Genomic DNA, 61,818 nt, shown 5'->3' on the forward strand with positions numbered 1-61,818 from the left:
AGTTCGGGGAAGCAATCTCTCTAACCCAGCTCCTCATGTAACCCTTTTTCTATATTTTTTTCCTATTTTTCCAGTTTTTCTTATGTTTTCTTAGGCAACGGTCGGGCCAGCCCTGGCCCTAGTTCCCAAAGGGCCGGCCCAACCCTGACTAGGCCAAAGAGACCCTAGCCCAATAAGGAAAAAGCTGGGCTAGACAAAACAAAATCAGAAAAATAAAAAAATATAAAGAAAAAGAGGGCTGGGCCAGGCCATGCCCTTGCTCGGCGGCCCTACCTTCGGGACATAGTTGCCCGGCTTTCATGCCACATTTCGTAGCTGAAACCCTTTAGGGCCAGGCTGACCATGCTGAGCCGGGCCATCAGCCCATTATCACCGCATGTTTTCTTATTGTCCTGTTCTTTAAATTTCTTAATGCTTTCAAAGTTGTCTTAGTAAATCACAACTCTTAAATCTTTTTTTCAATTTTTAAGTTTTTAGATAAAAAATCTGACATACGATTAGTGGGTGAATGATTCACTCCACCAATTTGTTTTCTCATATTGGATTCAATATTTTGATTCAATGTCTTAAAAACCTGATATGTGAGTTGAATCTGATATAGATCAGGTCGAGATCTTTCCAAAAAATTGGATACAATAATAAATAAATTATAAAAAACTAAAAAAATAAAAAGTTTATAGAGAGCCGAGGCTCTAAACAATCAAATATGAGCCTATCTCAAAAATTTCATTAGAATAGGTTGTTTTGATTTTCAAATATCCTTAAATTGATCATCTGGACATCAAGATGTATAGACATGAGGAAAAAATGGATTTCAAATTTTGGCAATAGTACATTTTGTAACGCATTTTTGGACCGTAAATTTTCAAGATTTTCATAGATATGTTCGATTTACACTATTTTTTAAGATGAAAATATATTTTAAAGCTATCACAAAGATTACCACTATTGAAACCACATTTCTCGATACTATTTGAAGGTGGGTTCTACTTTTATTGTTTAGAGCCTCGGCTCCGAACAAATTACACCCAAATAAAAATTAGAGCTTCGGCTCTAATTTGTGGTTATAAAAATTATGCTATTTACATAGAGATGGAGATGCCCCCTCTAAAAAATCTCATTATTTGATTGTCGTTTAGCTTTATTTCTCTCTCTTCGCTCTATTTTAGTAGGAGAGAAAAAGTGCTGTATGCTTTTTTTTTAAAATAAAAATAAAAACAAAAAAATGAAAAAGCACCAGACCTCTCCAATTATTACCTCCAATGATGCCGGCCAATCTTGTCGGAGATGGGCCCACACCATCCCTAACGTCATCAGCATGTGGGCCCATCGCTGACGTGTACTATTCCCTCCTCCCCTTAACCGCCACGTCACTAAATCGGCGATTTGTCCCCCATTATGGAAACCAAAGCGTGAAGAGCCACGTGGCAACCGCCAATCCCGTCCCTTCTCACGTGTAAGTCATGTGGGTCTGTCGGCCCTTAGCCTGCTCTCAATCATCACTTTTCCGTACGATCCCTCTCTTTCTCTCTCTCTCTAATCTAGGTTCTAGAGAGAGAAAGAACCAATCACCCCCAATAACCGTTCTTTATTTTTAACCAACGTTTAGAGAGTGATGGAGAATCATTCCGAAACGTTTCTCCATAACCAAGCTTTAGAGAGAAAAAAATCATTTCCAAACGTTTTTTTAATCAATCATTAGTGACGTTTTCTCTCTCTAAACAAGTTTTAAAGAGAGGAGTAATCATTCGAGGAACCCCTTTTTCATGTCTTATTCTAACCGAGGTGAGAGAGGACTGAATTGTAGAGTTAACCATTGGGTGCAGGGATCAAAAAATCGGCCATTGGATTCGGAATAATGCGATTCGGATCGAGAATCACTAAAGATACTTTAGGTTTTATAAAAAAAAAAAGGATTCGTTCAAATTAGACGAAAAAATTGCCAGAGTCTTCAATTTTTTGGGCGAATCTCACTGATTCCTTGCATGAACATATAAAAAATCACATGATTTTCACTTTTTATTGTAATTTTCAATTGTGGAATGCGTCAAAATATTACAAAATAGTGGATTCGAATCACGATTTTCAAAGAAAGTTCGAGTTCTAAAAATTTATGCCTTTTGATGATTTACAGACGAATTAGAGAGTTTTTTTATCAAAATCGTAGGGTTTTTAAAGTTCAAAGTGTTATTGAGAGGATTATAGTCGTATTTTTGCTGATTTAACAATTATTTTGCTCGATATTTGAAGAAATCAAGCTCCGGCAACATTTCTGAGTTCGATCCGCCAAAGTGATAATTTCTGTTGAAATTGGGCACCATATTGCATGATATCTGAGGGTTTTTTAAGCTCTTGATGTTCTTCAAGTCATTGTGTAATTTATTTTTGTTATTAACAAAAAAAATTTCATCAATTTATGAAGAAATCGTGTCTGATTCATGAAGAACCCTAATTTTCATATGAAGCCTCCATTTGATTAATTTTAGGAAAAATAAGTAGTTTTTATGATCAAAATCAGAGAGGCTTTGAAGTTTAAAGTGTTATTGAGATAATTATAGTCATATTTTTCCTGATTCAACATTTATTTTTGTTTGATTTTTGAAAAAATGAGCTCCGGTAATGTTTTTGAGTTCAATCTGCCAAAGTAATGATTTCTACTGAAATTGGGCACCATATTGCGTGATCTCTAAGGGTTTTTGAAGCTCTTGATGTTCTTCAGGTCATTGTGTAGGTTATTTTTTCTATTAGCAAATTTTTGTTCATCAATTTATGAACAAATCGTGACTGATCATAGAGAACCCTAATTTTCATATAAAATCCGCCATTTGATTAATTTAGGCGAAATAAGTAGTTTTTGTTATCAAAATCATATGGGTTTTGAAGTTTAAAGTGTTATTAAGAGGATTGTAGTTGTATTTTTTGTGATTAAGCACATATTTTGCTCGATTTTGGATGAAATCGAGCTTCAGCGACATTTTTTGAAATTTTTGATCCGCCGAAATGTTGATTTCAACACAAATTGGGCACCATTTTAGATGATATTGGAGGGTTTTTAACGCTCATAATGTTCTTCAATATATTGTGTGAATTATTTACTTCATTAACAAAGTTTTGTATTTGAAGAAATCTTAACTGATTCAGCGTACCCGAAGAAGCCTAAATTTCTAATCGAAAATTTCAATCAATATAATTCGATTCAAATCGAATTGAGGTATTTATTATGATCCTCATTATTTCAATACGTATATTTATTAGCTTCACGATTTATCGTTTGGTAATTTTTTATATGAATTTCCTTGTTGAAAATGCTCTATGTAAAAATAGATTTCCTTGTTGAAAATGCTTTGTGTATGAATTTTCTTGAATATAGGTACATAATTAAATTCCCTTGATACGTCAAATTCATGTATGTTCTTATTTCTATTAGTATAAGAATAAGATTTTTTCTATTTTATTGTAATTATAATCATAATTAAATTTCTTTAATACAACAAATGTAGGTATGCTATTATTTATCTCAGAATAAATTTTTTTTTTTCCTGTGATTATAGTCAAATGGTCCAATTCTATGTCATAAATGTATTTTTATCCTGCAATTGATGTTCTTATTTCCCTCAATATAAGAATAGATTTTTTCCCTTTTTTGTAATTATAATTATATTTAAATTTATTTAATACATCAAATGTATGTATGTTCTTGTTCCTCTCAGTATAAGAATGTGTTTTTTTTTTCTATTTTTTTGTAATTATAATCAAATGGTCCAATTTGTTCTTATATCGAGTCAATGAACTGTCACATGAATTTAATCAATGGCACTAACATGACCAAGATGAAGAACGATGTCGCCTTTCATTTTATTATTACGTCGTATTGTACGAATTGTATGCTTTATTGTAGTCCATGTATGATAATATATTTCATCTTGATAATTCTATACTTCTTATTTTGTGTGATATAAATTTAATGGTTAACAATAATTCATATAGGGAAAAAACATCTCAATATTCGCATATTGATGCAAAAAAATAATTTTTTTTAATGGAGTACTCACATTTCTTATTGAATTTCTAAAAAACAACATTTATAATGAAATTTAGCATTTTTTTTGGATTTTTTTAAGGCTGAAGCAGACCGATTCGATAGATTCCCGATCCGAATCACTGATTCACCTATCCGAATGGATTTTTGGGGTGCCTGATCCGGGGCACCGATCCATTTTTTAAACCAGTGAGAGAATAATTGAAGTAGACAATAATTCAAGTAACTGTTTTCTCTCTCTAATCTAAGTTAGAGAGAATCAATAAAATTCTTTCTCTCTTATCCAAGTTCGAGATAAAGAATTATTTTTTGGAAAAGTTACAATTTTTTTTTTTCAAGACTATACTTTCTATGCAATTTACCCCTAACCTAATTTTTTCTCATTTTTTTCTCCAAAATACACGTTATATGGAAATACCCCCAACCAAAAAATAAATTAAAAAATGTTTAAACTACTCTTCTTTGCTTTTACTTTACCCACGCCTCTCTCTCCCCTCTATCCCACCAAAATAGGGTTCCGACACTATGTAAGTTCGGTCCGACAATGGAACACTATGGAACCATAGTGTTTCGGCACTGTATAAGTGTGGTCCGGTATTGGAACACTATGGAGTCACAGGCTCCGATATTGTGTAAGTACGGTCCGGCTGTGAAACACTCTCAAATCATAACGATCTGGCAGTGGAACACTCTGGAGTCATAGGGCTCCCTGATAGTGCGGTTCGCTATTGGAACACTCTAGAGTCACAGGGCTCCGACATTGTGTAAGTACGGTCCAGCAGTGAAACACTCTCGAATCATAACGATATGGCAGTGGAACACTCTGGACGACATTGTGTAAGTACGGTCCAGCAGTCAAACACTCTCGAATCATAACGATATGGCAGTGGAGCACTCTAGAGTCTTAGGGCTCCTTGTGTAAGTGTGCTTCTGCAGAGTCATTGGGCTCCAGCAGTTACAAAGAGTCGGTCTTGCAGTAGAACTTCTGAGTCAAAAGGCTCAAGCTGTTTCAAAGGACGGTCTGGCAGTACTCAGTTTCGGTCCGACAATACAATAGTGCGCTCCGACAATGTGCTACTGGTCCAAAAGTCAACATCAAATCCATCAAAATTGATTTTGTTTATGGTAACGGCATTTCCATCTAAAAACGAAATTTTTCCTTGAGGATATTTACATAGAAAGTTTGTTTTGAAAAAAAAAATGAGAAAAAAAATTAGGTGGGGTAAGTTGCATAGAAATGTAATCTTGAAAGTTTTTTTGTACTTTTTTATATAATTCATCTAGAAAAGAAGCAATCGCTCAAATAACCTATTTTGTCTCTCTTATAAAAGGTTTAAAACTCGGATCGGCCAGGTGAATTGGATATATGGATCGTAGTCGATGAATAGCTTATCAAGATTCAATTGAGAGGATAGGCTAATAAAAATAAAGTTGGAAAAATAAACAATAAATAATAGAGCGGCAAGTTCCCCAACAAAACCAACCGGTTCTTAGCCGGATCTGCTTGGTTATCCACATATTGAGAAATTTGACCAGTTCCTAAGAACTTATCCAAATTGTGTGATTTAATATTGGAAATCTTTGTGATGGCTTTAGAATATATTTTTATAAGTTTAAAGCTTCAAAAATAGTGTAGATCGACACATCTATGAAAACTTGAAAATTGACGGTTCAAAAATACATTACAAAATACACTATTTTAAAAAATTGCAATCCATTTTTTTTCTCATGTCCATGCATCTTGATGTCGAGATGATCAATTTAAAGATATTTGAACATCAAAACAATCTATTTTAATGAAATTTTTGAGGTAAGCTCAAATTTAATTGTTTAGAGCCTCGACTCTATATAAACTTTTCCCTTTAAACAACTTCATTCTCTTTCTAATAGAAGTTAGAGAAAGAATTATCTATAATAACCATTTTCTCTCTCTACGGTGTCCTAAAGAGAGAATAATTTAAAGTATATATTTTCTCGGATATGTCAGAGAGAGAGAGAATCATTCAAATAAAGAATACGGGTTTGGCTTGACAATAAATATATTTTTTAAATATAATTTGATCTTAATTTTTAGATAATATATAATTTTAAACATAAAAAAGATAATAAATATTAAAAAAAAATGAAAATTAAAAATAATAATTATATTAAAAAAAAATTTGAACCGTCAGTTAGGAACCCCTATTCGCATCCATCTTAATTGTTTATCCCTCCGGACCACGTATTGTAGACATACGGTCAAGCGCGCGCGCATAAGCAATTTTCCTTCAAGATATTCCCTCGCTTTCTAAAACAAGTGAGAAAGAGGATCAAATTATTCAAATAATTTCTTTCTCTCTCTAACTCAGACTTAATGATCAAAGTAACCATTTTCTCTCTCTAATCTGAGTCTCTAGTCCAAGTTAGAGAGAGAGTCAATTATTGAAGTAACCGCTTCCTCTCTCTAATCCAAGTCAGACGGTATCTTTCAAGTAAAACCCCTTCTCTCTCTAACCTCTCTTGGGCTTAGAGAGAGAAATTAAGAATTGAAGCAACTGTTTTCTCTCTCCAATCCAAGTTAGAGAGAGAATCTTTCAAGTAACCCGGCTCTTTGGTTTAAACTTAACCCCAGTTAATTCCACCTCTATATAGCGCGGGGGCGCCCTCGTCACTTCGTAACCGTGTTTTCGAATCGTCATCCATTTTCCGGCGAGTTTCCGGCGAAATCCATCGTTCTCCGGGCGTTTGAATCATTGTTCTCAGGCGTGAAAATTAATTTTTCCGGTGTTTTGTTGGTAAAAGGCGGTTTCTAGAGCAGTTGTAAAAGCATCTTTGACTATTTGTGACTTTCCGACGGTTTTGCTCGCCGTTAAATCCCCTGCTCACCTTCAAAGAAAGCGGTTTGTCAGGGAAAAACAGGTTTTCTGGTGAAAAGCAATTTTACTGTGGAAAAGATCGGTTTCCCGGCGAATTTTGGTTTCTTTTCCGGTGAAATTCTGGTTTATCTGGCTCTTTTCTGGATTTTACAAGAGGGAAAAGATGAATAGAGAAGATCTGAATCTGAGTTTAAGCTTGAGGAGAGTCGGAGATTTCGAGTTGAATCTGTTACCCAGAAATTGCAGAAATGATTCTTCCAGTTTAGGTAAATTAGATTCCCGGCTAAAATTTCATTTTTCATGATTGTAATTGCTCTAAATTAGGGAAAAATTTGAGGCTCTTATCCATTGGTTTCATGGATCGTCATTTTTTTCAACATTTTTGTTTTGCATTTTTTCCCCTTTATCCTTCCATTTCTTGTGGTTCTTTTCACCATGGGTCATTAGGCCTCCATAGAACCCTGATTTTCTGAAATTTCTTTTTCACTTTCCTATCAACTTTGATTTTTTTTTTTTTTTTTTCGTTTTTTAGGCTAATTTTACAGTTTTTACCCCATCTTTTGGGTTATTTTACAGTGATTTTTTCCATTTTTGGGTCACTTTTACAGTGTTTTTCCCCCGCATTTTTTGGCTACCCTCTTTCTCTGTATCCAGTACGTATGGTCGTGGAAAATCTATGATAATCTAACGTTATCGCCGTCCAGTCTATTGATGGAGGGCAGTAAAGAGAGAGGAACCAAGAGGACATGACATGATCCAAATTGTAGTAGGTCCCACGCTCTCTCCACCATGCTAGCCAATGATTCAAAACTCGGCAAAGTCCACTCTAACGCGAGTTACTCGGACTCGGCCCCTGAGCCTCGTACTCGGGTTGAACTCAGGCCACCTAAAACATTTACAAAATATATATAAAATATGGAATTATGTATGGAATTTAGATTTTTTTACAATGATTTGTGTTATTTTCCTCTTTTTTGTCCTTTTATTTATAAAATACCTCCGGCTGCCCGACCCGAATTAATTGAAAAAAAGTTATCATGATGATGATGATGATCTCCTGTCACATATCACTTCCAGATTTTTCTTGTTTTATCCTCTGACTGTTTCACAACTTTTTTGGTCTTTTTCCAACATTTTATTTTCACCGCAATCCTCCCAATTTAACCCCCTAATTCTCCTTGTGCACACTATCAAATAATGCAGATAGATCAGAGACAGCTAGATCAATCCTAAAATCCTTTGATGTGAACCGGATTCAGGCGACATCAGATAGGATTCCGACAACAACCGATGCGATTCGATCAGAAATCAGCCGAATTCCGGCAACACCGAACATGGCTGGATTCGATGTAAATAGGATCCCAGTCATTTCAGAGTGCGAAGAAGAGGCAGTGGTGTCGTCGCCAATGAGCACAGTTTCGAGCTTGAGCATGAGTGGCGGGAAGAGAGATGAGCCGGAGGGGGAGAGAGCGAGCTCGAGGGGATTTAGTGACGAGGAGGATGGTGGTGAGGCTGCAAGGAAGAAACTTCGATTGTCAAAGGATCAATCTGCAGTTCTAGAGGAGAGTTTCAAGGAACACAATACTCTTAACCCGGTATGTTCACGGGATCAAATTTGAGGCCATTTTTGCTAAGGGTTGTACATACTATTGACAACATTCTCACTAAGAGGTCACAATCACTCCTATTCGTTAGATGCTAAATGGGGTTGCTTGTAGTGTCACAGAGTTTGTGAAATTTTTTTCAACTTTAGCCTAGCCAATGACACATTCATAACTACATGATTTAAAATTTGACGGACGAGTATGGTTGTGACCTCTTTATACTGAAAGTAAATGGTCTCTTTGTACTAAGTGCGTTATTGTCGTCACCTATGTGCACTGTATTGAGTTTGAGGTGTTTATTCAGTTGATCTTGCCTTATATTTGATGAATTGTGATCATTAAGTCCTTTTTTTCGTTCCAATTATCCATTTTAAATCATGTTTTATGAGTTCTCTAACGTGCATGTCTTCGGATTGACAGAAGCAGAAGCTCACTTTGGCAAAGCAGTTGAATCTTCGCCCTCGTCAAGTCGAAGTCTGGTTTCAGAACCGAAGAGCAAGGTAATATTTTTGGTCTTTTTCTCTTTAGCCATGATAACAAACACCTATGTGTGTGTGTGCGTGGGCGTGTGCATACATTTTCTCTGGTTAGTGATCAAAAACATAAAACAAGAATAAGAAACAATCATTTGGAATCTGATTTGAGCTCCTATGTTATTGAAAACAGGACTAAGTTAAAGCAAACAGAAGTAGATTGTGAATTTTTAAAGAGGTGTTGTGAAAACCTGACTGAAGAGAACAGGAGGCTCCAAAAAGAAGTGATGGAGCTAAGGTCCCTTAAGCAAACCCCTCACTTCTATATGCACGTGCCTCCCGCTGCCCTGACGATGTGCCCCTCATGCGAGCGTGTGGCAGTGTCGGAGTCCCAGTTTCGACCACAGATTCGATCATGAAAGGACACAGTAGTCTATATAAATTGCCCTCTTTTTCTTTTTCTTTTTTTTCCTTCTTTTCAATGGAAAGAAGCTTATTTTGTACGGCTTCTGTAGGTGAAAGAAAGGGGAATTGGTGTAGTGACATTCCAAAGGAATGGAAAAAAAGGATCTTGCTGTATTGTTTATTTATTATTACTGTTATTTTGGGAAAATATTTTGTAGGATTGAGGCTTTACGAAGCCGCACCTCAAATCCCGTTGGAAAATACAGTTTCAGCTTCACCTCTACGATCATGGATTTGAAAAAAAAGAACAAAAACAAAGATTTCTAGCCTTAAAAGATGGTCCATTTTGCAACATATTTTTTGGACCTTTTATTTCAAGTTTCCATAGGTCCACCGTATCTGTATTATCTTTCAGAGCTTCAAATATTCAAAGCTATTATAGCCCCAGAACTGTGTTTCCTGTTGGACTTGAGTTGCAATTTTAACAAATTTTGTAGAATAGCAGCCCTATGAAACAATATAATTATAATAGTAAGGGAAATTTATCAAAATATACTTAATTTGTCAACTAAAGTGGATGGATTTATTGAAGTTAAATTGAAAGATATGTGTAAAGTGTTAAATAATTCATGTGTTACGTGCATTTTGGTAAAATTTTCAAATAAATAATGATAAAAATAATGATGATGATGATAATAATCATGGCATATTTAGATAGGAGATTTGTTTTGATCGTGTTAATGGTAGAAATGGAGTTCAAAAAGTTGATTTTAGTGTCACAAAAGTATTGATGAAATATTGAAAGTGATCAGATTTTTTGAGCTGATTTTAGTGTCACAAAATTATTGATGAAATATTGAAAGTGGTTAGATTTGAGTGAGGTTCATGAATTATGTTCCTTGTGGAAACATATTGAAAACTTACTCCCTCGTTGTAAAATAAATTTTGTGATCTTTTTAGAATCAGGCAAGCTTTATATGCTTCCTCTACAGCATAAAACTTATATACTTCCTTTTATCCAACCGTCCATTCTGAATGTTGGGTTAAAATTGCTCCAATCTTAATGTCACGTCTCTACACTATTTTGTTTTTAATTTTTTTCTATAAATTATTTTGGCACCAAATTTTGGTCGTCCAATCCTCTATTCAACTCGCACTAACAAAAAATATTTAAAAAATATTTTCAATAAAATAAAATGACCAAAATACCCTTAAAATTTTCAAAGGGTATTTTGATCATTATATTTTATCGAAAAATTATTTTTAATATTTTTTATAGGTGCGCCCCAATGAGAATATAGTACGTACCAAATTTTATATTCATACAATTTGTATAAAAAAAAACTAAAAATAAAATATTTTGAGACATCGGATCTAAGATCAAACGGTGAGTGACTCTCTTGATCAAAATTGGATGGCTGGATGGTAGGGGCAGCATAGATCTTCTATGCTGGGAAGTATAGAAACCTTTCAGTTTAGAATCACTCGACGAATATTAGCATAAAGAATATATTTTGAGTTAAAATCTATGTACTTAAGAAGTGCTGTTATTTTTCTAAAGATACTAGCTTTTTCAAGCCTAGTTAGAGCATATTTTATTTATTCCTTTTTGTCTTGCCACTCATCATCTCAATATCTTCATCTCCACTACACTCATTAGTATGTATTGATCATATAAAATTTCAATAACACATCTCTACTTTGTCCATCTAACTCTAATTCTATGTGCAACATATTTCTCAATCTTTCTATTTTTCTGGATTATCGACCCAAAATATCATCGTTATTATTTTATTCCTTTGAGATTCATCGCTAAGGGGCCATTTGGATACCTTGAAATACATTTCTAGAAATATTTTTTTGTGGAGATGGTACATTTCTAGCATTTGGATTGAAAATTTTGAACAAAAAAGTATTTCTGTCATAAATTATTTTTCTCATTTCAAGCCTAAAATAACGAAACTTATATCCTTGCCATTACTCTCATAAATTAAATTCCAACTAGATTTTCCAGAAACATCTACTTTATAAAATACACATAATTATGCCAAAACGTCCCTACAAAATAGAGAGAGAGTAACCCAAATTTTAAGTTTTAGAGTGATAAAGTAACTTAAAAGTTTAGCTAGAGAAATTATACCTAATTTTAGAGAGAAACCTTATCAAAATTTTTACAAAGAGAAACTATCTCAAATTTTAAATTTTAGAGCGAAAAATCATATTAAAATTTGAAAAATAAACTATTTTAAATGTTAGAGAGGGAAAATAGCAAAAATTGCTAGAGAGAAATTATCTCAAATTTTAAGTTTTAACAAACAAAACTATCTCAAAATTTTTGGAGACAGAAACCATCTCAAATTTTAAGTTTTAGAGTATAATAAATCTTAAAAAAACAAATAAAAAAATAAAAAAAAACTTTTAAATAAATGATGGTTCGTATGAGCATGATGGTCTTTAAGGACCACCACTACTTTCAAAAGCTTTTAGTTTAAGCTTTTTCCTTTCAATTACCATCCGTAGTTGACGTGGCCCTTAATCGTTTCCTGCATAATATTATGGTAACACCTCAGGTACGAGGAGGAGCTTAAAAAAATAATATAATAATATGTTATAAGAATTTAAATTTGGAGAGGTGAAGATTCCCACTTTAGAAAGTTTTGAAATCTCTTTTTCTAGTCGAAATGCAGTGAGTTCTTTTTCTCTCTAGCCGAATTTTTATCGGATGCTCCCTTTCAAATATTTAAGGTAAGTAACTTCATTATCTTGAAAAATAATCCGTTTTTTTAAAAAATGAAATGAAATAATTACTTCTGCTTATTATCATAAATTTTAGGCGCGATAAATTTTATGCGCAAGCGAACTCATTAATTTGAAAAATCATCTCTTTAATAAAATTGTGATATTTTATCTATGATAGAAATCTTAAATGCTGTAAATTCTTAAAAATAAATTTATTTATTTTTCTTGTTTATTGCTAGAAAATTTTAGATACTGTAAAATTATTAGAAATAAAGGTGATATTTCTGCTTTTAGTAAAATTGTGAGATTTCTTTCTAGTGTTTTTGAATATTTAGATATTGTAAATTTTATGTGCAAATGACTGCCTTATTATCTGAAAACTGATATTTTTGTAATTGATTATAGCGTTGTCTGTGAAATATTTATTTACGAATTGGCATCCCATAAATTGTAATGATTCTGTATTCGTGAATTTCTATAAGAGTTTTTCTATCCATATTAGATTGGCAATTATGCTAGAATGTCTTTACGAACTGCTACCTTTCTTCATTTGAGCCCAAAATATTTGACTGGTTATTTTAGAAATATTATTGAAAGTGATTGTTATTAATGGTTTCAGTGAAATTCATATTAATAATTTTAGTGATATGTTGAGTACATGATATTACTGCTTTCGAAAGTTTAAAGAGATTTAAAAATACTTTAAGTATGCAAGTGGACCCATCCGGTTCGCTGGTGAGGTATAAGTGGATCTATCTAGGATGCCGGTAGGGATTAAGTGGACTCATCCGGTACACCGATGAGGTATAAGTGGACCTGCAGGGATTAAGTGGACCTATCTGGAACGTCGATAGGGATTAAGTGGACCTATCAGGACGTTGATGGGGTATATAAGTGACCTACTTGGGACGCCAGTAGGGTATTTTGTGAAATCTTTTGAATTATGCACTGCCGTTAAAGTGTTATATGCATTTCAATTATTCGGATTATACTTAATTGTGCATTTATTGAAAGTGAAATTGTTGATGCATTTCTGTTAATAGATCTCATTTTTTAAAATATTGATATCTTTTAACCATGATTATTTTTAGGATTATGATGATCACTTACTGAGTAGCTAAACTCATCAAACTATGGTAAACATTTTTTCAAGATAACCGCGGTTTCATTTTGAGTGCTCATCAAGATCAACCTTGAAAGATATTGTTGTTGTGTTAACTTTCTTTGTTACTTTGTAAGATCTCGCCATTATAAATTTGTGCTATCAAGAGATGTATATATGTTTTGACTGTCATATCTCAGGAATATCTGTATTGTGAATTCTTGGGATGTGACATAGAGAAAGACAATACTAAAAAATTTTAGAGAGAAATATCACCTAATTTTTAAAGAGAAAAACTATCTCAAATTTTTTTTTAAAGAGAAACTATCTCAAAATTTTTAGTCAGAAAAACTTTCTAAATTATAAATCTAGAGAGAGAAAGTAAATAATTTTTTTTAAAAATACCCATATTTTAGGTTTTAGAGAGAAAATATCTTAAAATTTTAAAAAAAGAAACTATCTCAAATTTTAAATTCTAGAGATAGAGAGTTTTTGAAATATTTTAGAGAGAAACTCTATCAAATTCTAAGTTTTAAAAAACAAAAGTACCTAAAAATTATTGGAGAAAGCAACTGTCTCAATTTTTTTGAGAGAGAGAAACCATCTCAAAAGAAAAACAAAACTACTCAAATTTTAAGTTTTATAGAAAGTACTTGAAAATTTTTAGAGAGAGAAAGTATATCAAATTTTAAGATTAGAGAGAGAAGGGATCTTAAAATTTTAAACGACAAAAATATATCAAATTTTAGAGAGAAACTATATCAAATTCTAAGTTTTAGAGATAGAAAGCATGTGAAAATCTATATAGAGAGAATTGTCACTTAAATTTTAGAGAGAGAAACTATATAAAACTTTAAATTTTAAATAGAGAATGTACTTGAAAATTCTTAGAGAGAAACTATCTCTAAATTTTTAGAGAGAGAAACTATATCAAATTTTTATGTTTTGGAAAGAAAATATCTTAAAATTTTAAAGAGAGTATCAAATTTTGGATAAACTATCTGAAATTTTTTAAAAAGAGAAACTATCTCATGTTTTAAATTTTAGAGGAAAGTATCTTAAAATTTTTGTGAGAGTACAATTTAGAAAGAATCTATCTTAGGATTTTTAAAGAGAGACTATCTCAAATTTTAATTTCTAGAGAGAAAATATCTTAAAAATTTTTATAGAGAAGATATATCAAATTTTAGATTGAAAAACTTCTTGAAATTTTTTAGAGAAAGAAAATATATCAAAAGTGAGAGACCAAGAAACTATATCAAGTTTAATAGAAAAACTGACATTATAATAAAAATTAATAGGGATTGTATATAATGAAATCATTTACTTTTGATATAAGGTGGTCACAATTCCTTACATATATTTGATGTGAAATTTGATAACTTCGATGTGTGACAAAGTTTGAAAAAAAATTATATAATATAAAACATTTAACAAAACAAGTATAAAAAAAAACAAAAAGCCATAAAAATGTTATGAACCCATGTACCATACTATCATCCAAAAAGTAGGAATTTATTATATAGAAAATACTTTTCTCTGTAAATATATTTCAAAAGAAATAGAATTTTTTAGATAATCCTTTTCCATAGATCCAAACAGCTCCTAAGTTGATAATGCTACACCTCAGAACTTGAGACGTTAAAAATACAGATAGGATTATACACAAGGGCAGGAAGAGCTGGATATAAACTCCGCAGCTCGAAGTGCCCTCAGGAGAGAGAGAGCGAGAGAGAGAGACAGATAGAGACAGCGAAAAAGAGATGGCTGTCGCATTCCCTCTTTAGGGAAGCAATTTATTAAAACACCAACCTTCCATGATCCATGACCCTCCCTTTATTCATATACATATACATGTATACATATACGCGCAACAATATTGTGAATAAATATCAGTCCAAAAATACAGAATACATACTGTTACATCTTCCAGATTAAGTGTACAAGAGCTTTGGAAACCCATATCAGTGGTGGTTGGATGTGTCTCTTGAATCTGAAAGCAACATCTCTGTCAAAGGAAATCAATTCATAACCGCTTCATTTCCTGCCAGTGCAACAAAGAATCGAGTTCTATCAAATTAGAGAACAAGAAAGAGAAACAGATAAAGAAGTGGGGAAAGTTTGAAAAAGCAACTGTTTTGGAAAATATTAGCGATAAAATGGTTCGCGTAGTGCAACTGTAATAACCAGCAGAGGTTTCAGAGAAGAAATGGCCACAGAGACAGAGAGAATATTTCAAGAACACAAACCAGGGAAGTTTGAATGTTTCTTTCCACCAGCCTTGCTTTGCACAATATGAGACTACTCTGTCCAGTCGAACGATGATTTCAGAAAACGTTGGCCTCACCACAGGTTCAGGGTCCCAGCACTCTTGGATCAACCTGAAAGCAGCCCATATTACCAACAACAAGAACATTCAATCCAAGAAAATTTATTAAAAAGACATCTCTTGTTGGTTAACTTTGCCCTCAAATTTCATTTCATTGTGATAAATATCTCTAGATTCTCAGAGATCAAAAGATATTATCGCAAGGCTATTGAAAGAATTCATAGTTTCTATAATTACCAACAATCAATTTACATAATAAAACCCTAATGAAATGAACTGTGACTATGTCTGCATTTGTACCAGGTTTTTCTATGATACATTTTAAAATGGATAAAAAGAACCAGTTTAAAGCATTGATATATGAGATCCTCAAAGAAATTTAAATCTCCAGGGACAATTAAATGTAAAATGATCTAATACACATAAATATCTATGTGTGCACCGTGCATGCATGCATTTATATGTATGTATGCATGATTCATGTGTACGTGAGCAGATGAAGTATTGCCACTGAGGCTGAAATTTGCAGTTACTAAAATGAGGACCGTACTCTTTGAGGTCAGGCGGATAATGTTTTGATTTGATCTTGAATGGTGGCCTAAGTCCTTGAATAGCAATCATTTCCGAAGCCTCCTCTGGTGCTTTTGGGTGGAAGGGTGGTGCTCCTTCCATCATCTGGCTCAGACAGAATAAAAAATAAGATGTAAACAATGGTCCCATGATTGAGATGCATAAAGAAAATAAGCAGTGATACAAATCCTTAGCTATCCAAGCTGTTTAAACCTCCTGCGATAGAGATACAGGCCGAAAGACCTTGACAGCGAGCCCTGAGTATCAAGGCTCTATGACAAACTAAAAGATATTTTCTCCATTGATGAGAAAAAAATTACCAATTGTACATGCAGCATAAAAATGAGCCTTTCGCATGTTCACCACATCATAATGCATTAAAGATTCACCAAAGACAAGAATTCAAAATGCAGGGGATTTGACCTGGTAACTAAATTGAGTGTACTTAAAGAAGAGTTTCCTTAGATTTCTAAGGATTGGGCTCTTACATGTCATAGCAACCCATTATTTGGAATAGAAAAGAGCAGCAGCCAAAACCCCAACAATAAAAAACAATCATAGTAGCAACAGATGACCAGTTTTCTCTGCTGTGGCAAATAATAGGGATAAAGTTCATCCAGACTTCAGCTTTCCCATGTCTACTAAGAAATATTAGTTCTCAGAAGTCTCAAATATGTGATCCCGTTTGAAGGTGGAATTTGTGTTAAACTACGCACTTTTAGGCATGCCAACTCTTAGACGTGTGTACTAAAAAATAGGGCACACAATTAAAAATATACAAAAAATATTTCTAAAATATAAAATGACCGAAATACCCCTGAAAAATTACAGGGGGAATTTGGTCATTTTAAATTATTGTAAATAATTTTTTTATATTTTTATATGGTGCACAATAGTGTTACGTATATACCACCCAAAATTTCATCTTAAACAGATGCATAGAAAAAAAAATTAAAATTCATATAGTGATATGCATTTTGAAGAAAATCTAACGGTTGAGATTCCATCTATATTACTATTCATTATAGCTGCCCAACTATTGGAAGGTTTACTCGTTATCAAAACAGACAAATGAATTTTATTTTATTTTTTTATACTAACGGACAAAGAAAATTCTAATACAAGTTACACGAACCTCATAAAGAATGAGACCGAAGGAGAAGGCATCCGCACTTCTGTCAAAGACTTCACCTTTTTGAACCTCTGGGGCCGTATGCAATCCTGACAGGTGGATAACAATCAGTAACTGCTTATCAACATAGCCTTGGCAGTAAGCAAAGATCAAAACTATCTTACATTTTCTTTCTAAGAAATAACTGTAGTGATTCTCAAAATTAACATGCATCATCTAGTACATCCATTGTACATTGTTAAACAGAAAATGAATGTTTGGTTCCAGTAAGGATTTCGTGGATGAGGTGACAAACTGACAATTTAAGCACATTAGACATTATCAATTAACAGAAAACAAATCTTTGGTTCCAATAAGGATTTTGTGGATGAGTGGTGACAAACTGACAATTTAAGCATTTCAGGGATAAAGATGTTTGGTTCCAGTAAGGATTTTGTGGATGATAGGTGACAAGTTGACAATTTAAGCATATCAGGGATACAATTTAGTTCACTCCCCACCCCACCCACCCACCCACCCAAAAAATTCCCAAATCACTCATGCTAAAGGCAAAACTTAGTTTTCTATGGTCTTCCTTACACGTCAAAACTCCAAACCAGTTGTCAAACATGACCATGTCAATACCAAATGAAAAGTTTGCGGAAAGCACACATCTGAATGGCATGGCATTCAAGTTAAATCGTAATATAAATCATCCTCCGCATTGCAGGAATTGTATTAGAAACATTTCATCAGCTACCAAGAATGCACAAGCTCGAAATGTTCTCCTATGTGATTCAAACAACGCATTATAACAATAGTTATTTAATTGTTAAACCAAAGGAAATGTTGCCAGACGCATTAATTGGTGATGATGAGAAATCCCAAACTTTGACCTTGTTTGGTAACTCCTATGATCATTACATCTCGTCTCAATGCATAGCCCTTTTCCCTAAAGTTCAGCCTAAAATCTTAGTCCTGGTGGTCATTAATGAATACTGGACTTGTTATTTCTGGTGAATTCATCGAAACCAGTATTAGGATATATGCAATCATCGAAACCAGTATTAGATACCACGAAGAGAAGCAAGCATTAGAACTCAAATGGATGCAATTATTTTCTTATCTGGAATTTCATCTATCCATTAGTTTATTACGACATAATTAGTGCCTTTCGAAAGTAAATACAACTAAAGTTTTCACAGAAATAAAGGCACTCGAGGATGTAGGCAAATGAGGAGGGAATCAGAAGCAGGTGCAAATAATCAATATTCACAACTTGAAATTTAATCAAATAATCAATATACCCAACTTGAAATTTAATCAAATAACTCAACTTACTTGAATCACCAAGCAAATCACCAAGTTGGACAACTTTAAATTTCTCGGGTGACATTTTTGTCAGCTTTATCAGGCCAAAACCAGTCACCTTCAAAAGCCCTCCACTATCCAGCAAAATATTTCTGGCACCTTACCAAATATTCAAACAGTAAAGAACAGTACCTAATATATGTGAACAAAATATTTTTGAAATATTTGCTTCATATTTTTCTCTTGTGTGTAAGGAGTCAAGTACATACTCCTAAAACTGCAGCTTGATCCAATTTGCATAAAAAAAGATGAAAATTCAAATAGCAACATACACTCTCAACTGTTGAATCAAGATTTAACAGCTGAGAGCATAACCAAAATTACTATTTATTTTAGGTGAAAACCCATACAAATATTATATATGTATCTATGTATGTATGTATAAACACACACACACACACACACAAACACACAAAAACACACTAAAATTATAAATTCACAGACTCCTGCATTTTGTCATCTTACTTTGGCTTCAAATCACAGTGAATGATAGGATCTGGCTTGCACTCATGAAGATAGTTCATTCCCCTGAGTACAAGACAAGAATCAATGCATAGAAAATAATGTCAGCCAAATAAGAAAAAGTATTTCAAAATGATGTGAAAGGTTTATAAAATCAACATAACAAAATTATCGCAATAAATAATTTGCAACATGCCTCAGTAAGTAAGACAAAATGTTTATAAATCAAACTCTAGCATGTAAATGCCATTCATAGCCAAAGGACCATGCTGAAACCGACATGTACTTTTTATTTGAAAGAATGCATTTACAATTCTTTTTTTCTTCTCGACAGCTAACAAAGTGAAAGAAATTGTACAGATAAACTATGACACATGCCAAAGAAGAAAAAAAAAAAGTATGCATTTATCACATCATCATCAACGTCAAAGCCTTTTCCCAAGTATGCATTTATCACATGATGTAATGAAATCAAACAGTTTAAAAAATCATTGATCTAGATCGGAATTGGCCGATCCATATCAGCCCCAATCAATCGAGCTGATCTGGATCCAATAAAATATAAGGAACCAGCCGGTTCCCCCCACGAATTGGCCGGTTCTCTGACAAAACCAATTAGAACCGGCCCCACTTCTTTTTCTGTTTATCTAATAACTGGAACCAGCCAATTTGGGCTGGTTCCGTCCGGTTCTATGATAGAAATGGTTCTGTCATATAACCGACAAAACCAGCCCACTCAGTAAACCGGATTGTCAATCCATCAAGGACCAAAAAAGGTCACGGATCCATTTTTTAGAACCTTGAAATCAAATGCATGGGAATCCAAACTGCAAATTTCTTTTTACACACCAGGGTCCAAACTGTTCAATTTTTTGTGCTGTACATTATTATTGCTGCAGGGACAGTGTTCATCTTTGTTTTTTGAACCCTTTATATGTACTTTATCCTTTATATGACAAAGTGCATCCATATAATTTGCTTCCTAATCACTTGTATATTAGTCCTAAGGGCTCCATTGATGATAATAGTTCACTAATTCCTCTGAATTTACATAAACAACTGAAAATGACTCATGTATGCTGACATGAAATCATTGAGAGCACCTTAGTATCATGGAAGTTCCATAAAATGTAAACAACTGAGCAAAGACATCAATCTCATATTCTGCATGTTCAAAGTTCAAACAGCGATGTTATTCCAAAATGTAATATGCATGATCTACCGGATGTTGGAGGTCTTTGAAGACTCGAAACTGATGACATCCATTTAAACTTGAGACAGAGAATTCACCAAGGGCATTTTCTCCACCAAAATCATCATGTAGATACTTAACAAGTGTGGCAAACTAGTCTAAGACATGAAGCTACTGAAAAAACATAAATACTTCCAAGTCTCGTTTGAGAAGATATATCCAGGTAAATATGCTAAAATTATCCACAAAATTCGAATGACAACAGGAACCAAAAAGGTAATGTATGGAAGCCACATGTCAGAAATGAGAATAAATCAACTCCACAGGACAAGAAGGAAGTTGCTCTTACTAAAAAAAAGTGGGGCTTAAATGCTTCCTTTTTTATTTTTTTATAATTGTGAAAATTTTTGTTGCTGTATCAATTCAAATAATTTTGTTGCTGAGAGGAAAAGATACAAAGTGATCAACAGGCGAATCAAGGAGATGTCAAGGTGACATCTTGGTGTCAGAAACTCTCCTATCCATAAAGATTATTAAATGCTTCCTTTGTTGGCAAGAGAGTAGGAGATTTATTGCTATTACAAAGGAGCAGTAATGATTATACAATAACAAGTGATGCACCAACATTGAACAATGTGAATCAAACATAATCTATGGAACCAATTGACTGTTTACAATTTATACTTGACCATGAACAACAAAGAATCAACGCAAACTCTATGAAGCTTACAAAGCTCCCATCATTCACCATTTCGGTGGTTTCTAATCAAGACAAAAAAACATAATAATACAGTTAAATAATCCTCAAAAAAAGGTAGAAGTCCATAAAGGTACGTTCGAGAGCTATATGGCAATATGATGGTTTCCAAGGTAAATGTTACTCACCTAGCAATATCAAGAGCAAATCTCAGGGCTTTAGAGGGTTGAAGACGTCCTTTCTTTTGCAAATAGCTTGCTAGATCACCCTGAATTTACCCAAAAATCAATGACATATTTCCACATTCAAGAATGTTAACATCGCAGCATAAATGATCTAAACTACTAATAATAGTCGATCGCTGCAGTCTAGTCATTTAGAAAGAAGAGGAGAGATTGTGACAGTAACCAACCCTAAGATCTGTCAGAGAAACATAATTGATTAAGTTAAAGCATTAGATTTCACTAGCACAAGCCACAAGAAAGAGACTAATGGCATTAAAACACAAGAAAGAGACTATTGGCATTAAAACACAAGAAAGAGACTATTGGCATTAAAACACAGCATTAAAACACATGCAGGTGTCTACCATGTAGTCCAATTTAGGTACGCATTGTTACTAAAAGTCTAAAACTCTCCAATTCAGGATAAGTCTAAGCTTTTAATTCTTTCAAAATACTAATATGTGAATACAATGCAACAGAGCAGGGGCTAAAACTGCAAGGTAATATAAAAGCCTAGATGGTTTACCTAATGCATATAGGAATTAACAAGATCCATGAAGAAAAACATCACATCGCATGCACAGAGGAATTACATAAGGTAATGAATCCTAAAATGATGCTGCACCTCCAGGCCATATTCTAATATGAGCATCCCTGTGAAAAGGAGGATAATCACGGGAAAGAAAACATCAACAAGGTCACTAAGCCATCAAAGACTTTGACCAAAGAGCCTGGACACGCAAGGCATTCATGGACCCAACTGATGATATCAATAGTATCACCTGAATAAGGAAGGGGACAAAAGGTGAATACTGAACGACACCCCCAGTCATCAATCAAGTCAGAATGTCACATATGCAATAAAAACAACCCAGTATTCAACTATCAACATGCCAAAGAAGATCACTTCGAATGATTCCATCAAATTTAACCTTCATAAACTGCAATCTATTGAATAGATCTGAAACACCAAATATATCAGCCAGACGTTGCATTATTGAAATATCCCAAAGAACATTCCAAATCTTCAGGTCAAGGCTAATAATGGCCTCCAACATCGAGCATAATGCACCCAATAGCCTAATCAAATTGACACTAAACTCAATCAACTCATCAATAGAATGATTAAGAAAATTTATAAGAACATGATAATCTGAACTACAACTTTCAACGGTTGGATAAATTCTTTTCTCCTAGAGAATGCATCTCGATTAAATCATCCTCAAATTTTGTATGATACAGACAAGGAGTCTGTGAAGATAAGGTTGACGACATGGAAAACTCAAGACCTTCAATACAAGAAAATTCACATTACAGGAAAAGGACTTATTTCATTTGTGAATAATGGAGAAGTTTCAAAATGCACTAGATTGATTACTCATAATAAAGAATCTCACTTTTGGATGGTACTCTGAAACAATCATCATTGGGAAATTTTGAGTAACAGCTCCTACAAACTGAATCACATTTGGATGCCGAACCTTTTCCAGCAATGTTAGCTCATGTTTAAAAGCTTCACTGCAGCAACGTCAAAACATGAAACAACATTAAATGCCAGAGGAAATAATTTAATAATTCAAAAACGGAACAATAAAATCTATTTCAATTGAATTCAACATAATTATCTTCCAGTATACATTGTTCATATAAAAATGCACTAACTTCAACAAGTGTATCAGGTTCTAATGAAGAGAGACATCCTTAAGAGCAAAGAATACCACAGGGTGAATTTTCTTACATGCTATCAGGATCTGAATAGCTGTCCTTGTCAAGTATTTTTACAGCAACTTTTGTTCCATTCCATTTAGCCACTTGATATGTACCCTGTGAAATAATTGAATTCCAGTCATTAAATCAGATAAAAGGTGTACAATCCATGTTGCAATCGGCCATAGAGGTCCATATTCCATCTTTCTGATGCATAAAACCCTTCAAGTAGAATGTACCAGAACACTATGCATAATATCAAATCAATATGCAAGCGACCGTTATAAAAGTGCCGAAGAAGAGCCAAGAAAATAAATGACAATTAACTTAAAAATTTCAGTTTTAGGTAAAAATTTGAAGAAGTCCAACATGGAGATTTGGTTCTCATAAAGAGTTTTGATTTTAGTCAATGTCCGCAAATGTTGTAAAATACAATGATTTATATTCTGGAAACAATTGAATCATTGAATGATGACACTTTAAGGACAATTCCTCGTCAGTTCTTCAAAAATAAATATTTAGAATACTCAATGCTAGGAAACTAGAACACATTGAAATAAAGAGAAACAAGAGAACGAAACAAAATCAGACCTTTGTGATCCCATCACACTTTCGAAGTTGAAGTTCAGCTGGATTAAGTTCATATTCTGGAACCTCTCGAGGATTTGTCACAGTCATTGGTGTCTTCCTTGTTTTCTAAAGATGCACATGCAGCAAATGAAATGGAAATGCATAATGCATGAGAATAATATTTCGAGTAATTTAAACTTCACAAGGAACACTAAAAATCCTCACACCCAATACGTGCCATACCGGAACTTTCGCTCCTCGAGCCTTCAAGATATTGTAAACTTCTACGTTTCCATAGAACTTGGCATCGGCTGCAGCCTGTCACAATAAAATACATTTAAAGCAAAACCCAATATTCTGATAAATGTTGCAATGAAAGTAATGGCATGCTGGGATAACATTTCCACCAGATGTATGTCACTATCGTTCTTACGCTTTAAGTTTTAACAGTTAATGTCGGCAACTTCATTCTCTCAATATACTTATCAAAACTCAAAAGAAATGGAATTATCAATCATGAAAAACAACTTTCCAAGCAGCTAGTGGTCCACTCAATGTGTCTATTGAATTTATTCTATGCGTAGAATTCCAGTGTGACCTACACATTTAGGCACAAGCCATTCAGAGACAGGCCCAAACTCCCTCCTACTTTTCCATTATTTTTCTGGGTGTGGTTAAGCTGGATTCAAAGTCGCAATGGTTGCAACATCAAATCCATAATAGTCTTTCAGTGGGCAAATGGGACAATTTCGACTTATGAAAGTCACTAAGCAATTAAAAGTTTAGAATCCACAAACTCAAGGTCCAATTTCAAAATTTGATGGTTATCACAAATTTAAAAATCAATCTCTCATTGTAAGCAATGACCTAAGTTAGCACATCAAATTGGGATCCAATTGTTTGAGTTTTGGGAATGGATTGAGAGAGAGAGAGAGAGAGAGAGAGAGAGAGAGAGAGAGAGAGAGAGCTCACAGTGCTCCCCCAACGATCACGAGCATCGATATTTGCCCTCCTGCTCAGCAAAAGCTTAACTACATCAACATGTCCCTCACAAGCCGTTATATGTAAGGCCGTCCTTCCATCCAAATCGATGCTATTCACATCGACACCCTCATTTAAAAGGTCCTCAACGCCCTTGGCATCACCCCTACAAGCCATGAATAAAAGCTGCATAGTTGAATCAAGGTTATCAGGAACAGTTAGCTGTTCTTTCATTAGGCCTCTGTTTGGGTCCAAAGATGATTGCCTTCCAAAACTGAATCTCATTGCATTTCTTTTCGGGTCCATCGAGGACTGGCGCCCGAAACCCTTGAAACTGTTTCTCAATGAACCAGTAGAGAATTGGCGAGATATCCCTCGCTTCAATTGACCTGCGATCTCCATTTCTTGAAACCAGAATCCTCAAGATAAGAGAGAAGAAAGCTAACCAGAACTGGGGATAAGCATTGCAATGGAGAATGTGAGAAAACCCTTTTTTGATGGAGTTCAAGGTTGTGGTACTCAAAATCCTGACAAACTTTTTTTTCCAATCAAAATTGTGGGGTTAGATCTCTTGTAAGCCCTAACTTTGATAAGACTTTAGGTTAGGATAACAGGATGTCAGTTGAATCCTGTTCTTTAATGCAGTTATAGATCGAATCAGTACCAAAATTGATTTTGCGATCACAATTCACAAAGACCTAACTAATAGAAAACAAATTTCACAGAAAACCCCATTCTGGTTTAAGTTATCCAAAAATTTCCTCTAGTTTCAATCCAGATTCCAGTTCACCTCAACCAAAGTACCACCTGATCCAATTGAGAGCTGTCAAGCAAATATCAAAACACTAATTCCTCTCAATTTCCACAATTTCACTACAACAATATCTACAATACCACCTCTTCCAGATCCAAACAAGAAATCACCTCAAATTTTTAGAGAAAAACCGTTCGTATATCCAAATTCTGATTCAAACCAAAACCACCTCCTCCAAACCAGAAACTAGGCCCAATCCCTGAGCATATCACCCTTTTCAGAAGTCCAAATCAAGGCCAAACCATAGAAACCTCAATCAAGAAGCCTGATCAATACACAAGGATTTGAGCACAAAAGTTTCTCTCTGTGCATCTGGAACTAGGGTTAGGGCAATGGAGGAAAGGGGGATTGCTCAGGATCCCAGTGAGAGATCCTTTCCCTCTTCCCAATGAAAAAATTAGGGTTAGGCCATGGATGGATATTATTAGGTTTTGAAAATGGAGGAGAGAAAATGGTGGGAAAGGAGTAGGAGTAATTTGTGGTTGAAACTGTGTTTTGCATTGAAAATACCAAGTGGGATTTTTTTATTGGTAACATTAAATGATTGGGAACATGACAAGTGGACTGTGGGCCCACCATTACATGTGGTTTTGATCCATTTATGGATCAAATTCATGAACATGCAGATTTGAGGCTTTAATTTCTTGCCAGGAGATAAGGTGTTCCCGCGGGAGCATATCCCAATTCGCTTAGGAACCCAAAGTGTAGGACCTCATGTAAATAGATTCCATGCTCTCGTGAGGGCACATTATTTGTTTACTCCCACCGTCAGGATTCAACCTAAGAGTATTTTTACGACCGTAAATTTTGGGATGTATAACCTTTTTCAACTAGAGCTTTAATACTCAAACTGGCTCCATGAACTGGCTATATGGGAGCTATATGGGAAATTGGCTTGGATTGGGCAATCACTAATCCGGATAGACGTTGCCCAATTTTTGGAGGACGATATCTAAGTGTTATAGAACTTAAAATTCAATTTTGTTTAACAATAATTATCAATTGCTTTTTAGATAGATCCCCAAACTTTTCTTAAAAATGCTTATCAGGTGATTCTAAGTACACCCAAAATTTCAAATCCAAAACATTCTCTAGGTAGTTGTTTTGCCTGAGGGAGTAAGTATACAATATGTTCTCACGGGAGTACACCACTAGTTGTGAATATTTAGGGGAAAGACCAGAAAAAAGTTGTTAGTAATTTCGGGGGCAAATCCTAGCTGTCCAATTTTGCATCTAGCCCCTTTTGGATGTTTGTTGGTTTTATGCACAAATGGTAACATTTGATTGTGTAAATCCTATGCACTATTAAGGACTTGAAAAGTACATACTAGACCATTCACATTTCTTTTTTTTTAAACAATGCACCAACTTTTCTTCACTTTGGTATCTAGATCATTGGTGTCAATACAGATCGACTCATTAAGCACCAATATTAAAAGGGATTGTACATTATAAAAGATCGCTTATTTTGGGTGCAAAGGAGTCATAATTGCTCTTAGCCATTATAAGTGAAATAAGATATATTGAATTGCGCCACAATATTTTAAAATTTTATTTTAGAATTTGTACTCAATCAATGATACGCCCCAAATATTCAATTTCATATATAATATTAATTATGACCTCCATATATCAAAAGTAAATGGTCTTATTATATATATTTTCATATTAAACAGATTATTGAAAAAGTGAGTAACTGAATTAAAAAAATGTGTGGGATATTTTAACCACCTCAAAAATTTTGTTAGAAGGGGTAGTTTTTATGCCCAAATATCCTCAAATTGATCATCTCGAGATCAAGATGCATGGACATAAAAAAAATGGAATTCAAGTTTTCAAAATAGCGCTTGTAACGTATTTTTGGAGGGTCAATTTTCAATATTTTCAAGTTTTCATAGATCAGCTCAATCAACACTGTTTTTTAAGCTTTAAGTTTTATAATTAAATACAAAAATATATTTTAAGGCTATCACTAAGATTTATAATATTGAAACCACAATTCTCTACACTATTTGAAAGTAGGCTATACTTTGATTGTTTAGAACCTCGACTCTATACAAACCACACCCATTTTAGAAAAAGGTATCATCTTTGTTGGAAGCAAGTCATGAACCTACTCCCTTGGCAAAAGAGGTGCTTAAGAGGATTTTCTCAATCTGGTACTTGAGATACAATCCACAATCACCAAACAAGTTTTTTAAGTAAAAAAAGAAAAGAAAGAAAAAAGACTTTTGAATTCTTAAATACTTAAATATAATCAGCCAAAATTAAAAATTGGATAGTCTCGCAATAGTAAGAAGTTATTTTTTTGGCGCACATAGAGCGAGGATTATAATTTTATTCATTTTATTGATTTATTTCGAGGTTGGTCCCTTGATTGAGAATATCTTGGCATAAAAATGCTTTTACCCGAGGGTACAAATGTATGATATGCTCGCGCGAGCACACAAACTTGTGATGTGAGTATTTATGGCACATGGACGAGAAGCATGTGAGTTCCCACCATGACAAGAATTTAAAGATGAGAATATAGTAAATTATGAAATATGTTATTTCTGCATAATGAGATATTGAATGTGTGAGATACCATAGATTGAGGCTTTATTCAAGGATATTAAAATTTTTGTCACTACTAATAATAGTAAGAAGAGGATGAGCATAAAGTAAAAGAGGGCCCTTTGAGAAATGAAATGTGAGGTACCTTTGACTGAGACTTTTATTTAACACTAAAATAAGTAAGAAGAGCATGTGAGGAAGGGTACAAAGACAAAGAAAGGTACTTTAACAAATGAGAAAAATGAGAATATGAAAATATCAAATATGTAGGGGAGAGAAGAGAGAGAGAGGTAGGTGCCATTAGAGATAGAGAGAGTGAATATCTGAGTTATTTAAAAAATAAACAAGATACATAAGATATTGGGATGGTATATAAAATGGTGCAAAAGGATTTTCAACGGTTCATAATAGAAGGGAAGAAGATAATTTGTCATGATTATATTTATTTAGTATTTTAGTTTAAGTTTTTACATACTAGATTTACATGAAAATTTGCATGTGTATGCCAAAAACTATAAGAAAAAAAAAAAGAGCCCCAAAAAAAATAAATTGATTAAGATGCTCCTGAATGGTTTTGAGGTATTTAGTCAAAATAATTTTTGTGGACCTTTTTTTTTGGTATGTTTGTGATCTACTTTATTGGGAGGTGCCGACACCCAAAACATCAAACTAATCGACTATATAAAATAATAAATTTACAAGGAAAAAGTATATCAATGACGTCAACTTTATACAATTGAAGGAACGAGCGCTTAAAATGCTATTAAAAAAAGATTGTTTTGATGCTGGAAACCATCTAAACTCAACCTCGAGATGTATAAACATGAGAAAAAAAAAAAGATGTCAAGTCATAAAAATAGGGGTGCAGTTTGTATAGGGCCTAGGCTCTAAACAATCAAATAAGAGTCTACCTTCAAATAGTGTCGAAAAATGTGGTTTCAATACAGGAAATCTTTATGATAGCCTTAAAATATATTTTTATCTTTATTTATAAAGTTTAAAGCTTCAAAAATAGTGTCGATCAAAAGATCTATGAAAACTTGAAAATCTTGAAAATTGATGATCCAAAAATGCGTTATAAAATACACTATTTTCAAAACTTAAAATCTATTTTTTTCTCATGTCCATGTATCTTGATGTCGAGATGTTCAATTTGAGGATATTTGGGCATCAAAACAACCTCTTCTAATGAAATTTTTTAGATAAGTTCAAACTTGATTGTTTAGAGCTTAGGCTCTATATACATTTTTTTTTAAAAAATAATGTACCTTGTAACACATTATCTAGACTGTCTATTTTCAAAACTTTAAATGTTTATAGATGCACAGGATTTGCACATTTTTTGGAACTTTAAGTTCATAGTTTAAAGCGACAATAGATTTTCATGCCTGTCGCCTTTCAACACCAAAACTGCATCTTTTGGTATAGTTTTGAAGTGCATCTTATTTTGATTACTTAATATTATGCCTTAAACAAACCCCCAAAATTTAAATATTACATACAATTATAACCATCCATTTCGTTCTCCTCTGGTATAAACTGTCAGTTGAGAAGATAGTTGTGCACCCTTAAAAATTTTTGGCAATATAAAGATATAGTTTACACATCTAAACTACTGAACTCAACTGGAAATCTCTATTCATCTCTCATTTGAACAGCCACCTAACAAGCCACAGTGGCCCGGTGGTGGTCTCTACATTCATTGCAGCGACCATGCGCTTGTGGTTGTGCGTCGCAAGGGCGAGGGGTCTACACGACGACTCGTGCTTGACATTTGTGATTCTAGCAGACTGTTGCTCACACCCGGAGCCAAAGATGACAGGGTCATATTTTTGGGAACTGTATTAGGCCATGCATTGTGGAGGGCATCGGACTAGAGCTGAAAGGGGAGGGTGGGCTTGTTTGGGAGGGAAGATCCACTTGAAGATAAGAAAGCATGGGGGATTGCAGGGAAGAAGCGCATGAGCTCAGCGTCGGTGTATTTGTCATCATCACTGAGGTTTCCGGCAGACAAGATCGTTTTCAGGTGGGGAAAGGGCAAGAGAATTGAGGTGGTATTTATTTGCAAGGATGGACGGATTGCTCTGGCAGACACAAAGGATGAAGATGTGTTGTTCAAGTATCTATGTCCCTTGATGCTTCAAATGGATGGGTTTATGGCCATCCATATTTGGGGCCTTGTGGCCATTATGCAGCTCTCAAAGGCCTAATTATCCATGATTTTCATTTGGTTATGCATTTTCATGTATTCACAATATCATTTTACATACTTACCCAACAAAAAAAAAAAATTCATTTTACATAAGCGATTGATTTACAAAATACAATGTTGAATTTGAATTCATAACCACTTACATATGATTGAAAGTAGTAAGAAAAGATACAGAGACTTATGGCCTCACTGAGAGAATAACCTTTAATAGAGTAAAATGGCAGGCTGTGATTTGTGTAGCTGACCCCAATTAGTTGAAAAAACGCCTTGATGATGAACCACTTAGATGGTCGTTTTAAAATTATCTTGTCTCTATTCAATTTGAGAAAATTATTTCTCAGCTATGTACGAAGTGTGGTTGATTTTTTCTCCTTTAATTTTTGTAAAACATAAAATGGCCAAAATACTTACTAAAAATTATAAGGGTACTTGTTTCCATTTTATTTTTATCAAAACTATGTTTGATACTTTTCTACAAGTACATGTAGGAAGTGGCAATGGACCCAAACCAAACCTGGGATCTTAGGGGTAGACCCGATCCGGGTCTGAGTATGGGTCCAAAATTTAGACCCCGTGGTCTAGGTCCAAAACTTGGACTTGAATGCTATTAGGGTTCAGGTCCAGGTCCAAGTATCTTTTTCAGGCCCCAATAATTGAAATATATTTAAATATAATTAAATACATCGATATTTTAATTTTTGGGTGGGGTTTGGGTCTAGGTCCCATATCATTTTACGGGTCCGGCCAGACCCAAAACCCGTTGCCATCCCTAAGTACATAATGCTGAGAAGTACAGATAAGTAATAGAACACAAAGATTGTTCTCAACAAAATAAGCATTTATTCTTTGGGCAAATGACTTGGAAATTTTCTTACTAGGAAATTTTGGGATCCATTTTAAGTATAAAAAATTAAAGGTAAAGTGGTTTATGCGTTTGGGGGCACATAACTATATTTACGTCTGCCAAGGCATCACACAACCATCTTAAAGATGGATGTGGATTTGTGGTCTCTAAAAAAAGGCAAAATCAACTGTTTAACATTTTTCTTTCAAAAAATTACCATTTTTAGATTACTTTCGTTTTTGTTTTTACACATTCTTATTCTCTATGTTAGATATTATACACCTAAGAAAGTTAGATCTAGTATATATCTAAAAAATAGATCATGAAGAGGGGATGCATATTTGCATATGAGTATTAGGACTCACAAAAACTGTGTAATAAAACCAGAAAAATTACTCATCCAAGCTCCTCAGCACCTAGATCTTGGACGACCCACATGCAATCCTAGAGTGAAATTTAATATCACTGTTAACTTATTTTCAGGGAGATCCTGCATCAGTATTCATGTTAAGATAGAGTAACAAAAACCATGCATGGTCAAACTTGCACCTTTCATACCTTCTTCGTTTTCTAGATTTTGGATGAAGGAAAAGAAGAAGAAAGAACAAAGGGTCAAACCTCCTCAAAAAGACACAATGAGTTTGTTAAATCAATAATTTTACAAAAAATGTGATTAGCTTTTATATATCCTTTTATTCAATATCTATTTAAGAATTTTGTTAAAAATGCCCAAATTGGCCTTATTACAAGTTTGTAATATAGAACAAGCCATGGCATTTTGGTAATTTAACCAACTTAAATCACTCGACCCAAATGAAGACATTTAAGTGTCCCTGATATTTTCAAGGTTCCAAATGTGGAAAATGTTTTTCTTAAAAAGCTCCTATCCTAGGTTCGAAATCCAAAACAAGAAGCGGCATTTTGGTAATTTAAGCCCACTTTAGTTAGTTAGGCCAAAAGATGTAAACATAGTATCAGACTGGCCACCAAATCGATAAAGGGTTTGGTCCAATCAAAACTTGTTGACCGCCTTTAAAAAAAGAAAGCAAAATAAGAATGATAAATTTAAAATATGAAATATATTACAATAAAAACAACTTAAAAATTGTTAATTGGTTGAGTTTGTTAAATTTGAATAGTCCAACAAGCTAAAACCACTGAAATTCTTAGACAATTTCTATACCAAACCTATTTTTTTTCTTAAGACCCGACCAGCTAGCCCGAATCTTGAAAACTATAGCAAATACCCATACTTTTTAACATCTTTTGGTGCAAAAAAAAGAGAGAGAAGAAATTACGATATAAAATCTTTTGGTACAAAAGAAATAACCACATTTAGGCTATTTGGCTCAAAAATCCTTAAGTTGCCGAGAGGTACCCAAATGAGTTGTCAAGTAATACTAGGAAGGTTCCAGAGGCTCATAATACAGGAAATTTCAATATTCTTTGACGTAATTGTCAAAGAGATACCCAAATGAAAGAAATCTTAAAAGCTAACCATTGTGCTACAAATTAGTTCATTAGCCGAACTCATTATTAAAATAATGGGGAATTGTCAAAATACATCTAATTTTTAATAGTTTTTACTTTTTTCTGACTATTCCGACTCATGGTGGTATGTATTTTGACGAGTATTTTGAAATTAAATTACATAACAGTAATAAAATTTTAATAATACAATTCTAATGATAAATTCCTTTTATGGATGTGGTTGACATAGGGGTGTCAACCTTATACAATCAAAATAAGGTGTACTCCCAAAATCTATGGATAGATGCAATTTAAATGCCAAAAACTGTCAAAAACTTTATTTTGACATTAATTATTTGTAGATCGACCAAATCATGAAATATTTAAAAATCTTGAAAAGTATTACAATATGTAATATTTTTGAGACTTCAACGTTTTATTTATTTATTCATATCCATTAGTATTGAGGTTGAGATGATCAATTTGAAGGTGATCATAAATATTTATATAATATAACGTAGGCCCCCTTAGTTATATAATATAAGGTGGACAGCTTGTACAAACCCATGAGTAGCAATGGATCTAGACCCGACAGATAAACCTGATTTGGGCCTAGGTATCGATCCAAAAAATGGACCCGACAGGTCGGGTCCGAGTCCGATCTAGGTTTGGGTTTCATAATATTTTTTTGAATCTCAATTTATGAAATATATTTAAATACATAGATGTTTTAATTTTCAGGTCTGCTACCATCGAATCTGGGTCTAGCCCTACGAATTTTGGTTTTGGTAGATTCCGGGTCCGGGACCCGACCCGTTGCCATGTCAAACCTCACCCACTGCTTTTTTAGGGTGGTTAGGACTTTGGACCACTTTATTGATATTTTTCCTTTGTTAAAAATCAAGTGGATAGCAACGTGCCCATTTGTATTAGAAAAGGAGCAGCTGTCATTTTCATTACAGAGACCACAGTCTACAACACTGAATGAAGAGTGCGAGTTATTTTCCTTAGGTTAGTGGGAGAGAGTGTTATTTTTCTTAGGTTTTAGTCCAAAGGTGGCTGTGAATTCGGAGCCATGGCTGCCTTCTCAGTACGCTCTTCACCATTTCTGGACACTGAATCACTTTCTCAATCCTTGTATAGCTTGGATTCAGCCGTAAATCGTTCATACATACCAAGCTTCACTAGTATAGGCTTTTCTCCCCATAAACTCTCCATTTTTAGAAAGGATGGCCTGGTTCTGAGATCAAATTCTAGGGTTTCTGCTAGCGCTGATGGGGCCAGCTCCAATGGAGTCGCTATACCAGATGCTGCTCCTTCGAGAGCGCTGAACAAGTAAGACTCAGTTAGATTTTCATCAATTTGGGTGTTGATTGTTTCCATCAAGCTAAATTACGTATTTCTTATTGTATGCGTCTTTTTTGGGGCATTGTGGGTTGGGTTTTACCTCATTTTGGTACTGGTTGTTGGGTTTTTGGTATAACTCATTTTCACGTTATTTAATTGGGTGTTGTTGATTAACTTAGTGGGTGTTAGGAAATTCTGTAGTCCCATAACTGGATTTATCATGAAATTATGTAACTTTAAAATAAGCATTTATAATGCATGTCTGTATCTGATGGATTCTATTGGTTATCATGACTCTATATCATTTACAGTTTTGGTTGTTCCCATGCATTAAGTATTAACATATATGTAAGTCATTAACCAATGTATACTTGGCTTATGAATCTAGAAAATCATGTATTTGTTTATATGCTCTTCATAAATTATTAGGCTATGACCTAATGCTCATATTTATTACTAACAGTGATTTCATTTATGGATAGAAGAACTAGATTCTTGTATAATTCATTTGCAAGTTAGTTAATTGGGTTTTGTTGATTAACTGAGCTTCATATACATAAGTCATTAATCATTGCACATATATTTCTCACTTTATATGTTTAGTCATAAATTATTAGGCTCTGATATAATGTGTATGTTTAGCCTGCTACTAAAAGTGATTTATTCATGGATAACAGAACTAGATTCTTATAAAAGTTTATTCTTGACATTTGCTTTGGTTCCTTGAGCAATTTATCGCAACGTAAGCGTGAGTTCAAAGAACAACTAGTTTTTAAATTTTTTACCCAAGACACATAAAAGAGAACTTTGGGTGTAAGAGTTCTGCAACCTATGAAGTTATAATTAAATTGCTAATCTTCCTCTATTTCAACTATTTGCTACTGAACTATATTGCATGTTTACTCCACTTTTTTTTTTTTTACAGGGCTTGCGCTTTTATTATATTTTGAAATTTTATTGGACTTGTTTCTTGTATAGGGTTCAACGTCACACAATCTCAGTATTTGTTGGGGATGAAAGTGGGATGATAAATCGGATTGCGGGTGTGTTTGCCAGAAGGGGTTACAATATTGACTCTTTGGCAGTTGGTTTGAACTCTGATAAGGCACTGTTCACCATAGTTGTTTCTGGTACGGAAAGAGTTTTGCGGCAAGTCACGAATCAATTGTATAAGCTTGTTAACGTTTTGAAGGTTCCACTCTCTCCCTTTTGATGTTCAACTTTGGATCCCCTGTGCTGTCCTTGTTGTTGGCCAATTTGTATTGTATTGATGGTTTTAAGGTTGAGAAATGGATTTCCTTTTTCTTGTTTTTTTGATATCTTTGTGTCAATATGATGGGATATTATGGTCCCATTGCAACATATATAGGTAATTAATTTTCTTATTTTGATCTTATTACATTAGTAAAAGGAACCTGTGTCAAGGAATATGTGAATGATGACAAGGACTATGGATCAACCAAGCGCTTGTTTACTGGATTAAATCTATTCTGGTGCTATTTTCGTAGACAGTTTGTTCTTGAAGAAGGATCCTTTCCTTCCACTTGGTGTTACACTTGAATATTTTATCATTCCCTCCACCATTGCTTCAACCTAGTGGTAGAGTTGAGTATTTTATTAGTTATTCTGCCATGGATTTTGATGTGTTTCTATTTTTTGGTGACTGACCTCCTATGGTACTTTTGTGGTCCAGTTTCTTGCACACCTACCACATTTCTGCAAGATTTTATATTTCTGTTTTTTTTTTATGCCCAACTCTATGGTGTTTTACCCCTACAGTTTCTTGCACACATCATATTTCTGCAAGATTTATATAATCCATTTTCATGCTGCCACTTGTTGCTTTAAATTACAAAATCAGTAATTTTTTTTTTTTTGGGGGAAACTGGACAAAATCTGTATGTTTGGAGTACTGAAACAATAACTGTGTTCGAGTAATTGCAAAGGAAATGCAAAGTTTCAAAGGACATGGAAGTTGGAACCCCTTACAGGTGCACATTTTTTTGGTATTCATTTTGATGGATAATGGACTGTGTTGTATAATGATGAAAAAAAGAGAAACTACTGTGAATGACCAAAAGAAAAAAAGAGAAAAAACGGAATGAAACTACTGTGAATGAACTCTTATATTTAACTGGTTTAAATCATTCTAATGGTTTGGATTACGTTATTAGTGCATTACATTCAATACACGTTCTGTTTTTGGTAAACTTAAGGAGATGTTCATAATCAGTTCTTTGGCCTAATGCATCTCTAAATTTCATTGCTACAGGTGGAAGATCTCTCTAAGGAGCCTCAAGTAGAGCGTGAGCTGATGCTTATAAAGGTCAATGTAGATCATAACAAACGTGCTGAGGTAAATGCTGGATCCTTTCTTCGTCGGGTTCAGTAGCAGAGCTGGATATTTGCTTTTTATTTGCAATCTGGAATGAGTTTAGATCTCTTGATCTAGGAAACAATGATGCCTCTAAACTCTGACAAGAGACTTCTAGTTTACTAAATTGGACATTTTTATGAGTTTTAACAAACTGTATTCATCTATGCCTACTGTGAAGGATGTATCTTATAACCAATGGTTTAAAAAATGGATCGGTGATCCGGATCGGGCTTCCAAAAAACCGATCCGGATCGGCGAATCGGCGATCCGGATCGGGAATCGGGTGAATCGGTCAGAATAAAGCTTAAAAAAAATTCGAAAAAATTATTAAAATTCATTATAAATATTGTTTTTTAGGAATTCAATAAAAAATAAGGGTACTCCATTAAGAATTTTCATGTTTTTGAATGAATATGCGAATATTGATATGTTCTTTCCCTGTATGAACCGCCATTCAACATTTAATTTACAGTATTTCGTGCTCATCCCTACACTGTTGCTGTTGGGACTCGATATGTGAATAATATGGCTGGGATAGGGTGGCCTCAGAATCATCATCTCTCTCATTTTCTCTTTGAATAATATGGATTAAAAAAAAAAAATAACAAATTTTCAAAAAAATCGATCATGGATTAAAAAAAAAATCACAAATTTTCAAAAAATTCTATCATGGATTACAAAAAAAAATTCGATCATGGATTAAAAAAAAAAAATCACAAATTTTCAAAAAATTCAATCATGGATTACATAAAATTCGATCATGGATTACATAAAATTCGATCATGGATTACATAAAATTCGATCATGGATTACAAAAAAAAACAAACAAAAAAAAACAAAAAATTCAATCGTGGATTACAAAAAAAGAAAAAAACAGTTCGATCATGGATTACAAAAAATTCAATCATGGATTACAAAAAACTCTATCATGGGTTACAAAAAAAGCAAAAAACAAAAAATTCAATCATAGATTACAAAAAATAAAAAAAACATTTCGATCATGGATTACAAAAAAAAAACAAACATTTCGATCATGTATTACAAAACATTCGTTCATGGATTACAAAAAATTCTATCATGGGTTACAAAAAAAAAAAAAAAAACAAAAAAATCGATCATGGATTACAAGAAAAGAAAACAAACATTTCGATCATGGATTACAAAAAATTCTATTATGGGTTACAAAAAACCAAAAAATTCGATCATGGATTACAAAAAAACAAAAACAATTCGATCATGGATTACAAAAAAATCGATCAAGTATTACAAAAATATCTATCATGGATTACAAAATACAAACAAAACAAAACAAAACAAAACAAAACAAAACAAAACAAAAAAAAAAAAAAAAAAAAAAAAAAAAAAAAAAAAAAAAAAAAAAATCCGTACGGACTCGCCGATTTACTGTTCGGACTCGCCGATTCCGTACAGTGAATCGGCGATTCACTGTACAGAATCGTCCGGTTCTCTCTAGAACCGGACGATTTCCGATTTTTTAGGCGATCCGGTCCCCTTTTCACGATTTCCGAGTCGAACCGGGCGAGTCCGGTCCGACTCGGCGTTTTTTAAAACACTGCTTATAACAATTACATGCATGTGACCTGCACATGTTGCTGCCTATAAAGGACATTATTGATCAAGGAAATGGCATGGCTATATGGCATATGTGGAAAAGGGAGATATTTTTAAACCCTATTTAAGTGCTTTGTAGCAATGATTCTGATTATTTGAATTTATGCAAATAAAACCACATATCTAAAATTTTTAGGGGTTTCATGTTTGATGTGTATGAGCATGTGAACTGGCACCCTCATAATGTTCATGTCTTCATATTGTAAGTTTTGTCCATTTTGCAATTGGGTTCCCTTATTTCTCCGTTCCTGAGATCGCTAGCTCATTCACTTGCCAAGATATCAAAGAAAGATTGGTGCCTTCACAAGTTGCTGTCTGTCATCATGTGTGAAGTTATCTATTCCTTGTAGGGTTACAATGAGAGCATCTTGTGTCTTTTTTTTTTTATATTTCAAACGATGCCATGCTTGGTCTACCACTCATCATGTTTTATAGATGGGCATGGAGAGTTGGGCTCGTTGTTTTATTCTCGTGTCTGATATTGTTATCGCGTAGGTTATCCCTGCATATGTTTGTGTATGGGGTTGGAAGGTGCTGTTCTTCAAATTTTCAATTTTTTTTCTATTTATTCATTTTGTTTTATGAAAGTGAGATGTTTATATCTATGAATAGTAGAATTTGTATATTGTTTTACGGGAAAGGTTTCTATACTTCCCCTACAGCATAGAAGATCTATACTTCCCCTACCATCCAGCCATCCAATTTTGATAAAGAGAGCCAATCACCGTTTGATCTTTGATCCGACATCTCAAAGTATTTTATTTTTAGTTTTTTTCATACAAATTGTATGAATATGAAATTTGGTACTTGTCATCTTCTCATTAGGACGCACCTATAAAAAATATTAAAAATAAATTTTCGATAAAACATAATGACCAAAATACCCTTCGAAACTTTCAGGGGTATTTTGGTCATTTTATTTTATTGGATTTTTTATTATTATATTTTTCGCAATAGTGAGTTTAATAGAGGGTTGGGCATCCAAAATTTGGTGTCAAAATAGTTTATAGAAAAAAAATTAAAAATAGAATAGTGTAGAGACGTGACATTGTGATTGGGGCAATCTTAGCTCTCCATTCAGAATGGACGGTTGGATAAGGGGAAGTATTTAAGTTTTATGCTGTAGGGGAAGCATAGAAAGTTTCCCCTTGGTTACTATTTAGACTTCTATTGTCTCACATTGTGTTAGATGGTCTGCATGTTGAAATACATAAATGAGTATTCGAGTGTACAAACAAAAGAGGTGACTTTGTCAACAAAAAAAACAAAAGAGGTGGAAAAAAAAATTAACCCATTGACCTACACTTTAGTTATCTGGACCCAAAAGGATCCCCACTTTAACCTAGCTATTGAAAATGCTGCTGTTATATTTCAATCTTCAGGTTCTGGGACTAGTAGACATCTTCAGAGCTCGAGTTGTAGACGTTTCAGATGATTTGCTCACTATTGAGGTGCCAGAGCTCTCTTCTCTCTGATGTTCCCGTTTCATTATTTCAGAACCACTTTTTTTTCTCATGAAAATTATACACCAATCATTATGTGGCAACTTGTTCACAAAAACCTGTTTCTTGGAAGGGAATGTATAATATGCTTCAAATAGTATTATGGAGTGTGGGAAATCCATAGCCATTTGAGTCATCGACATCTCTGGATAATCGACAGTCACGGAGAGAAAGAGGGAACCCCCATTTGGACCCATATCCTGTTCTGGTGCATCTCACCACCTCTCCATCAGTGTGCATCATTTTAATGGATGTTGATAACCCAACGGTCCATGTTTTCCCATAGTCCATTGCTTTATTCTATGCTGAGTTACTAATCTTAGAAACTTGACATGGATAACATCTCTTATTTGTGTGCTCAAAACTTCAGGTGACTGGAGATCCAGGGAAGATTGTTGCAGTGGAAAGGATCTTAAGAAAGTTTGGAATCAGAGAGATTGCAAGAACTGGAAAGGTCATCCACATTAAATTTTGACAATTCTTTTGTGTGATATACTTCACATGTCTTACATAAGGCAAGCTTAAAGGTTATTGTGGTTCTTATAGATTGCTCTAAGAAGAGAGAAAATGGGTGCAACTGCCCCTTTCTGGAGATTCTCAGCTGCATCTTACCCAGATATTGAAGCCAGAATGCCAGCAGGGCGTTCTCTTGTAAAGAATTTGAGTGCAATTGGTGGCAGCTCAGACATGTCATCTGGGGTATGTCTTTTCCCTCTCTAAACTAACATAATATTTTCCATTTAAATTCCCTTCACATGCTTGTCTATTCAATAAAGGAGTTCACTCACACACACACACACACACATGCTCTTCCGCAGCAACATTTCAGATTGATTAACCAACTTTCCTTGATGAGCAAGTCTGTCATAATCCATGCTACATGAATTTCTAGTCCATTGTGGTGATCGCCATCCAATGAAATGATGGAAGGTGGAGAGAGAGTGGAATCCACATATCATGACTTTGCCCAAATGGTGGACCTTCCATCACTTCCATAGAATACTGATGATCCCATTTGATTATGGTTTTCCATTGTCCATTGGATTATAGTAAATTGTTCCATTATTAATTTTTGTACACAATGTTGAATTGTACTCATCGTGCAATTTCATTAAGTGCAGGGTGATGTTTATCCTGTGGATCCATATGATGAAGATGGAGATGTTTGGATGAATCAAGTTCTTGATGCACATTGGGGTATTCTTGATGATGAAGATGTAAGAATGTGGTGCACACTTACAAATATCAATCTTTATTGCCAAATTAGTTCCTTTTTTGTTCCTGATTTATGAATGTTGCAGTCTAGTGGCCTGCGATCTCACACTTTATCCCTCCTTGTAAACGATTGCCCTGGGGTTCTTAACATTGTGACTGGCTGTTTCTCTCGTCGAGGCTACAACATTCAGGTACATGTACTGAAAAATTTCCTTACATGCACACAAGCTCACATATCTTCATACAACTTCTCAGGTATCAAGTATGAAACATACATGTGAAGAAGTTCCATGCATATATCTCAGCTCATAAATGCATATACACATACATGCATGCATGCATTCATAGGGTCATGGATAGCCATGTACATATATGCATGCTAGTTTCTAACTTTTATCTCACAATTTCATTTTAGGATGAGGAGAATACATGTAAAAGTTTCATACATTTACTTGAAATTCTCTTTATAATTGGTTTATGGCTCCACATATTCCTTGTCTTCTGTGACTGTAGTGTATACATGCATCTGTAGGTATCTACATATTATTCCAAGGCTTCACATACTATATGATGGCTCTTTAAGGTGATATACATTTGCTCTCTTCTCTTTATCTGAAAGACTGAAACTCATTTTTTTTGCTCTGTATGGTCAAGAGCCTTGCTGTTGGGCCATCAGAGAGGGAGGGGATCTCACGTATCATGACTGTTGTTCCTGCAACTGACGAGTCGATTAGCAAGCTGGTTAGACAATTGTATAAACTCATTGATGTGCATGAGGTGAATAAAACTTTTCCAATTTCTCATGATTTTCTTCTCTTATACCCTTTGGTACTCCTGAACCAACTTGTAACACTCACCATAAAAGGAAAATGAAAAACCAAAATTTAAATTCTTTTTCTTCCAGGTTCGGGATATCACCCATTTGCCCTTTGCTCAACGAGAATTGATGCTCATAAAGATTGCTGTGAACACTGCTGCTCGAAGAGAGGTGCTTGAGATTGCCAGTATTTTCCGAGCCAAAGCTGTTGACGTATCGGATCATACAATCACTCTTGAGGTAGATGCCATTTCTCCAGTCTGGATTCAATAGATTTTCTTCATTTGGCCTGTCAAGAATTTAAGATATTTCATTTAAAATGGATGTCATAAGTTTGTCAATTGAATGGATATAGATATTCTTAATAATCATTATTACTTTGTGTTACTTGTAGTAATGATTTATCTCTGGTAAAATTTTATATAAGGGCAGGTCTCTAAACAATTATATTAGGGCGCTCCTAAAAAATTTGCTAGAAGAGGTTGTTTCAATGCCCAAAAGTCCTCAAATTGATAATCTCAACCTCAAGATGTATGGACGTAGAAAAAAAAAAGGGATTTCAATTCCTGGAAATAGGGCATCTTCTAATTCATTTTTGGACCGTCAATTTTCAAGTGTTCATAGATCTGCTCGATCTACACTATTTTTGAAGCTTTAAATTTTATAATTAGAGATGGAAGTTAATTTTCAGGTCATCACAAAGATGTCTAGTATTGAAACAACATCTTTAGACACTATTTAAAGGCGCGCCTAACTTTGATGGTTTAGAGCCTCGGCCCTATACAAACCACGCCTTTTATCTATGGATATATATTATTAACTTAGTAATTGCTGTTTCTTTTTATTTGTACAGTACGTGCACATTTAAAAGTAGGCATGAATTCTGTGTTGTATAATTTATTCAGGGAATTGCCATGCACACTTTTTTTTTTAATTACACCTCCTACCACAAATATGATGATGATAAATAAAACATTGACTACTATAGCCACCCATTTTTTGTGAATGGGAACAGCACAAAAATGGTCGCCAATGGCATTCGTAATTTTTTGTTCTTGATGATGTCTGTGTTTTGCTTTCAGTGATGATGAATTTTACTTGGTATACGTTAGCTTTAATGTGGTGGTTAACACCACGAGCACCTGGTAATTGTTCATCTGGAATAAACGTTGGTGATGTATACCATGCATGATACACCATGCATTGTAGATTTCTCATCAAAGTGGTTGCTGCCATGCATGGTATAAAATCTTGTTAGTGTATTCTTCTTAATTCAATAACATCATGTTTTTATGTCATTCCATACTGTTTTTTTGTATCACTATAATTCGATCATGCATCGACGTGCCAGTTTGTAACTGTCCTTGAAAATACCAAACTGAATTATTCTGTTCACTTTGTGCAGCTCACAGGAGATCTTGGCAAATTGGTTGCTATACAGAGGCTATTGGAGCCTTACGGCATATGTGAGGTCTGTCTATTTTTTAAGAAAAAAGTTTATGTAATGTTGCATTAGAATTAAGGTTGCAGTAATCTACATTATTCATTTATTTGGATGGTTGGGATTAGATGTCATCTTAAAAGACATCCCACTTCTTGACATAGTCTTAAAAGACGTGTCAAATTTATACTATCCAATTAAAAAGGACGGTAGACATCGCAACCCTACTTCCACAGCTAACGTTGCCACCTTATATAATTCGCGCCCTTTTTTTGAAATTTTGATTTCAATTTATGCCAAAACCTTGTGGATTATAAATGGCACCTTGTGATCATGAGCTTTTAGTTCTCCATGAAATAGCTGGTTGGAGTTGAATCTCTAATAGCACCCATTTTCCATAGTTAGTTCTAGTGTTACACTACATTGACCTTCTGCTGGTTTCTTGTGTCGATACTGCTCTTCTCAAGGAGTGTATAAAAACAAAGTAGAACTTGTTCTTGGGTTCGAACCCCAGACTTACTGAAATGAGATCATGTGTACTACCTCTTACCTAGGCATTCTATTGTTTTTAAATTGTGAAAAATATAGTTATTTATGATGGGATTGTCTACAAAGAGACCATTTATCTTTTGTTCATGGAGGTCACAATCATTCTCACTCATTAGATGTCAAATTGAATGGTTTAGGGTAAGTCACGAAGTCCGAAAATTAGTTTTTTTGGAACTTTGTGTGTATTGAATGATGCTCTTACAACCCACCCATTTTGAAATTTAAGGGACAAATTTTAAGGGACAAGAATGATTGAAACCTCCATGTACAAAAGATAAATTAAGTCTTTGTAGACAATCCCATTTATAATTAAAAAAGGTGTCGTTTTGATGGAGAATTCAGAAATTAATTGTACATTTGTTATGCTGTATTATATTTCTGGGTAGGCGTGGCAATGGACCCGGACCCGACCCGGGACCTGAGGGTTAGACCTGATCTGGGTTCGGGTATGGGTCCAAAAATTGAACCTGGTTGGTCGTGTCCGAGTCCTAGTCCGGTATTTTTTTTTGTGTCCCAATATATAAAATGTATTTAAATATAGTTAAATATATAGATATTTTAATTTTTGGATCGGGTCCAATTGGGTTTGGGTTTGGGTTCGGGTTCGGGCTTGGATCCCGGTCCGGGTCCAGGTTCGGTTCTGGGTCTGGTAGATTCGGATCTAGTAGGGTCCAGGTCCCATATCATTTTTTCGGGTCCAGCCGGACCTGGATCCTGACCCGTTGCCACCCCTATTTCTGGGCTGAAACTAGACGTATATGACTTGTAAGCCACTGACACGAGTGTTGGTGTCCATGTAACGCTGCTTAGTTCTTGATGAATACTTTGATGTTAATTAGCCGTCAATAGTTTTTCATTGCTTTGCCTCACAGGTTGCGAGAACAGGCCGGATTGCTTTGGCTCGTGAATCAGGAGTAGATTCCAGATACCTTCGTGGATTTTCTATTCCTTTGTAATTGGGGATGAAATACAAAACATACTAAAGAGGTCTGTGTGCATGCTCATTCGTGTGCATGAGAGAGAGAGAGAGAGGGAGAGAGAGAGAGAGCACATATCTATGTATGCAGTGATGCTTTTGTAGTTTCTTGAGCACATATCTATTTATGCAGTGATGCTTTTGTAGTTTCTTGAATTGGTTTGGTAACTGTGTGCGATTCCTCAACAGAGATGTGTTTGAAACATCATTGGAAATTTGAATGGTTGTTGCATAGTAATGTTTCTATTGGTGGCTACTTTAACTGATATGTATTGCACCATCACCATCATCATTATTATCATCGTAAGAGCTTTTTCCCAAATAGTTGGGGCTGGCTACAAGAATCTTGGCTCGTCATTCTGCCCTAGTAAGGGCCATAAATTTTTATATATTTTTTCACTACTTCTAACTATGTCCTTTTGGGTCGATCTTTTGCTTTTTTTTGAGCCTTTCAATTGAATCAATTCGCACCTTCTAATAGGTGTTGTACTGGGTTTACGACGCACATAGCCAACCCACTTAAGTGTACTTTCTTTCATCTTATGATCTAGGTGCTGCACTTAAGTTCTCATGATTCTATTTATTTCGAATTCTATTCTTTCTTGTGTTGCGACTCATCTAATCTATCACACCAACATAATTATGGCATGCATGTTACTGTTCTGTATGTTGATTAAAATTTCTATTGTAGTTAATTACCTTGGTTAAATAAATGAGTTTTATATGATCATATTCGTATAATTCTTTTACCAATGTTCTTATTGGTAGCTTTGAGAAATATGATTTATTACATTGACTGACTTTAGAGGAGCCCTTCATGGTGAATGATATAGCTAGGAAAATTACTCAATTTGAATGAAGAAACTCAAAAGTTACAGTTAACATAACTGGAAAAAAAAAAAAAATAGTAAAATTTTACATCTTTTCAAGAAAAAGTGAATGGACAGGAAAAACTAATGAACAGATGTTAATAGTGAAAAGCTGAGGAAGAGTAGAAGTATGCAAAAATCAAGAGTGTAGTGTCTTCAATGCTTTTTGTCTTCTTTGATGCAAAAAGTACGTGTCTTGAATGCTTTATGTCTTCTTTGATGCAAAAAGTAAGAGTCTTCAATGCTTTGTCGTCTTTGAGCGGAATCTTTTTTCAAAGATGTCCGCATATAATCTTGCTCATGATTTGTTTTGGCAGGCAAACTTATTTTGCTTGGCGAACCCATAAAATTTTTATCTGATGTGACACAAGATCTCCTAGGCAATTAACCTTTTTACCTCTGTTCTAGCAAGATTATCGATCAATAGTACTACCTAGTCTAGTTCATCTTGGCCTAACTGTTTGGCCTGAAATTATCTATAGTCCTTTTCTCTGACCTGTTTTAATCCTCTATATTTGTTGTAATGTTTCTTATTTTTAGATAAGTCATGTCGACAATATTGGGATTTGTCTTGTAGCATTTCTTGAATTATAGCTTCAACATTTGCTTTCTTGCTGATCTTATTTTCAAAAGAAATCCCATAAGTTAAATGATTTAATTGTTGGATTTTATTCCTTTAAGCATTATGAAAATTAACTTTTTAAATTTTGGGCTTCCAATTCAAGCTGATCAGGATTAGTTGTTAAATAGACCATCTTTGGTGATCATTCTCCATCTTCTATCAAATTTTCTTCATTACCAATTTTGGCCTTTATGGTTCTGAACATACTTGTTTGGGCTTAAGATTTTTCTTGGATAACCATTAATTGATTGTTCATTGGGGTTTGGCTGAACAATTTGCAATATAGGAAAAAGAGCAGTCGAAAAGAGAGAAGATGAAAAAGTTTCTGGACAGTGAAGGAGTTTTAGAGGAATTAAAGATACTGTAGAAAACCTAATATTAGATTTATCAGGATCTTTTAAAAAAAGTTTAAAATCTATTTTTCCTTTTGAAATTTTTTTGATTCTATTATAAAAAAGCCGCCAATATTACAGAGGAAAATAAACTCTTTGTAGTGAGATAATTTAACTTTGCAATAGGCAATATAGGAGGGAGAGGAAAAGAAAACTCTGTATAATAAATACTTTTACAATGAATAGGTTTTGGTGGGAGTACCAAAATTGTAGAAAACCTAACATTAGAATTATAAGGGTCTCTTGAAAATAATTTAAAATCTATTTTTCTTTATGAATTTTTTTGGATTTTATAGAAAAATTATCAGTATTTATAGGTGTACCTAATTCATATACACAAGTTGAGAAATAGACTCAACAATCTAATTTAGAACATACTGTAACATTATCGATTAACTGAAGGAAAAATTGTTTCATGTGGGCTGGGCCGCATTTTTACAATATGCGGTCCCATGGTATAAAGCATCCATCTTAAAGATGGATGCAAATAGGTGGTCCATCTGAAAACAATGGAAACTAACTGTTGAAATGTGTTTTTAATAGAATTATTATTTTTAATTTTTAAAATTTATTTATTTATTTGTATTCATGGTCTCTAGTTTAGAGAATACGTGTCGTTAAAAATTAAGTCCAAAAATCCATCTCAAAAATACATTTTTAAGAGGTGACTAATTTCTACATGGACTCCTGTGCCCTTAATTGAAAAACACACTTAGTCTCTATATTAGCATATACTGACCCTGGTAACATATCTATGAATTTCTATAGATATAGGATACATATAGGAAAAACCTGGTAACATATCTATGAATTTCTATAGATATAGGATACATATAGGAAAAACCAAAGAAAGAAATTAGGATGTAATGAAGCACTAACTTTTTCTAGAAAACGTCTAAAGTGACAAAGTAAAACTTTATATATATATATATATATATATATATATATATATATATAGGAAAATCTTCCTGTTAGCCCAAGGGTTAACTGGAAGATATGAGCCCAACGGTCTAGATTGAATTTGAACCGATAAGACGATCATGGATTTCTGATAGGGTTTGAATTTTAATATTTTTTCTACAAATCCAAATCACTAGAAATTTTAGGCTTGTGTTCATTAAAAATAGATGAATTTTTGAAAAATATCAATATATATATATATATATATATATATATAGGAAAATACTACGTAACGCCTATAGGCGAAAATGAACAGTGATTTCGTCTACCCTATCACCGTCCAAAGTTCATCGCGCAGTCATAATTGTCCGGTAGTGTTTTATTTTTCATTTTCTTTTCTACAAATCAAAATGACTTGAAATTTAGAGTGTGTATTCATAAAAAATAGGAGAATCTTTGAAAAATATAAAAAAAATGTTTTACACTAAAAAAATTGACCAAAATACCTCTGAAAAGTTTTGAAGGTATTTTGATCAATTTTTATTTAGCAGATAATTTTTTTTATATTTTTATTAGATGCGTCTCAAGATGTACAAATCAAGATATACAAACCCTCTAAATTTCAGGACTTTCCGATTTGTAGAAAAAAAAAAAAACAATAAAATACTACCGGACAATCGTGACCGCGCGATGAAATTTGAATGGTGATGGGGATAGGCAAAATCACTATTTATTTTCGCCTATAAAGGTTGAGAGGACTTTTCTATATATATATATATATATATATATATATATATGGCGTCAAACCTTCGTACTTAACATTCAGTATAACTTCAACATGCAATAGACTTTACATGCAAACTGCATAAGATATCCACTCTTCAACCTACGCAATCTATCCATATGGTTTTCTTCTCCCCTGTTGTTATTGTTTTTACAGACATAATTGCACCAAACCACCAGAGCCTTTATGAGTACTTCAAATCTACAAGGTGTATAGTAGTTAAATTATGCATCAGTCATGAGCAAGAAAGATTATTTTCTTGCCAACATTCAGTCCGATGAGGGCTGAAGGAGCATTCTCTATGCCTTCCACAATGTCTTCAACATAAACTATCTTTCCTTCTCGTATGTTCTTAACCGTTGTCTCTAGAAATTCAGGATACATGTCCACGTGGTCAAGTATTCTGAATCCTTGCATCCTGATTCGCTTTGTTATGAGTATATGTCTTCAGGCTTTGTGAGACCATATCGGGAAATCATGCCACAAACAGCAATGCGACCGTGTACTCTCATATTTTGCAGTACAGCATCGAGCATGGCTCCCCCTACAATCCCAAAGTAGATGTCAATGCCTTCAAGAAAACACTTGATCAAGAGAATAACTAAGTATCTTGATTTATAGAAATATGAGAAAAGGTTGATAGGGATGAGGTGATTGTTATGTAACCCTAAAAAAATGAAAAAAAAAAAAAAGGACGAAGAAGAAGAAGAAGAAGAAGAGGTTGTTGTCAATTCTGTAGATAAGATGCAGTATACCAATTCATGGTAGTCAATTCTGTAGATAGCATGTAGTTTTCTATTCCAATTGGTTGGGGTGATTTTTGTGGAGCTTTTACAATCATCATCATCATAGCCGTTTCTTAATTAATTGAGGTCGGCTACACGAATCCTAATGCGTCATTCTACTCTATTAAAGGTTGTACTTTCAGTGAGGCCATGAGCCCCCATATCTTTTCGGACTACTTCCAATCACGTCCTTTTGGGTCTGTCCTTTGTCCTTTTCAATCATTCCATGTGAACTAACTTACACCTTCTAATATGTGCTATACTGGGTCGGCACTACACATGACCAACCCACTTAAGTCTACTCTCTCTCATCCCTAACTCACACCTCTTAATATTTGTTGATCTAGAGAAGGCTATAAACACATTCATTGGTTTTTCCTTGAGCATATTTGAGTAGAATAGGACACCTTTCCAAGTTCTTGTAATAATTTAGGTGTGCTGGCGGGCTTATCAGTTGCAAGATATCTTGTGATTGTTGATGTAGAGAAGGCTAAAAACACATTCCCTGCGATTTCCTTGAGCATATTTTGAGTCGAATGGGGTCTGAAGAAATGCATTTGGAGGATTGGAAAGTCTCTCTCTCCAAAGGAATTCGAGGAGGAGAGTGCCATTTTCGCCATGTTGATGTATTCTTTTTAGAAGTACATAAGGTGCACATTCCTAGTCTGAAAGTTTGTCTCATATATTTTAGAGAAAAAACTATTTTAGCAGGTCAATTTGGAGGGGAAAAAATCAGAGTATTTCGTTACCTGAGTTTTGCAACTGTGATTTTGACCCACAAAAATATTGTGAATAAATCATCTTAATGAATTTGTTAGTCATAAGTGAAAATAATATATGATAATCTAGTTTCCAATGAAATCATGTGATAGTAAGGATAATATATTTAATGTAATGACTTAAAGAAAATAAAATTCCAGGCTTCCTTCATGGTTCAGTAAAGTATTAATTTGCAAAAATACAAGTGTCTACCTTTTCAAAGCGGCTGCCAGATCCTGCTTTTCTTTATAGTTGAATGCATCATCAAACCCAAATTTATTCTTCAATAAATCAACCTGAAAGAAATTCATTTGAGTTTTGATGAGACTTCCTTATGTTACATCCTTAGTTGACAGGAAGATGATGGATTCTTCATATTGCACCCATAATTGATAGAGAAACTATAGGTAAAAGTGTTTTTTTGTGAGCAAGCCTAGATGTTGCCTCTCCATCTGCACCGTTCATTTTTAGATGTTGCCTCTCCTTCTGCACCATTCATTTTAGTTGAATGGTGCAGATTGTGGCCTGCCTCGATTTGCCGGTGCAATCTAAACCGTCCAATTAAATCAGACACAGCAAGTTTCTGAGCCCGCATGTACAAAAACTTGTCCAGAGATGAAACTCAGTGAGATTGAGTAACTTACTTTTTCTTTTGTACCAGCACTTCCAACAATATAACAGCCTGCTAACTTAGCAAATTGGCCAACTGCCCCAAATGCAGATGAGACATATACATATTCTCCTTTTTTAGGGGCACAGACCTTGTAAAATCCTGCATAGGCTGTGAGCCCAGGCCTACCTACAAACAATGCACAATAAAGCGACTTATATAATAGAGTTTCATAAAAAATGGTGAAAAAACAATTGAAGAATACAATTACTTTGAAGAAAATATGAAAATAGATGATAACATAGGCATGGGAGATTGTAAAACAAATGTTATTCAAAGAAGGGAAAAAATTTGTGAATGTTGTGGAAAGAAAATATTATAGAAGCTTGGGAGAAATATACAAAAAATACAGAAAAGAAACAAAGAAAAAAACCTATAGGATTAATGTAGTTAAATAGAATTAATGTAATTAAGCTATATCAATGATTTAAACATAGCCAATCTAAATCAATGATTACTAATCTGGATTGGAATTGGTGGCTACCTTAGTCCTGTTCTTGTCTCAAATATGGAATCGGCCTGGGTTAGCTTGACCTTGGGATTTTAAAATACTGGAAAATACTTTTAGAAAGAAAAAGCAACTAAATACATACCTAGAATACCAGTGTAGTAGGAAAGAGGTACATCAGTATATTTAAATTTTCAATAGAGTTTAAGGCTTGGATATCAAGCTATACTCTTCCCATTCTGTTATTCCCCAAACAAGGTCACTTTCTTTAAAATCAGGGTGATCTGATTCCAAGACCTTACATACACCAAAATTATCTATCACCTGCATAAGAGTATAGGAAAGAAGATTAAAATAAGGAAAAAGTTTATATAAGTGCAAGGCTCTAAATAATCAAATTGGGGCACACCTCAAAAATTTCACTAGAAGAGGTTGTTTTGATGCTCAAATATCCTCACATTGATCATCTCGACCTCAAGATGCATGGACATGAGAAAAAAAAAGATTTCGAGTTTTGTAAATAGTGCATCTTGTAATGTATTTTTGGACCGTCAATTTTCAAGATTTATCTCGACCTCAAGATGCATGGACATGAGAAAAAAAAAGATTTCAAGTTTTGTAAATAGTGCATCTTGTAATGTATTTTTGGACCGTCAATTTTCAAGATTTTCAAATTTTCATAGTTATGCTCGATCTACACTATTTTTGAAGCTTTAAATTTTATAATTAGAGATAAAAACATATTTTAAGGCTATCACAAAGATTTCCAATATTGAAACCACATTTCTCAATACTATTTGAAAGTGTGCTCTCGGCCTCATACGAACCACACCCTTGGATTGAAAAAAGAATAGTAAGTGTGGCGTATTTCTAGGGGAACACATTGTATATTTACTCGCTCATGCAAAAGAGCTATGTTGAAAGATTTTTTCAACCCAAAAATTTGGAATCTTCTTTAAAATCACCAGATAAGTATTTTCAATAAACAAATTTGGATTTTAAGCCCCTAACTAATTAAATCACACCATCCAATTTTTTGGATGGTCTTTGTTTCTATCTCATAACATTTTTTCGGGCATATGGATGTTACCAAGTTGATGAGGTTGCATCCTCAAAATTTGAGGTACTAAAAATACTTGTAGATATGTTTTAGCCGAGGGAGTGAATAGAGCATCTGCTTCCACATAGCATATGATCTTTTATTTGGATTAAAGAAAGGTAGTTATAGAGAGTGCTAATGAAATATTTTTTTTAGGTAGATCATTGGATCTTTTGCCCGTAGTACGAGTGAAATTCAAGATGTTATTTTGTTGCACGCGTTACCCCTGACCACCTATACCTTTAGTCCACTCCTTCAAATTTATTATTTCAATAGAAGTGAAAAACCATGTGTTGTATTAAAAAAGCATGGTGCTCATGGTCCATACAATGGTGTCATGCAGCATACTATGGCTATGCTACAACGCAATTAGGGGAGGAAATGGACTTGAACCCAACTCGAGACCCGATGGGTAGACCCAATCCGGATCCGGGAATGAGTTGTACCTCGCGGGTTGGATCCGGATCCAAATCTTGGACCTGGCACTATTCGAGTATGGGTCCAAATCTCGAACCCAAGCACTATTTGGGTCTGGGTCTAGGTTTGGTCGTTCCTAGTACGGATACAGATCCGGTAATATTTTTGGGTCCCAATATATAAAATAATTTAAGCAAAAGTATATAATGAGATCATTTACCGTTGATACAAGGTGGTCACAATTAATCATGATCATTGGATGTAAAATTGGGTAGTTGCATTTATTTCATTGACTAAGCTCAAAATTTAAAAGAAGTTTTTTCGAACTTTGTGGTACACCCAAGCTATCAGATTTCACATTGGACTGTTATAAGTAATTATGAGCTCTTTGTACCAAAGATATGGTCTCGTTGTATACAATCCCATAATTTAAATATAGTAAAATACATAGATATTTTAATTTTTGAATTGGATCCGGTCATGTCTGGTCGGGTCTTGGTCCCACACCATATTTTCGGGTCCAAGTCCAGCCGCCCGACCCGATCCGTTGCCACCCTTAAACACCACCTAGATGCTTCATTTTCATTTCTTACGTATGCAGGAAACAATTTGTGGAAAAACATCGACTCTCGATTTTTAAAGGAGCAAAATACCACCATTTAGTAGTTCTTAAAATAACCAAAATGCCCCCCAAACAAAAAAATTGATACACAATCAAGATTATCGAAGGACAGTTAAGTAACTAAATGAACAAAAATATCTAATCTTCTATGGATCATCATCAAAGCTTTTTTCAATTAATTATGATCAGTTACACGAATCCTGATCCGCCATTATGCTCTATTAAGGGCTATACCCTTATTGAGGCCATAAGTTCTCACATATGAAGTATCTATTATATGCAGTGGGAGAAGTTGAAGTTTGTAGTAAAAATTGGCATCACCCCCAACCTTCTAAAGAAAGCGGACGATTGGGGCATGTTATTTGAAGTTTTAAAGAAACTTCCAACATTTGCCACTATTTAAACAAAAGTATATAATAAAACTAATTAATTTTAATACAAGGAGGTCACAATCACCCCTGACCATTTGGTTGTAGAATTTGAAGTTTGATGGTGTGCCATTGTATGGGATAAAAGTCCAAAACTTTACTTTTGATCTTTGTGGCACATTCCAAGATGTACAATTTCAGTTTTGATAGCTAAAGGTGAGTATGGCTTCCTATACTGTGAGTAAATGGTTTTATAATATATAATTTTTTGAATAAATTTCAATAAAACATTAACATCTAGACCATTCATTCCCTTACCAAATGACTAAAATACCACATGCACCATTAAAGTACATGAACGACGAGAAGCATACCCTATACTTTAGTTCAACGTTGTGGCTTTTATTCCTATTGACAGCATAAAAAACCCCTAATTAATTCAAAAACGATTAGGGCCTGTCTTCCCCATTGAATTACCCAGAAAAAAATAAAAGACGAGAACCGTCAACGCACTTGCCGTTCCAGGCTTGAAGGTCACGACATAGCCCCTTTGTCCCTTTGTTATTGTATTGACATTCTTGCCCGTATATAAGGGTCACAAGAGAGATAAAGGTTCTTCACCAAAACTGCCTTAGACCCTTCCGGTACCTTCAGTTTCATGGTGCTGCACACCATTTTCATGTCTGTCTCCTTGGGTGAACCAGTCACAGTCTTTGAATATGATCTGTTTGTTACTCACCTCTTCTCCAATTGCCATGGCCTCTCTCTTCTTCTTCTCTCTCTCCACCTCTGTGGTTTCCTATACATGATTGTATTGTAATTTATAACGGGAAAAAAGAAGCAAAGTTGCACTCACTCTCTCTCTCTCTCTCTCTCTCTCTCTAGATGATGTAGATGAGTTGAAAATAATCTCTCTCTAAGGGCCAACCAAAAACTATCTGTTTTCTTAATAGATATATTTTTTCCAATTTTATATTATTTGATCCTTATGTTTCATGCATGTATTCATGAATGTACACTGTTTTGCTATTTTATATGTCCAAAGGGGTGGGGTTTTGACTAGGGAGAAATGTGTGTGTTTTAAGACATTTTCTATTGGAAAGGACAAATTTAGGATATGCTAAATATTATCCATTTTTTTTTATCATTGTTTTAAAACCCGGTGATTATCTATCCGGATCGTTCATTTGAATGGGAATTATTTGAGACCGAATTGGTTATGGGACGGTATAGGTTCGGTGTGGTTCTCCCATAAGACCCCCCTCTTATAAATTTTTTTTTTTTTCAAAAAAATAAAAGAAAATTTCTCGATCCCTTTAAATCCTCACCCCATGAATTCCAATTTTTATTTTTATTTTATTTTATTTTTAAAATTTTTTGGATTCACAATTCAAACTTATCCAACTCGATCTGGATCGCTGCCTATGCAAGGATCCAACACAGATATGTGAGTGAATGATCCACCCCATGAATCCAGGTTCTTAAACACTATTTTTTGTTGGGCAAGCTTTTTATGTTTTCTCTACAACATAAAACTTATATACTTCTCCTTATCCAACCGTCCATTCTGAATGGAGGGCTAAGATTGCCCCCAATCACAATGTCACCTCTTTACACTATTTTATTTTTAATTTTTTTACACTATAAGGTTGTAACCTTAAACAATCCAATTAAGGTGCACCTTCAAATTTTATCATAACATATAATTTTGGTGTAAAAAATTCATGAGATTATCTTAAAATCTATTTTCATCTCTAATTATAAAAAGTTGAAACTCTAAAAATAGTTAAAATCAAGTAGATCTATAAACATACGATAAGTTTGAAAATGAACGGTCTAGATAATGTGTTGCAATATGCACTATTTCTGGAACTCAAAATCTTTCTTTTTTTTATATTCATAAATCTTGATATCGAGATGATTGATTAGAGTGTTTTTTAACATTAAAACAACATTTTTTTATGGATTTTTGAGGTGTATCTACCATTGGACATTTTAAGGTTGCAACCTTATATAAACTTTTTCCTTTCTTACTACTAAAATTTAGAAAAAGGAAAAAATGATAGGTCAAATTAGGCATATGCTGGAATCAATGTTTTCCATAGGGCGTTTAGACATTTTCTTTTCTTAGAATTTTAAAGAGTTTTAATTGGGCGCTTGAATATGGTAAACATTGGCTGCTGGTTTTCATTGGGCGCCTGAATATGGTAGACATTGGCTGCTTGATCTTTCTTTATACAGGAATCATAGACATCTTTAATTTTAGGGAAAATTATGTAAATATTCGTTTTACTTTTCGTTATTATCAAATACCGAATACTTTCCGTTGTTACTGATATATTCATTTTTTGAATTTCATAACATTTTTTTAAAAAAAAGACAGAAACTACACAATCGAAAATTTCTACCCTACCGAAAATTTCTCTCTCGTGGGTCTTCTTCGTATTCTCTCTCTACCTCTCTTTTTCTCTCTTTTGACTAATCAAGTTTAAAAATCGATTTTTTTTTAAATTCGGTTTTTGAACAACTGAATTTTTGTTTTTTTTTTAAACATACTCTCTCTACCTTTTCTTTTCACCCCACGCTTTACCCTGAATTTTCCTTTTAAACTCCTCCCTATTTCTTCTATCTGGACATTTGCGGAAATAGCCACCAAAAAACCTCTTTCCCTTAAAAAAACTGAAAACTACTCTCTCTTTAAAAAAAAACCTAAACTCTCTCTTCCTCTCTCTCTCTAGAGAACTTGCAATACTCCAACACTCTCTCCCACCCTCTCTTTCTCTCTGTAAAAAAACCTAGAAAAGTTACGTAGAAACTTAACCCTAACCTAACCCCTTTTTTCCTTGCAGGTCTCTTAGGTTCAGCAACCAGCGGCGATTCCAAATCAATCTTCCTTACCGCATGTCTGAATGACTGGAATCAGGCAAGGCCGAGAGGATAACATAACAAAGAGCAATGCTCAGGCACTTAACAAAGAGCAATGAGGGGAACTACCCCCCTTCAATCCGTCTTCACCAATCCCTTTTCATGATTTGTTATTGAAGATGAAACTCGAACTACAAACAAAGAAATAGTTCGAGCCCTCAGAGCGTCAGACTTTGCAAGCCGCTCGTCCCTTAACGTTGACAAGAAAACCGTGGACAACAATGGGTTTAGAACACCATCGAGTTCACATCGTTGGGCCGGCCCCCCATGAAATATAGAGAAACTTACCCAAAAAAACGACATTGGGCGAAGGGGAGAGAGTTAAAAAAACAACCGTTTTTATTCGTGTCGTGTAGAGAGAGAGGTAGAGAGAATACACATAGGATCTACAAGAGAGAAAAAATTTTGGCTAATGAAGAACCGAAAATTACCTATTGCGGTTTTTTAAAAATTGAAATTGACCTGATTTCAATTTTTGAAAAACCAAAAATAGATAGTTTCGTCTCTTTTTAAAAAAATTATTATAAAATTAAAAAAAATGAACATATGAGTAATAACATAAAGTATTCGGTATTTTGGTAATAACGGAAACTACAATGGATATTTACGTAATATACTTTAAAAATATGTTAAGTAGATATATACATTATCTAATAGAGTAATGATCCTATAGGACCCTTCCCCACTCATGTGTGTAGGACCCCAAATGATCACCATTAAAGTTGGCACATATCTCTAAAAAAGTTATCACATGGGTGTGGGATTTGATTTTTCTAAAGATCCGTACCAACTTTAATGGTGATCTTTTGGGTGTCCTATACACATGGGTGGTAGAGGGTCCTATAAGATCATTTCTCTATCTAATATAACTAAAAATATATCTATAATACTGAGGCTCTAAACCATCAAAGTAGGGTGCGCCTTCAAAAAGTATTGAAAAATGTTGTTTAATACTGGAAATATTTGTGATTACTTGAAAATTTATTTTATAGAGAGAGAGCAGAGATAAAAAAAGAATTAGTGAGAGAAAGAAGAGATAAATATTAAAAAGAATTAGAGAGAGAAAGAAGAGATAAACATAAAAAAATTTAGAGAGATGAAATAGATAAATATAAATAAAAGCAGAAAATGGTTTACGGTATTTTGAGTGCCATATGACTTGGTTAGTTTTTACGATACCTAAAATGCTGAATAACATGGGTGAGTTTACGATACTTAAAATGCCGTATAACGTGGGTTAGTTTTTACGGTACTTAAAATGCCTTATAACCGTAATTGTGCTTCACAACAGTTATTTTGGTTAAAAAAAAAGACCCAAAATTGAACAAAAAGAGTGCAGGCAAGGTTTATGAAAGCTGAAGTTTGTTTTTCTAAATAGATAAAAATTAAGGTATATTTGTGATAATTTTTTTTAAAAAAAGTGTTGCATAAGTAAGTAGGTACGAAAGCCCGCTAACTCACAAACGTCCATAATAAAGGTGGACATTGTGTAAAGTATATACTATATTAATTCTATATAGATGGTGCACGTAAAAAAATTTAAATTTGTTTAAATTTTACTTTTCTTTTTATATTCTTGATTGCCTTGGCTAGATGATGAATCTATAAAAAAAAAAAAAACATTAGATATAAAATAAATGGATTTTTCAAAAAGCTTTATGTGTATATATTTCTACACCTCACCACATGAAAAAATTCTTTCATGTTTTCACGTACATGCCCTTAGTGTACATGCACACTAGTAAAGTTCGGAACTATCTCTTGTTAAGCAAAATTCCATCCTAACTTCTAAAAGAGAGACAAATGCACCCATATTCATTGCTAATTTGCCATTTCATTGATTAGCCGTGCACCACCAATGGCATAAACATTTCAACTTTATTCAACCATGGAAAATACTCTTCAACCACTACGAAATCAAGCACTAGAACAAATACAACAAAAAAGAACCTAAACTTCTCCCAAAGCAAAGCTTACATTGTTCAAGGGAAAAATAGTAATTTGCCCTCTGAAGATAGCCTAGCCTCATATGTAGAGTGAATTCTGTATAAAGATGTCCCATCCCATAAATATCGCTAATACGATACATGTTGAGGGGACTCAAATAATGAAGCAGAATATCAAGCATTCATTATTCATTATCATATGAAAACAGGCATCGAGACCTCTCAGTCTCGAGCCAGGAGAACCACCTTCCTTCCAACACTGTGGCCCTGAAAGATCCCTACAAGGGCAGAGGGGGCCTTCTCTAGGCCTTCTACAACATCTTCAACATACACTATCTTTCCCTCTGTCAAATGCTTTATAGTGGTCTCTAAAAATTGAGGATACAAGTGACCATAGTCTAGTACAAAGAAGCCTCTCATGAGAATTCTCTTAGTTAAAAGATAGAAGAGGTTGTTCACTCCCTCTAACTTAGCACGGTTGTATTGAGAGATCATTCCACATACTGCAATTCTTCCATGGAGTCTCATGTTTAATAGCACAGCATCAAGCATGACACCACCCACATTTTCAAAATAGATGTCTATGCCCTCAGGAAAGTACCTGTTAAGAGAGAATGATATATTGTTTGGAGAGAGAGACCTAAGTGAGTGTAAAATTTGGAGTTCAACATACCCATGCCTCCCATTGCGGCTTAAACCGGTGTACGGCGAATCAGTCGAGTCAACTCAAAGTCGGCCGAGCTACTTGGGCTAGGGTAGTTGCCGAATTCAAGTTGTCTCGAGTTGGGGGTCCAACTCCAGGATATTAAAAAAAAATTCAAAATATTTTATAAAAATCTCAAAAAATTAGAAATCTATATATTATATGTTTTTTAATGTTTTCTAAGTTGCAAACACGGCTTAAACTACAACAATATTTTAAAATCCGGAATCCAGTCTTGCATCACCCACCCAAGGCCTCTAAAATCAGCTGGATCGGTTGAAAATTTGAATGAATAATAAATAAAAATTTATTATTGGGTAATTGGGGGGGAATAGAACTCCCCACCCACCGAATTGGATAGACAATTCCCGATCTAGGTTGCTAGGTTTTAAACAGCAATACAAGATAAAGATTTTATGGTGATATTCGGTTCAAAAAAAAGATTTTATGGTGATATTTTCCCATAATTTGAATAAACATAGGTACCGTTTCAATGTGGATGCCAAGTCCTCCTCTTCCTTATAGTTAAATGCATCGTCGAACCCAAATTTAGTCTTCAATAAATCCACCTGAATTAGAATTAATTTTCATTAGTCTCCGGCTCCCCCTATCGGGCGGGCCCTAGCCTCAACAGGGCCGAGCCCGCCCCAAGAAAAAAGGATAAACAAGGGGAAAAATAAGAAAATAAAGGGCTGGGTTGGTCTAAAGTCAAAACCAGGCCAGCCCTGGCCCAGCCCAGCCCAACCCCATCCTTGGGTCGTGGTTGCCCAGCCCTCATAGTATACTTTGTGGCCCTAACTTTCTTGGGCCAGGCCGGGTCCTGTGGCCATGATTTGATTTTCACGAGTCGGGCCCCTTAGGCTGAAGAGTGCTCTCTGTCTCTCTCAAGAAAAAACACAACCAACTTTTGTTGTTCTTTTTTAGAGAGAGAAAATAAAAGAAAGAGAAGGAACTAAGTGCATTACTTTTTCTTTGGAACCAGCAACATAGCATCCCATAAGCTTAGCAAATTGGCCAACAAGTTGCCCAACTGTCCCAAATGCTGCTGATACATAAACATATTCCCCTTTCTTAGGGCTACAAACCTCAAAAAAGGCTGCATAAGCTGTCAGCCCATTCATTCCTACACACAATTTTTTTTGCAAAATGTTACCTCATTTCTTCATGCAATGAGGAAAGCATATAGATGTTAATGTAGTAAAACATTTGCATATTTAGTGTATCTGCATAAAATGGGAATATATATGCATAAGGGGCATGAGTAAACTTGGGTGGGCTTTTCTAGAGTATAGGATCTTTTTATATGGGGAAACTAATTAAATTATCGAGGACAGATGCCTTATTCCAGTGATTTAAAAAATGGAGTGATCCGGATTGACCATTCCAAAAATTGTTTTGGATAGGTGAATCGGCGGTCTAGATCACCGTTTTACTATCTGGAAAAATAGTGAACTTGCAAAAAACACATGAAAACATAGTGAACCGCCCAAAAACCGGTATGGATCAATGAATCGACAGTCTGGATCGCCATTTTACTTTAGAGAATCATTGTTTTATTGTGCGGAATCGTCAGTCCCTTCCAGACTCAGCCGTTTTCCTATATATATGCACTGAAACAGGGAGACCGATTCTCAAAGCCGACCCAACTTATTTATATCTTTCAATTTAATTTCAATATCCCTACAAAAAATTAAATTCTTAATTGAAATATTTGCAAATGAGTAAAATATTAAACTAGGTATTTTGAATTTTGGCCGACATTACTTTCTCAACAAAATTATACCATCTTCAAATACACCCTCTCTCTCCCCTCCGGATCAAACATAAAATTGATTAGACAAAAGGGAAAAGTGGGAAGGATACCTAAAAGGCCGTTGTAATAGGTAAGAGGCACATCAGTGTTAGTGATTTTCATCAGGTATTCCGTCATTGAAATCAAGCTATACTCTTCCCATCCAGTGACACCCCACATCAAGTTACCTTCTTTAAAATTTGGATGCCCCGACTCCAACACTTTACACACACCAAAATTACTTAGAACCTACAAAAAAAGCAAAAAAAAAAGTTATTAAAAATACCTAAAAAAATTAAAAGGATTGTATACTATAAGACCACTCTCTTTTGATATTAGGAAGTCAAAATCACCCGTAGCTATTGGATGTGAAACACGACTGCTTAAGGTGTATCATAAAGTTTAAAAAAACATGATTTGGGATTTGGATGGGGTTTCTATGAGTCAGCTTACGCATAGTATACATATGTAGCCCCCCTCTTAAACCAACTTAGAAATGGATTTTTAATCTAAAATTTTAGAGATTCATGATCTAGGTTAAAGATGATCATGAACATCAAAAATAAAATAATTTTTTTAGGATTTTTAAAACGTGATTTTTTTGAAAAAATTTCTATACCATAATATTATCTTAAAGATGGATGTTGGTGAGTTAGGGGGCCCTTGCATCTTCGGACTCATGAAGGACTTTTCCTTTGGATTTTGTGCTCAATCAATGACACACCATCAGCCACTTAATTTTAGGTTTAAAGATCAACAAGTGTGAAAAATAAATGATCTTACAGTATACTTTTTAAAAAAGTATGCGAAAAACAGAGTGGAGAGAGAGGAAATCATGACTTAGAGAACCTGGCTCGAAGAGAGAGGCAGCACTGGGTGCACCATCCAAGCTCATCTGAGCTCTCATGTGAGCATCACATGAGAGAGAAAGATTCTTAACCAGGACAGCCTTGGACCCCTCTGGGACCTTTAGCTTCATGGTGCTTGTAACAATTTCCATGTCTGTTTCCTCTGGAAAACCACTAATGTACTCGTTCGGTACAACTCTCCTGTTAGCCACTTCTTCTCCTGCCACCATTGTTTCTCTCTCTAAGACAAGAAAAACAACCCCAAGCAAATTCTTTTGTTTCTCTCTCTACAAAAACACAACACAATTCTCCAATAACCAAACTTCTCTCTCTAAACAATGAGAACCCAATTTTTATGCAACTGATAGCTTGTGATTATTATATCTTTCTCTAGAGAGAAAAGAACCCAAGTCCTATGATCCTTGTTTTAAGTCTCACCCTTTTTCTCTCTCTAGTTTAATTAATCTGTTCTCAATATTCTATCCGCGTTGTCGGGTTAATTACTTCTTAACTCTATCGCATTGGTCTTCTATCATTATAGTTAATCAAGACCTGGATTGGCTGCTTCGACAAGTTAACCCTTATTCGTTCATATGGGTTTTGGTGAGAATTAATTTTTTATTGGTTTTGGCCCACTTGTCGGTTTGGACTAATTATACTGGCTAAAGTTAGAAAACTTGGTGTAA

The 61,818-nt window shown here is 34.3% G+C and overlaps 4 protein-coding genes and 1 pseudogene across 7 annotated transcripts; 2 read left to right on the forward strand and 3 right to left on the reverse strand.

Moving 5' to 3' along the window:
• Positions 1–6,961: 6,961 nt before the first annotated feature.
• LOC18448638 (homeobox-leucine zipper protein HAT4) lies at positions 6,962–9,584 on the forward strand. Its single transcript, XM_006858699.4, has 4 exons — positions 6,962–7,160; positions 8,098–8,489; positions 8,919–8,998; positions 9,165–9,584. The coding sequence occupies exons 1-4, from the start codon at positions 7,058–7,060 to the stop codon at positions 9,388–9,390; spliced, it is 801 nt and encodes a 266-aa protein (XP_006858761.2). The 5' UTR covers positions 6,962–7,057; the 3' UTR covers positions 9,391–9,584.
• Positions 9,585–14,981: 5,397 nt separating this feature from the next.
• LOC18448637 (integrin-linked protein kinase 1) lies at positions 14,982–25,635 on the reverse strand. 2 transcript variants are annotated; one of them, XR_016057379.1, is made up of 12 exons: positions 24,423–25,635; positions 23,694–23,768; positions 23,472–23,576; positions 22,912–22,997; positions 22,571–22,691; positions 21,138–21,217; positions 19,064–19,126; positions 18,569–18,697; positions 17,252–17,337; positions 16,097–16,221; positions 15,467–15,598; positions 14,982–15,261 (listed from the first exon to the last, which is right to left on the reverse strand). XR_016057379.1 is itself a non-coding variant. In XM_006858698.4 (12 exons), exons 1-12 carry the CDS (start codon positions 24,831–24,833, stop codon positions 15,255–15,257), a joined length of 1,413 nt encoding a protein of 470 aa, XP_006858760.1. In that variant the 5' UTR covers positions 24,834–25,635; the 3' UTR covers positions 14,982–15,254. The 2 variants fall into 2 exon arrangements, 1 of the variants encoding a protein (XP_006858760.1); XM_006858698.4 differs by having other exon boundaries at positions 18,569–18,690.
• A 7,701-nt stretch (positions 25,636–33,336) lies between these two features.
• Positions 33,337–44,427, forward strand: LOC18448635 (ACT domain-containing small subunit of acetolactate synthase protein). 3 transcript variants are annotated; one of them, XR_016057380.1, is made up of 12 exons: positions 33,337–33,662; positions 34,653–34,866; positions 35,947–36,030; positions 39,066–39,134; positions 39,556–39,639; positions 39,732–39,884; positions 40,307–40,402; positions 40,487–40,591; positions 40,933–41,177; positions 41,305–41,457; positions 42,623–42,688; positions 44,080–44,427. XR_016057380.1 is itself a non-coding variant. In XM_088869268.1 (12 exons), exons 2-12 carry the CDS (start codon positions 35,624–35,626, stop codon positions 44,161–44,163), a joined length of 1,059 nt encoding a protein of 352 aa, XP_088725394.1. In that variant the 5' UTR covers positions 33,337–33,662; positions 34,653–35,623; the 3' UTR covers positions 44,164–44,427. The 3 variants fall into 3 exon arrangements, 2 of the variants coding, with proteins under 2 accessions (XP_088725394.1, XP_006858758.1); XM_088869268.1 differs by having other exon boundaries at positions 34,653–35,665; positions 41,055–41,177; XM_006858696.4 differs by having other exon boundaries at positions 41,055–41,177.
• A 3,422-nt stretch (positions 44,428–47,849) lies between these two features.
• LOC18448634 (NADP-dependent alkenal double bond reductase P2-like) lies at positions 47,850–53,675 on the reverse strand (annotated as a pseudogene).
• Positions 53,676–57,708: 4,033 nt separating this feature from the next.
• LOC18448633 (2-alkenal reductase (NADP(+)-dependent)) lies at positions 57,709–59,661 on the reverse strand. Its single transcript, XM_011630395.3, has 3 exons — positions 59,458–59,661; positions 58,979–59,061; positions 57,709–58,390 (listed from the first exon to the last, which is right to left on the reverse strand). The coding sequence occupies exons 1-3, from the start codon at positions 59,611–59,613 to the stop codon at positions 58,012–58,014; spliced, it is 618 nt and encodes a 205-aa protein (XP_011628697.2). The 5' UTR covers positions 59,614–59,661; the 3' UTR covers positions 57,709–58,011.
• Between the last annotated feature and the right edge of the window lie 2,157 nt (positions 59,662–61,818).

Source organism: Amborella trichopoda, chromosome 6 (genome assembly GCF_054954075.1).
Source record: "Amborella trichopoda isolate Santa Cruz 75 chromosome 6, AtrichopodaSantaCruz75HAP2 v2.0, whole genome shotgun sequence".
Lineage (NCBI taxonomy): Eukaryota > Viridiplantae > Streptophyta > Magnoliopsida > Amborellales > Amborellaceae > Amborella > Amborella trichopoda.

Excerpts from the sequence above, each read along its gene's own strand:
- LOC18448638 (XM_006858699.4), top strand. The coding sequence starts at position 7,058 with ATGAATAGAGAAGATCTGAATCTGAGTTTAAGCTTGAGGAGAGTCGGA. Across the intron at positions 8,490-8,918 it reads AACACAATACTCTTAACCCG|AAGCAGAAGCTCACTTTGGC; the intron begins GTATGTTCACGG and ends TCGGATTGACAG. Across the intron at positions 8,999-9,164 it reads TTTCAGAACCGAAGAGCAAG|GACTAAGTTAAAGCAAACAG; the intron begins GTAATATTTTTG and ends TATTGAAAACAG.
- LOC18448637 (XM_006858698.4), bottom strand. The coding sequence starts at position 24,833 with ATGGAGATCGCAGGTCAATTGAAGCGAGGGATATCTCGCCAATTCTCT. Across the intron at positions 21,218-22,570 it reads TTTCAGAGTACCATCCAAAA|GGTGATCTAGCAAGCTATTT; the intron begins GTGAGATTCTTT and ends GGGTAAATTCAG. Across the intron at positions 19,127-21,137 it reads TTTGCTCTTGATATTGCTAG|GGGAATGAACTATCTTCATG; the intron begins GTGAGTAACATT and ends TCTTGTACTCAG.
- LOC18448635 (XM_006858696.4), top strand. The coding sequence starts at position 33,403 with ATGGCTGCCTTCTCAGTACGCTCTTCACCATTTCTGGACACTGAATCA. Across the intron at positions 34,867-35,946 it reads AGCTTGTTAACGTTTTGAAG|GTGGAAGATCTCTCTAAGGA; the intron begins GTTCCACTCTCT and ends TCATTGCTACAG. Across the intron at positions 41,178-41,304 it reads AACTCATTGATGTGCATGAG|GTTCGGGATATCACCCATTT; the intron begins GTGAATAAAACT and ends TTTTTCTTCCAG.
- LOC18448633 (XM_011630395.3), bottom strand. The coding sequence starts at position 59,613 with ATGAATGGGCTGACAGCTTATGCAGCCTTTTTTGAGGTTTGTAGCCCT. Across the intron at positions 59,062-59,457 it reads TTGCTGGTTCCAAAGAAAAA|GTGGATTTATTGAAGACTAA; the intron begins GTAATGCACTTA and ends ATTCTAATTCAG. Across the intron at positions 58,391-58,978 it reads TTGGCATCCACATTGAAACG|GTACTTTCCTGAGGGCATAG; the intron begins GTACCTATGTTT and ends CTCTCTTAACAG.